At 47.3% G+C, this 72089-nt stretch overlaps 1 protein-coding gene across 2 annotated transcripts; it reads left to right on the forward strand.

Moving 5' to 3' along the window:
* The first annotated feature begins 32839 nt into the window (after window positions 1-32839).
* On the forward strand, window positions 32840-57547 carry LOC141123044 (uncharacterized). Of its 2 annotated transcripts, XM_073612024.1 has the most exons (3): window positions 32840-33000; window positions 48306-48528; window positions 56414-57547. In XM_073612024.1, exons 2-3 carry the CDS (start codon window positions 48498-48500, stop codon window positions 57499-57501), a joined length of 1119 nt encoding a protein of 372 aa, XP_073468125.1. In that variant the 5' UTR covers window positions 32840-33000; window positions 48306-48497; the 3' UTR covers window positions 57502-57547. The 2 variants fall into 2 exon arrangements, with proteins under 2 accessions (XP_073468125.1, XP_073468126.1); XM_073612025.1 differs by lacking the exon at window positions 48306-48528 and having other exon boundaries at window positions 56414-57546.
* The last annotated feature ends 14542 nt before the right edge of the window (window positions 57548-72089 follow it).

Consider the following 72089-nt stretch of genomic DNA (forward strand, 5'->3'; position numbering starts at 1 on the left):
AAAAAAACTGTGAAAACGTATTGACTCGAGTATAAGCCTAGGGTGAGAAATGCGCAGCTACTGTAAGTGAAAAGAGAAAAGAGGGTCAACAATGCCCATTTGCAGCATCACTGTGCCCATTTGCAGCCATAGGTCCCCCGAACTTCAAACTCGGTAGTTAAGGGTTTCTAGATGCCCCCTAGCTGCAGCCAAAATTTGGGGTCTCTGGACCCAAAGGGGTCCCAAAATGACATTGCTGTAGATGGACACAGTTGACCGAGTTTGGGGCCCCGTATCTCGGGGCCACTTGGTGCTTGGAACTCCAAATTTGGTGTGCAAACCCAGTGGAACCAGCACTACAACATATTCAAAGCTGGGTTTATTAGCACCAAGTGGCCCCAAGATACAGGGCCCCAAATTCGGTTCAGAAAATGTCAAGCACTTTTTTGCACAGAGAATGCCATTTTCCGAACCAACTTTGGGGCCCTGTATCTCGGGGCCACTTGGTGCTAAGAAACCCAGCTTTGGATATGTTGTAGTGCTAGTTCCACTGGGTTTGCACACCAAACTTGGGGTTCCTAGCACCAGTGGCCTCGAGATACAGGGCCCCAAAGTCGGTTCGGAAAATGTCATTCTCTGCTGCAGTAAAGTGCTTGACTCGAGTATAAGCCAAGGGGGGACATTTTGAGCACAAAAAAATGTGCTGAAAAACTCGGCTTATACTCGAGTATATACGGAAGATAGATATATATATACACACAGATGTAAACATATACAATTGTCATTGGTAATAAACAATAAAGTGCCAGTCCATAAATGTTACATTAGAAAGTCCATTCATAAGCCACAATCTGCGCACATTGTGTGAAAATATGCTAGTAGATAAAAGTAATGAGATTAATCCCCTTTCCAATGCTTGCGATGAGAATGGTGTTAAATACACCTACTGTAAAGTTTAAAAGTGCTCCAACTCAACTGGCAATGTTCCACCACCATGCAAAATATGGACGCTTACCGGACACAGAGACCTCTGTTAAAGGTCTAACCGTGCACCAGTGGGCTCACTCGCCACTGTGGGCATGAAGATATATATCCCTTCAAGAAATCAGCACGTCCAATGAACCATCAGAAGTATATGCAGCCAGATGGACAACAGGCACCAGACATAAGCGAGGCATATGAGGAGAGAGGAATTTATCACTCATTGCGTAATTTCCAACAATAATGTACTTTAATAAAAATGTAGTCTACTTACAAATGAGTAAAAAAAACTTCAGGCATTTCAAAAAACAAACGCTTTTCTCCTTCCACCTGACGCGCATTTCGTCTCAGAAGACGTCGTCAATGGGGTAATGGAGATCATTAATCCACTGATGACATCTTCTGAGATGAAACATACGGTTGGGTGGAGGGAATAGCAGTGACGTCAGCACGCCCACCAGGGTGCAGGACTATTATAATTGAACGGAGAAGGAAAAATTATAATTGAATGAAGATTTAAAATAAGGAGTTAATTATAGCTGATTAGAGTAAACTAAGGATTAATAAGGGGTTCAACAGAGGAACATTTATTGAAAAAAAGAAAAACTGAAAAAAAAAAAAAAAAAAATTTTTTTTTTACTTGTCCGGTTGCTTTAACTGACTTCATCTGCAGATCGAAGTTCGTACTAGACACACCCTGTGTACACTGATGACATTTTTTTGGGCGTGTCTAGTATTCCCAGAGTCTGCAAATGGTTAAAGATGATATTTTGAAAGTCTGGGAGGGTGATGTTGTTATACACCGCTGAGAACTGAGCCACCTGAGCGGCCTGAAAATACAGCGCGAGATGTGGAAGTCCAATGCCCTCTTTCAATTTATGGGCAAAGAGGACCTGTATATAGGTTAAATGACAGTCTATAGTACTTGCCCCCCCCATATATAATGGATAACTGTGGACTGAAATTTTAACAGATCCTGCGATCGACATGTGTAAGGAGCGGAAATAGCAGAGTAAACGTAGCAATAAGGTCATCTTAATGAAGTCAATTTTGCCCAGCCAGGATAGACTACGGGACACCTGCAAACAGCCTCCTCCAGTTTCTTGTAGAGAGGCGGATAGTTCACCCTGTACAGAGAAGCAAGCGAGACAGATGTCTAGATATGGGACAAAGTCTGTCCTCCATGCAAATGGAAAAGCTACCTGCAAGTGGGATACCAGTGGCAAGGGATGTTTATATTCATTGTCAGTGTTAATCTTAAGGCCCGAAATGTTGGCAAAATTATGCAGAATGCGGTTTATATTAGGCAATGAAAGTACAGGAGAAGTGATAAAATAAAAGTAAGTCATCTGCAAAAAGGGCACACTTGTGGGTTTGGTTCTCACAAGCAGGGCCGGTACAAGGGGTGGGCAGAAGGGATGCCCTGGGCGGAACGCCCTGGGCAGAATATTACGTGAAGGAGGGGGGGGGGGCAGACATCCCAACCTGCAAAAACTCATTTCAAGGAGGTGGTGCTTCACACTGGCGACTACCCTCGCCCTTCCCCCAATAAAATGCAGCCTTACCAGTGCCAATTAAATGCAGCCTGATTAGTGCCAATTAAATGCAGCTATACCAGTGCCCATGAAATACAGCCTTACCAGTGCCCATGAAATACAGCCTTACCAGTGGCCATTGAATACAGCCTTACCAGTGCCCATAAAATGCAGCCTTACCAGTGTCCATGAAATGCAGACTTACCAGTGTCCACGAAATGCAGACTTACCAGTGCCCATGAAGTGCAGACTTACCAGTGCCCATGAAATGCAGACTTACCAGTGCCCATGAAATGCAGACTTACCAGTGCCCATGAAATGAAGACTTACCAGTGCCCATAAAATGCAGACTTACCAGTGCCCATGAAATGCAGACTTACAAGTGATCATGGAATACAGCTTCATCACACAGCTGCGGGGGCGGGGCTGCTGGAGCCTGGGGTATGGCTGCTAGGGCCTGGGGCCTGGCTGCTGGGTCCAAGGGTCTGGCTGCAGGAGCTGGGCTACTGTTCCTGGGGCCTGGCTGCTGGGGCCTGGGGTCTGGTGCTGGGGCCTGGCTGTTGGGCCCGTGCTGGTCCTGGGGTTTGGCTGCTGGGGCCTGGGGTCTGTCTGCTGGGGCCTTGCTGCTGTGGCTGGGGCCTGGCTGCTGGGGTCTGGCTGCTGGGGCCAGGGATCTGGCTGCTCTAGCCAAGGGTCTGGCTGCTGGGGCCAGGGATCTGGCTGCTGGGGCCAGGGATCTGGCTGCTCTAGCCAAGGGTCTGGCTGCTGGGGCCAAGGGTCTGGCTGCTGGGGCCAAGGGTCTGGCTGCTAGGGTCTGGGGCATGACAGTCCCAATCTGCACGGCGGATTGATGTAGAAGAGACCGGGACTGTCATGTACTTGTCGCACAGGTGATTACTGCGCGGCGGCACCTGAAAGTGGAGAAAGAGTCCGCTTGACTGGGGAAGGGTGTTTTTTTTAATTGCTATAGCCTGCAGATCACCAGCCCAGTCTTCTCTCTGCCTCCGCCCATCCGCTTCCTTCCCTGCTGAATTCCGGATGGTACCCGACCTAGAAAGCAGCCCTGTGCAGCAGCCAAAGCAGGCTGGGGAAAGCAGTATGGGCAGTCCCCCCGCCTCAGCTCACAGTGCCTGGGCGCAGTGCACCCCATGCACCCACCCAGGATTGGCCCTGCATCCGCCTGTACTCTATTTTGCCGCTCGGCTGCTCTGTCTTCTGTCTGTGGCTGAGTGACAGGTCCGGCCAGGAGATCGCCCAGCACTCACGGATGACCGGGAGCCTGCAGTCAAATGCACGAGACTCCTGCAACTTGCGGGAGACTTTAGATGTCTAGGAGGGGCGCACTGGAGCTGTTCTGAAGCTGCCTCACTTACAGAAGTGTCATTACTGTCAGGCAGAGCAGGAATCTCAATAGCTGCTGGAGGGAGGAGACTACTCTCTCCTCCCTCCTAAAAGCAACCTGTGGGCAGAAGAGAGGAGGACAGCTAAAGAGAACCAATGGCGTCCCTAGGGGGAGGCAGAGGGGGCCCTGACCCCCCCAACATTATGCTGTGCCCCATATTTTTTTTTTTTTTACAAAAAATCAGTGGGCGGCACAGTGGTGCAGTGGTAGCACTCTCACCTAGCAGTAAGAAGGGTCACTGGTTCGAATCCCAACCAAGACACTACCTGCTTGGAGTTTGCATGTTCTCCCTGTGCCTGCGTGGGTTTCCTCCGGGTACTCCGGTTTCCTCCCACACTCCAAAGACATGCTGGTAGGTTAATTGGATCCTGTCTAAATTGTCCCTAGTATGTATGAATGTGAGTTAGGGACCTTAGATTGTAAGCCCCTTGAGGGTAGGGACTGATGTGAATGTACAATGTATATGTAAAGCGCTGCGTAAATTGACGGCGCTATATAAGTACCTGAAATAAATAAATAATAAATAAATGTCTAAGAGGGAGAGAGTCCCCAGTCAGCTCCTGCGGGTGATTCCTCCCCCCTCCCTCTGCTCGCTGACACTGCATAATGCGAGCGCTCACACAACCACGGCCACCCGATCTGCTCCTTCCCCTGCATCCTCATTGGCAGGGAGAAGAGCGAGTTGCAGGAAGGACTCCACCAGGACTCTCAGTTACTGAAAAAACAGACTGATTTCTCCCATCCTTAGGACAGGAGAACCAGCCTGTAAATTCCAAGAGATGCCAGACCAGCGCTGTCAATAGCAGGGGCAGGACAGCAAGAGGAGGCTGAGGTAAGACAACCTTTGCAACCCTGATAGTTCTCCCACTGCTTTGGACCCTTATATTTTCTTGGTATGCTGGTGACATATATCTCTTGTTTTCTGCCACCCTGGGGGGTCCCCAATACAGTAGGAAGGGAGCTCTCTGCAGAACATATGAAAGGGCCATTGTGGGGTCGTAGTAAAGGGCCCCAGGATATATATATATATATATTTATATATATATATATATATATATATAATTGCATTTTATAGTTGCCCCCCTACTTTTGTCCCTGTCCCCCCATGTGCCCCCCCTAAATATGAAAGCTGGAGACGCCACTGAAGAGAACATCTCCTTCTGTGTATAGAGCGCTGGGGATAGGGTTGCCACCTTTTCTGCAAGCCAATCCCAAACATTCTTGTACCCATAAAATATGCTTAGAATGCTGTGCTACAAGTAAGACTCACAGACATGTATAAACCTCAGCACAATAATTAAAAAAAAATAAAATAAAACTCTTCCAATACATATGATTTGTGGATTGAATGAAAAAAAACAGGTTCCTCTATCCACACAAATTAGGTGAATGGAGGCATTCCTTACATCCTTAGGAGGGGGGGCCCGAGGTTCTGGCCATTTCTGATTAGTGCTCTGTATGGCGAAGCAACAGGACGCCCGACTCTGTGGAGGGGGCAGAGATCCCGCTCACTGGGGGGGTAGTAGTAGCCTGTTCCTCCTGCCCGGGACAGTTAGCCACAGTTCAGTGTGAATAAATGTGTCCGGGTTTCATGCAGTTGGAAACCCATGGTTCAAAACCCGGACACATGGTTCAAAACCCAGACTTTCCGGGTGAATCCTGGACAGGGGGCAGCCCTAGCTGGAGAGTGAGGGTAAAGCATCCTTCAGTTTGTTTCCACAGAGCAGAGAAATGCAGCCTTTTTGCCAACTACAAGAGGAAAAAACAAAACGTATGTGTGTGCAATCGATTTCCCCCGCCCCCGCCCCTGCTCCGCATGTCAGGCTCCTGCTAACCTCTACAGTCAGCCTACGTGTGTCCTATGGAGGGACAACCCGAATGGCAGCATTACTAGATGCCGATAGCAGCATGGAGGAACTGAGCTGAGCCATTGCCCTCAGATGTTACTGAAAGGAGGGAGGAAACAGCTTCAGCGTCCTACTGCCGAATATCATGTGGGTGAGAGGGGGGGTTGGAATGCAAGGAGGGGGGTCTGACAGTTATATGTTACTCAGAGATAAGGAGATAAGGAAATACACTATTCCTGAAGAGCTTCTTCATCTCAACAAATATTGCTTTTATTACTAATTAACCACTTGCCGACCTGCTCACGTATATTTACTGCGGTAGGTCGGCTCTCCTGCGCAAAACAATGTACCTGTACGTCGGTCTGTGCAAGGACGATAGCGGGGGCGCGGGCAAGCCACAGGAGCGTGCCCATGGTTCTCGCAGGCTCGATGTCCGCCAGCGACCCGAGGTCGCTGTGTCTTGAGGTAGATTGGGGAACTGCCTATGCCTTTTCCGTGGAAGGGAGTTTAATAAGACACATGGCCATTTACTAACCACTTCAGCCCCGGAAGGATTTACCCCTTCCTGACCAGAGCACTTTTTGAGATTCAGCACTGCATCACTTTAACTGACAATTGCGCGGTCATGCGATGTGGCTCCCAAACAAAATTGACGTACCTTTTTCCCCACAAATAGAGCTTTCTTTTGGTGGTATTTGATCACCTCTGCGATTTTTATTTTTTGCACTATAAACAAAAAAAGAGCGACAATTTTGAAAAAAAAAGCAGTATTTTTTACTTTTTGCTATAATAAATATCCCCAAAAAATTAAAAAAACAATTTTTTTTCTCTGTTTAGGCCGCTATGTATTCTTCTACATATTTTTGGTAAAAAAAAAAAAAATCGCAATAAGCGTATATTGATTGGTTTTCATAATAATTCTAGCGTCTACAAAATAGGGATAGATTTATAGCATTTTTATTATAATTTTTTTTTTTTTTATTAGTAATGGCGGCAATTTTTATCATGACTGTGATATTGCGGTGGACACATCGGACACTTTTGACATCATTTTGGGACCATTGACATTTATACAGCGATCAGTGCTATAAAAATGCACTGATTACTGTGTAAATTACAGTGGTAGGGAAGGGGGTGAAACACTAGGGGGCGATCAAGGGGTTAAGTGTGTCCTAGGGAGTGATTCCAACTGTGGGGGGATGGGCTTCCACTGACATGACAGCGATCACTGCTCTCGATGACAGGGAGCAGTAGATCCCTGTCATGTCACTAGGCAGAACGGGGAAATGCCTTGTTTACATACGTGACATGATCGCAGGCCCCGGCGGACATCGAGTCTGCGGGACCCGCGGGCACGGTAACGGAACATGCGGCAGGCGCACACGAGCCCACAATGCCGCGATTTAAAGGAGACTTACCTGTACGCCCATTTGCCCAGCCGTGCCATTGTGCTGACGTACATCGTCGTGCACTGGTCGGCTAGTGGTTAAGATTAGAGGAAAAGAGGTTTAACCTTAAACTACGTAGAGGGTTCTTTACTGTAAGAGCGGCAAGGATGTGGAATTTCCTTCCACAGGCGGTGGTCTCAGCGGGGAGCATCAATAATTTTCAAGAAGCTATTAGATAAGCACCTGAACGACTGCAACATACAGGGATATACAATGTAATACTGACATATAATCACACACATAGGTTGGACTTGATGGTCTTTTTTCAACCTCACCTACTATGTAACTATGTAAACAAGGCAGATCCCCATTCTAACAGGTGATACGCCAGAGATTTACTGTTCTCTGTGATCAGGAACAGCCGTCACCCACTGCCTGACCCACCACCGAGATAGGGTAAGTGCCGGGCAGACGGCGAGCTGGCGTGGGGGGGGTCACAGTGGGAGCATTTAAAGGGGCAGAGTGGCAGCATTTGATGGGCACAGTGGCAGCATTTGATGGGCACAGTGGCTGCATTTGATGGGCACAGTGGCTGCAATTGATGGGCACAGTGGCTGCAATTGATGGGCACAGTGGCTGTGTTTGATGGCAGAGAGGCTGCAATTGATGGGCACAGTGGCTGTGTTTGATGGCAGAGAGGCTGCAATTGATGGGCACAGTGGCTGTGTTTGATGGCACAGTGGCTGCAATTGGTGGGCACAGTGGCTGCAATTGGTGGGCACAGTGGCTGCAATTGATGGGCACAGTGGCTGCAATTGATGGGCACAGTGGCTGAAATTGATGGGCATAGTGGCTGCGTTTGATGGGCTCAGTGGCTGCAATTGATGGGCACAGTGGCTGCAATTGATGGGCACAGTGGCTGCAAATAATGGGCACAGTTGCTGCATTGGATGGCACAGTGGCTGCAACTGTCAGACCTGATATGCATTGGAATGCAGGGCCGAGATAAGGGGTGGGCAAGAGGGGAGGCTGCCTGGGCATTGTGGTTTCGTGTGATTTTGGGGGAGGGGATTTGTGCTAAAAGGGGGACTTTGGGGGGCTGCAGGGGGTAAGTATTGTTCTAGGAGGGGATTTTTTTTGGGGGGGATGCTAAGAGTGGTGATTTACAGGATTTTGTTTTGGGAGGGGGATGAGGGGGAAGAATATTGGTGCTAGGTAGGGGGATTTGGGGAAAATTTGTGCTGGGAGGGGGGGATTTGAAGTAGTGGGGAGCAGATGTTTACTACACCCAACAGTCCCGGATTTCCCGAGACAGTCCCACATTTGGGAGGTCTATCCCAGGCACCTTCATTCTGGGACAATACAGTGTCCTGGAATTGCCCCCTGGGCCGATCTGATGCCCCCTAAAAATCCTGCCGCATTGCCACTGTCACTCACTGCCCGGTGTACTCCTGTCCAAGACCCGCTTTACTGTATATTCACCACCGGCCGCTGCTTGGCACACTGCCCAAACTGGTTGCTAGCTGCGGCCCGCCTGGCGTCTAGCAACCAGTGACATCATGACGAGGAGCCCCAGCATTCAGAACGGAGGAGAATTCAACTTCCAGTACACAGTAATGTTAATGAAGCCTTCGGCTAGGTTCCCACTGCCGTGTGGAGCGGCTCACAGCAAGGGGGTCCGGTGCATCCCTGTTCACCGCTTCAGATCTGATTCAATCTGAATGTTTGGCTGGATTTGGACCTGGAACGGACCAGAAGACACACAGGACTCCTGTGCAATTTGCTCTGCAGGTGTCCCGGAGCTGTGTGAACCAGCTCCATTGCACAATTTCATGCCCCTCCCAAAGCAGCTCCCCCAGCATATATTTGACCCCCCCAGCACAAGTTCACTCTGCTCCCAAAGTGCCCCTCTAAGCACATATATGCCCCCTTCTAGTACAAGTCTTCTTCCCTCCCAAAACACCCCCAGTACATATCTGATGCCCCCACCCTCCAGCGCAAGTCCAGTCCCCACCCCAAAGCACCGCCCCAGTACATATATGACCCCCCCTGTGCAAGTCCACTTCCTTCCAAAGTGCCCTCCCAAGCACATACCTGCCCCCACCTTCTAGCAAAGGTCCACTCCCCTCCCAAAGCCCCCCCAGCACATATCTGACCCCCCCCCCACTCTACCCTACATTCTAGAACAAGACTTCTACCTCCTAACGTGACCCCCCCAGCACATACCCGAAGCTTGGATTTTGTTTAACCATGCCCCTTAAACCCCTCCCATTGTAAAGTTTGGCCACAGCCATTTGAAATGTGAAATGTGAAATTTGAAGTTTGAAAGTTGGGAGGTATGGTATTAGTAGGGGACATTTTAGGGGTAGAAAATTTGTGCTAGGTGGGGTGAATTTTTTTTGGGGGGGGGGGAATTTGAGCTGGGGGGATTTGGGGAATGGAGGGGGGTGCAAAGATTTGTGCTAAGATGGGGGGTTTCAGCAAGGGAGTGGATTTTTACTGGAAAGAGGGTGAATTTATGCTTATGTTTTTGTGGGGAGATTTTTGCTTACACATAATGTTAATATCTTGGGCACAGTTTGGCATGTTTGCCTTGGGCTCTAGATGATCTTGTCCCAGCACTGTTAGAATGTATACTTCCCCTTTGTGGAATGCTACTCCTCTCTATATAATCTTCCGGCTAGCCCACCATCACAGACACAACTGAATGACTATCTTTCCTCAGCCCACCTCCCTAGGCTACCATCCCCGCAACGGCACGACTTGGAGGCCCCTATAACCTTGGAGGAGTTACAGTGTGCGGTAGGCTCGGCCAAACTCACAAAGAGTCCCGCCCTGACGGTTACACCATCCAATATTATAAGACCCTGTTGCCCATCTTAGGTCCCCATATGGTAAAGACATTTAATGCGTTGGGACAATCTTCTCCCTTCCCACCTGCGTCCTTACAGGCCCATAGCTCAGTTATACACAAGGAAGGTAAAGCAGCTATAAACCTATATCGCTACTTAATGTAGACCTGAAACTCTTCACTAAAATACTAGCCACACGCCTTCAACTATTTCTGCCCCAAGTGGTTCACTTAGACCAAGTAGGCTTCATCCCCACTCACGAAGCAAGTGACCACAAAAGTCTTGAATTTGATACACGTAGCCAACCATACCAAAATTCCCTGTGTCTTCCTGAGCACTGACGCCGAGAAGGCGTTCGATAGGGTGAATTGGTGTTTCATGTTTGCAACCCTTCAAAAATTTGGCGTGGGGGACAGGATGATTCAGTGGATTTCTGAGGTGTATACTACTCCGACAACCTCAGTCAAGATTAACGGTGTATTCTCAGATCAGATTGCGATATCGAATGGGACCCGGCAGGGCTGTCCTTTATCACCGCTATTATTCGCACTTACCCTGGAACCTTTCCTGTGCAGGGTCAGATTAAACGATGACATCTAGGGCCTGCAGCTTGGCAATTCCCATTATAAGATTTTGGCATATGCAGATGACCTACGACCTACTATTCACGCTTTCTAACCCGATTATATCTCTGCCTAATCTTCTGCGGGAGCTCGAGCGATATGGTGATCTATCGAATCTAAAAATTTATTTTTCAAAGTCTGAGGCCACGGGCGTGGGAATGGCTCCCACACAACTGCACTATTTACAAAGCAATTTTAAATTTAGGTGGACCTCCACGGCGCTAAAATATTTGGGGACGCATATCCACCCATCTTTGTCCAATGTCTTTAAATTGAACGTCCTGCCTCTCCTAGGCCTAGTGTGTAAGCTTTTGGATAAATGGCATCAAGGACTACACTCCTGGTTTGGTCAATGTAACATTATAAAGATGAGTGTTATACCCAAATTCCTGTATGTCTTCCAGGCCCTCCCTATTTATATCCAACTGGCCCACTTCAAACAAGTGAACGCCCTTTTCATTGAATTCATATGGGCTGGTAAAAGACCCCAAGTTAACCTCACATGGGTGATTGATTGGTGCAGACATGGCACTCAAAAACTATGGACCCAACAATTTTGTACCACCCCTCTCTGTAGAGCTCCCTGGTGCTTTCGGGCCTTGCCCTCGATGCTCAAAGCCCACCCTGCCATAGGCCCAACCCTAAGGATTTGCCACGCTTTAAGCAAAAACCCCTGAAGAAGGGCATCAAGCCGGAAACGTTGGGTTCAGCCATAAAGCCTATATGTGTCTGTATATGTATCATAATTCATACAAATGTTTATGCACTTTTATGTCTTTGATGACTTAAAGTTTTTTATTGAATATACCATTTTGTAATAAACTTCTGTTTTTTATGACAAATTATTGTTTTTGGTCACTTATAAAGTCCCACCCACCAAAGGGGGTTTTGTGTTTTCTCTACTAATATTGGGATGTGGTGACCTTAAACATCTGATCCTGCAGGTCTTGGAATCTTTTTTCATTTTCTCAACTCAAACAGCTGGATGTCAATCCCGATCATAATACATTCGGATGGGAGATTTGCCTTAGATTTCTGGAGAGCACTCCAACTTCATCACTTCCTCCACACACTGGGGTCCCCGACAGAATACAGAAAACCACTGACCACATTTGAATCCCATTGCATGGGGGAAGGCACACTACCCCGCACCCTCTCTACAATGTACTCTATATTGATATCCCCAGCTGAAGAATTCCAACATCCCGGCCTTATCAAATGGGAAGCAGATCTGGGACGGTCTTTCACGCCCGATCAGGATGGAAAAAATCATCTGGTTTGCCCTTAAGTCCTCTGTACACACCTTCTGTCTTAAGCTATCTTATTCCTCTGCGACCTTCCTTATTCCTCTGATCGTTGTTGGAGATGCAGGGGAGAGGGGGGGAAGCTCTTGCATGTGTTCTGGGCTTCTCCGGCTCTGGAGACTTTCTGGAAGGAGGTGTGCAGACTTACACAACAGTTCACGGACTATACAGTCCCAGAGGACCCTGCCTCCTTCCTTCTACATTGCTCTGACATTCCAATTTCAACATATAAAAAAATCAGTGCTACGGCATTTACTTGACGCTGACAAGCGTTGCATCACTTTGCGATGGAAAGAACCTGACCCTCCGACTATCCAAATGTGGCTTAGAATGGTTGAGGATACCAATAAAATGCAAGACTTGATTGCACAAAAAAAACATGAGTGTTACAAGAAAATGTGGCTCCACTGGAATATGTTCATATATTCAGAGGAATATTCTTCCTTCTTCCTTCCCTCTTTTTGTTACTCTTCCCTTTCTATCCTTCATACTTCACAAAAAATATTGGTACCCATTTCCGTGACCATCTTAGTAGTCTAACTCTAAATACAATAGTGGTGCTACTATTACATATCCATTCTGGGTTTTGATCCTGTATATTTGATGCACTTATTTAACTTGACTACTTCTCTAATGTTTTGCTTTAATTTATTGTCTTGGCTACCCTTTGAATCTTAAATAAAGAATTTGAAAAAATAAAGAATGTATACCTCCATATAGCTGCTTTTGCAACTTAATGGGTCATTGGGGTATATGGTAAGTTGTAATCATTGCAGCAGCATGCTGTAACCAGTACATACATTCCAGCACTGCATATACTTCTGTAACCCCTTCTCCCCCTTCCCAACTCCTTGGGGAGGGGCGACGGGAGCAGTTTGGCATTTTCGCCCTGGGCACTAGTTGACCTTGTCCCGCCACTGCTCACAAGCTACCCCATGTACATTTGGGTCAGACCATACTGCAAGTGGCAAGGTTTCAATGGCTATGGTGAAGATAAAGGGGGAAAAGGGACACCCCTATCTAGTTCCCCACAAGATCTGGATGGGTTCCAAACAAAAGCCATGGAGCCTAACCTTCGCAATAGGGTTTCGCATATAGCATCTGCAAGATGGTAAGGGAGTTGGATACAAGCCCCCAGCAGCTCAAACAGGTACAGCCATGAAAGAGAGTCAAATGCCTTTTGGGAGTCAATGGAAAGCAGCATTCCCTCGTGAGGTGCGCCTCCATCCCCCCTGGACTGTAACAACGAGATAACATTAATAGCTTGTCTGACCTGGTATGGGTCCTGCCTGCCAGGAATACATCACACCTGATCACTATGCACATATGTATTAAAGTGATATTAAAGGCAGTTTAGAAAAAAATAGCAAACATGTCATACTTACATGCTCTGTGTAATGGTTTTGCACAGAGCAGCCCTGATCCTCTTCTTTCTGGGATCTTCTCCGCATAGCAAGCGGCGTGCTATTGGGGCAACCGAGCAGGCTCACTCCCGAACCATTGCTCTGTGTGTCCATTCACACATGGAACGCTGCTCAGCCCCGTCCTCGCTCTCTCCTCATTGGCTCACTGGCTTGATGGATGGGGGGGGTTTGTGCTGGGAGGGAGGACCTGGGGGGGGAGAAGATCTGAAGGATTTGAAGAGATGTCCTTCAAGCTGCACCTCATCACAAATACAGGTGCAATGTTTAGGAGGTCCCAGCTCAGCTGTGGACACTGGGGTGGGGTGGGGTGGGGGTGGGGGTTGAATTGTGGAGGGGAGAGGGGTGGTAAAAAAGACGATGTGGTGGGGGGCACCAAAGCCAACATTTTTGTCAGTGTAGCACCCTGATGTTTTAGGCAGGGTTGCTATTAAATTTATTTGCAAGCGATAGTTGCCTTGGCCAATTGTTAGGAGGTCAATTGATTTCGCTCTAATTCTGGAATTGCTGCATTTCTCTCTATTGTCACTAGATGGCCAGATACCTGGTGACATTAGATAATAGAAGGGCATGGCAAGGACAGATTATGAATGAATGGGGTGTCTCATCCAATGGGCAGGTATTTTCTTGGGTGCCTTGGCCTGCTGGGAGAAACTATTCATTTAAGTGTAGTCAGGTGATCAGGAAACCTAAGGCCTATTCCAGGGACATCTGGCCGCTAGGCTGTCTCAGGGCTTATCCAGACGCAGGAAAGCAGCGTAGGGTTGGGGCTGCGGGCTAGTAGTCCAACCAGAGGTTCTGGGGAACAAGTTGTGGTTGGAGGTAGAGGGGAAGCTGTCGCCGCTAAGGGACCAGCCACCTTGCTACCGGAGACCACTGTGAGTAAGTCAAGGCCAGTACCAGAGCAGACTTCTCTCCAGCTGGGGACAGTGAAGAAGTGGGAAAACTTCAGCAAGTGCCAAGTCAGGGACCCAGCAGGACAGCAGAGGTGACGCTTGTGGAGTACCAAGTCAGGGACCTAACATGTCAGCAGGGGTGAAGCTTGAAGAGTATCTGGACTGCCAAGCCAGGGACCCAGCAGGGAAGCCTGGGTGACGCTTGAGGAAGATACTGAGTGCTACAGTGGAAGAGCTCAGGGGATCCAGTGGCTAGTGGATCTGAAGTCTAGTGAGAGAGACTGGGAGCTCGTTGAGTGAAGACCCACAGTGAGTGAGTGTGGGGTAAAGAGAACTGTTTGTGTTGCAGATAGTTGAATACCTTTACCGTTAGTAACAGCTACAAGATTGATGCCATAGGAGACAGCGGTCCTACCTATACAGAAGTGGTGTCTAGCTGGAGACCTTCACCTGCATAGCTGTCTACGTATATAAGTCTCGGAGTCTGCTAATTTTCTTTGCATCTACCTGGCCCTAACCCTCTCTCCCACGGTTCTGTTTAAGAGACAATAAACCTCTTTGCATTCAAAAAGTGTCTGGTGCCCCCAATTTCAGCTTGCATTACACCCACCCTGCCTTGTAACCCACTCTACACTGTAGGATGTCAGCTGTCCCTAACTCTGGAGGTCACCATTATACCTCAGGGGCCCCGGGACTTTGCTATATCAGTATTGTAACTTAAAGTCATTATTAATCAAAGAGATGGGTCACGGTCTATAATCCTCAACTTCGCCCGGGTCCTTGCCCAGTATAGGAATAACCAAAATAAAGGCTGTAGTCATGTCAGGATCAAGACTTTGACCCACTCTCAGGGCATTGGAAAACCTCTCTGAATGATGCACCAGGGTAAACTTCTGGTAATATTCTGCCGAGAACCCATCGGACCCAGAAGCAGAGGAGTGGTTTGCTTGCTTTATAACAGTAAGAATCTCCTTCATCGTAATCTGTGAGTCCATCAGCTCCCCTGGGAGCAAAGGCCAGTCTAGGGAGGCTGACAACCAGAAGAAAGGAGTGCCATTGGAGCTGGGGCCCGATAAAGATTACTATAAAACCTTTGGAATTACTTCAGAGCTTTTTGTGGGTCTTGGGTGTAGATGCCAGAGGAGCATCTCATTTATGGCAAAGCTGTTTGCCTCATCTTGGAAATCAGGATGGCATCCAGCCAGTGTTGGGACAAGGTCATCCAGAGCCCAGTGTGAACATGCCAAATTGTGCCCCCCCCCACCTCAAGATGTATGAGCATTATAAATTAACAAAAATCGCCTCCCCTCAAAAACATTGAGTGCAAATCTGCATGCTTAGCTCAAGTCCTCTCATTCCACATATGCCCCCAGCACAATCCCCCCCCCAAAAAAAATGTTTTTCCCTTCCTTACACAAAACCTCTACACCTCAAATTTCTTCCCTGACCACAAATCCTCTCCCCCATTCCAAATCCCCCCTCCAAGCACAAATTTGCATCCAATCCCCCTTCCTAACACAAATCCCCCCCCAAATGTTCCCTCCTAGCACAAATGCCCCCCCAGTCATCCCCACTAGCACAAATCCCGCTCCCGACAGTAAAAATTCCCCTCCTAGCACAACCCCCCCCCCCCCACTGCATTACTTTTTCTAGCACAGACCCCCAAATCCCCTATCCTAGCAAAAATCCTCTTCTCCCATCTCCCCTCTCAACACAAATCCCCTCCAAATCACCACTCCTAGCACCCCCCCTCCCCAAATTTCTCATCCTAGAACAATTCTTACCTCGTGCCACCCTCCCAACACAATCCCCCCCCCAAACCTCACAGTGCTAAGGGCAGCTTCCCCTCCCGCCCACCCCTTGCCCCGGCCCTGCATCAGGCCAATTCTGTCTTTCTGCATATAAAATTTAGAGGAAGACCAACAAAGGCTTTTTCCCGCTGGTGTAGTCAACAATAAGTTAAGTGACAGCCTAGTTGTCTCTATGCGGGTGAGTAACGATTCCTACTTCGTTTGTGTGTTTTTTTTTACTTTTTTGTGTGTGAATGGAGATGGCTACTATTTACCCCGTACTCAATCACATGGGGTGGGGGTGGGGGTGGGGGGGGCGATTGCTGCCGCTAAAGGACGCATATCTGCTTTAGCTGGAGGTTCATGTTCAGGTTCATTTTTTTTTTCCAAATTTTCGGTCTTTTTTATTCGTTTACCAAAAAATAAAAACCGCAGAGGTGATCAAATGCCACCAAAAGAAAGCTCTATTTGTGGGAACAAAATGATAAAAAGGATAACGTTTGGGTACAGTGTTACATGACCGCGCAATTGTCATTTAAAAAGTGACAGCGCTGAAAGCTGAAAATTGTCCTGGGCAGAAAGGTGCGAAAGTGCCCCCCCGGTATTGAAGGGGATAAATAACAGCCAAGATGTGGTACTCACATAAAAGCAGGTAAAAACGGATACAACAAAAACGAGCAGCAAGGTCGCGGCCTGGCGTCACTTAAGTGTCGGAATACACTGGCACCGGATCATCACGATCACGTGACTTCATCAGGGAATAGTTACTAGCACTGGAAGTGTCTTTAAATAGGTTTAATATTGTATCCTAACGAGCGGCCCTTTTCTTGTAGTCCTGTGAGAAAAAAATAGTATAGCAGCCATTTTCTAGTGAGTATTCCTGAAAAGACTACAACCACGGGCATTTTCTTGTAGTCCTATGAGGAAAAAAATAGTATAGCGGCCATTTTCTAGTGGATATTCCTGAAAAGACTACAACCGTGGCCATTTTCTTGTAGTCTACAATAAGTAAACAAAGTGGCAAGCATTTTCTGACTGATCTTACAATAGAGTGAATGTCAGAAGATGTAGAAGAGGCACACAGTTTGAATCGAAAATCATAGATTATAAATTTATAAAACAATGTTAAGATATTGCATGCTGCTGGAATGACGCACATTACAAACAATAAAATAATATATAAAAAGTGTTTAAATACTCGAAATATAGCTAATATTGAACAGACGAGAATAGGGGCCGTAAATGATGTCAGTACCTGAATATATATATCACAAATACAAGTGTAGCGCCCACCTACTTAGGTGTGTGCTAGAATAGGCAGATATAGTGTTGGGTAAAGTTGCCAGTGTTTTACCCTGTTGGTTTAAACCTGGTTGGGTTAAATTGGTTGGGAGAAATTACAGGATAGCAGGAGGGTGTGACCACCTGTATTCTGTCTGATTAATGCCCTGTTCTTCCGGTGAGAGGTGCTGGAGGGAAGGTGTTTGCACACAGGATGCAGTTCATTTGTGTAGGTCACCCTGAACCAATCGTTAATTAGAATGGGCAGGGGCTTTCAGGCCTATATAAACTGTGGGTCACATGCCCCCCAGACGATGTCTAAGAGGACAAAACGCGTCGGATAGGACCCCACTGCCGCCATTTTTTGTACAGCGCTGATTTTACAAGACCTACATGTGAGTGTATTTCTTATTTTAAATAAACCTTGATACTTGTTTTATGGAATTACGCTATGTGGCCTTTTTCCTCCTTGCTTTATATCATCACCATCTACTCCTCAACTTCATCCTGAGGGACACACAAGTCCACGGTTTACTTCTTGATGTTCATCCTCACCATATTTTTGGAATATCTACTATCACCCACCACCCAAGCCTGATTCGACCCCTTTGGGCGTACGCCCTCTAGGGTCCACGAGATCTGGTAAGCCTTCCCATTTTCGGTGGTGGTGTGCCTCTTCTGTCTTCACTTTGGATGTCAGGCATTTGAATTGCTTTTCACACAAAGTCACCACATTTATATGGACTATTATTTTTATGAGTCTTATAAATATTGAGGACCTTTCTTCCTTTTTTTTTAGATGTTTTTCATTATTGGTTGGACTTCAGCGTCCCTATATTGAACTTTTAGCGCTACACATATTTTTGTTTTACTATATAAACTGTGGGTCACATGCTCAAAGGGTGGATGGCAAATCTAAGAGAAGAAGACAGCATGTAGAGGCTGGTGCAGCTCAAGCGCTCTCCAATCTGGGGAGGGGAACGTGACATGCGGGGAGGAGAGATGGAGGAGCCATCAGGAGGAGCCATCAGGAGGAGGTTGCTATTACCGACAGGAGAAAGACTGGCTGATTGATCCGCTATGGCAAGCATGGATGATTGATCAGGAATACAAGTGAGTGGAAACCCAGGGAAACAGTGCTTTCAAAGGACTTAAAGGGGTTGATGTGCGGGTCAATACAGAAGGGAGTTGGGCCTTAGAGCATTAATACCCTGAAGGGATCTAATCAGTCCGCCCAGAGAACTTTATTCAGAGTATCGTTCTTTGGGTACACTTGGAAGTGCTGTATGGTCGGGAAGTAGTAACAAACAGGAGGAAGGAAAGCTGCAAAGTGTAAATGGAAGCAAGTGCATGTTAAGAGCTATTCAGAGTGGCTCTATATCAGTGGTTCTCAACTCCAGTCCTCAGGGCCCCCCAACAGGCCAGGTTTGCAAGATAGCTGAAATACATCACAGGTGATATCACTTGCTGCTCAGTGATTGCAGTATTCTAGTCTGCAACTCCCCAAGGTAATACTTAAAATCTGGCCTGTTGGTGGGTCCCGAGGACTGGAGTTGAGAACCACTGCTCTATATGATCTGGACTATGTATCTCAGAACTGCAATAAGTGTCAGAGAAGAATAAAGTTCAATGTTTAATCATTTTGGTCTGTCTGCTGTGTCAGTCTGTGCAAGGGACGGGGGTAATGGAAACACACTAACGAAAAGGGAATCAACTACCCAACAGCTCCTATGGGAGTACACAAGCAAAACAATAAATATATGTAGTGGTGTAGTTGCCACTAGTAACAGACGATGCACCATTCACCCCGCTGCCAGACTTCATACATCACTTGCAGAGACAATGAACAGTCTATTGCTGGTTTTGTTTTTGTTGTTTTATTGGGGGGTACAACTTGGTTGGGGAAAAAAGGGTATATGGGATGCCCATAGGATTGTTTAATTGCCATATTCTAAAGATCACACACACCAGCACATAGTTAGAGCCAGAAGATTAGATGTGCATTTATACTGAGTATGAATCTCCTTCTGCATCTCCTTGCAGACTGTTGCTCCTCCTCTGCTTAACTCAGACATACTATTCTTTCCAAGAATTCCCCATCCCTCACCGTGTAAAAGATGAGGACATCACTCTTGACCATGTAAAAGTGATGGTCCCAGAACTTCTTCTCCTCCTGCACAAATTTAATTCCTCCTGCACAAAACTTCTTAATATTGAGGTAAAGTAATGTCATATCTTCTTCTATGGACAAGAAGGACCCACTCTGAATGAGTCCTTAAGCAGGCTCTGGTTGCTCATTGCTACTAGGCCAGAGGCCAGCAGTACCTCTCCACGGAGACCTATCAGTTTAACAGCATTCTTATGGATGGTGGACTACTGTTCCCAGCCAGCCCAACTTGCAAATCATGTGCCCTCAGGCCACATCGATTTGACACAGATCCCCACAGTCTCTCCTCTGATCCAGGACTCCTCATCATTCACTGTGTAAATGATGAAGACTTTGCTAATGACCGTGTAGAAGTGAAGTTCCCTCACAGACTTCCTGGCACATCCAGCCCTCCCCTGTGGTAACAATCACCGAGCTTCCACTGCCCCGAGTCCTTGATGGAGAACTTGAGTGGCCCATACGTTCCGACAGCTTCACCTGCCCCTCTGCTCCAGGAGTTCTTTATCGACCACTGTGTGATGATAAAGACATTGCCAATGACCGTGTAGAGGCAAAGTTCCCTCACAGACTTCCTGGCACATCCAGCCCTCCCCTGTAGTACACTCACGAACTTCCACTGCCCCGAGTCCTTGATGGAGAACTTGACTGGCCCATATGTTCCCACAGCTTCACCTGCCCCTCTGCTCCAGGAGTTCTTTATCGACCACTGTGTGATGATAAAGACATTGTCAATGACCGTGTAGAGGCAAAGTTCCTTCACAGCTCTCCCTGGGCCTCCTCCTGCTGTCGGTACCCCCCCTCCCCCCCAGATGTTGGGGCAATCCTGCTGCTGCCTAGTATTCCATTCCTCACTTCACTCAGCCGACATCCTTCCCCAGAGGCACGTTACCTCAGCTTATTTAGGAGGCCCACCCCCTGCCAATACCCATTGGGGATTGGTCAGGGCTCCCACATGAGCTGCCTGCCACTCCAGTTCCAGGCCCAGCCCCTCTTCCAGAACATTCTCCCTGGAAGCAGGGGAGGCGCCTCAGAACTAGAGCACAGGTGGTCACACCCACTGCTACTCTGACCACTCCCAGCCCCCCAGATCAAAACAGACAGGCCTAGATTGCAGCATAGACCTGCCTAAATTTACCTGTACTGACAGTTCCTAGTAAAAAAACCTATTACTAGCTATTACTATTGGTAGAGGGTGCTACATATATATATATGACTTGGTAAAATTAATATGATGTCTAATCAGTATAATTAAAAAAAGCGAATAAGGGGGAAATACAACAAAAGAGCTTGTAGAATTAAAATAGCACTGATGGGATAAAATAAGATAAAATGACAAGAAGAGTAGATGTATTATTTAGGCTATATCTAGCTAGTTAAAAATTCCTGATAAAACAGTTCAGATCAAATTCAATGTTCAATCCCGGAGGTGCAAAAGTGTCTAATATAAAAATCCATTTGGCTGAGGGTCCTTACTTTATGGCTACCCCACCAGTGTTTTTTATATGGTTCTATCCCCCAATATTTCATGTGGGTGGGGTCTTTTTTGTTAAGTGTGGCAAAATGTTTGGAAACCCTATGTTTATCAAATCCTTTCACAATATTTTGTACATGTTCTTTAATGCGTACTTTCAGGGGTCTTTTTGTGCATCCTATGTATTGCAACCCACAGCTACATTCCAAGGAATAGACAGCTCCCTCTGTATTGCAACATGAAGTCATTAACCTCGTAGGTATTGCCTGTGCTAGTGGATGTGAACTGAAATTTCTTTTCAACTGGGCGTTTTGTTTTAGTACATGCAAAGCACCGTTTGCATGGGAAGAAACCTTTACCTGTAAAGAACGTAAACCCCCTTGAGGGTGGATCCGGGATACTTTTAACCACTTCAGCCACGGAAGGATTTGCCCCCTCCCCGACCAGAGCACTTTTTGCGATACGGCACTGCGTCGCTTTAACTGACAATTGCGCAGTCATGCGGCGTTGCACCCAAACAAAATCTACATCCTTTTTTTCCGCACAAATAGAGCTTTCTTTTGGAGGTAAAAGATCTTGGAGATGTTTATCCTTCAGCAATATGTGCCAATGCCGTTTATTGATTTTTTTTCAATCTTTTTGTATTGTGCATTATAGTCCAAGATAATTTGTACTGTGTCTACCCTGGATCCATGTTTTATCCTATCTTTGATGAGTTCATTGAGGTCCATTTCTGCTACATCTGATATTTTCTCTATTATGTATTTGTTATCATAGCCTTTTTTGATAAATCCGTGCCCCATTTTATCTGCTTGAACTAAAAAATATATTTTTTTGGGGTACAGTTTCTTCTTTAGGCGCATCAGTTGACCTTTAGGGATATTGTAAAGCCAATTATGGTGGTGTCAGCTCTCTAATGGGGGATAGCTATTTTTTGTCTACGTTTTTAAAATGTGTTTTTGAACTAAGTGCACACCCTTCTTCTGTCATTTCCAAATCAAGGAAAAAAGATATGATCTTTTTACTGATATCCCAAGTTAGTTTAATGTTTCTGTTGTTGTTATTCAATTTTTCTAGAAAATAAAACCAACTGGTTCTGTTCGCCTTTACATAAAATGAAGATGTCATCGATATATCTTTTGAAGAGGACACGTTCAGTCGGTGTATCTATCAAAACAATTTCATCTTCCCATTGGGCCATGAATAAGGCCTGCTACACTGGGTGCAAATTTTGCTCCAATAGCACCTCCTGTTCTTTGATGGTAGTAATCACGGTTATACCAGAAGTAGCTATTCTTCAAGCACAAATCCAGACATTTAACGAGATATTTCCTCTGGATGCAGGGTAGTATGGTATGTGTCCTTAATCCCCATTTTGTTGCTTCCCATGCCTGATGATGAAGTACTATGGTATAAAGCGAGGACACATCCGCTGTGACCATTATCCATAGGCCTTCTTCTTTAGGTATCCCTTCTAGAATTTGGAACATTTGTTTTGTGTCTCTAAGGTACGCTCTCGTATTCTGTACGGCTGTGTCAGGGCTGGGCTCAGTCCTTTTTTCTCTGAGCTGGCCGCTCAGCTGTCAGCTAATTGCCAGCTCCTATCTCTCTCTAAAGTAATTTAGCTGTTGATGATCCTGCTCGTCAGTCCTGCCTACTTAAGCCGTCCAGCCCAGAGGAGCTCTGCCTTCCCCTTGGTCAACATCACGAGAAACATCTCCTGCGTTTCTGTTTAAAGACTGGCTTTGCTGACATCCCTTCTGGCTCCAGATCCTGCTTGCTGTTCCACTACTTTGATCCTTGACTTCTGGCTTGGCTGACTATCCGTTCCGGTTACTGAACTTTGGCTATGTTTTGACTACGTTTGTTCTTTTTACTTTTTTTATTAAACATGTGTGATTTAACTGTACTTCTGTCTTGGTCCGATTTCATGGTTTCTGACAGGCTGGCTGTAAATAGTTATCTATATATTAGCCAATTCTAGCAGTAAGGGAGTCTATCCCATTCACTATTGGTCTGGGGGCAGGGTTCACCTTATCTTTATGAAACTCTGGTAGTGAATATATAATGGGTGTGCAACAGGATTCGGGTATTAGAAAGAAATTTGGCCTCTTTTTTAGTCATAGTTTTTTTTTCAGGAATACCCACTAGAAAATGGGCGCTATACTATTTGTTCTCACAGGACTACAAGAAAATGTTAGGATACAATACTAAACCTATTTAAAGACACTTCCAGTGCTAGTATCTATTCCCTGGTGAAGCCACGTGACCGTGACGATACGTGTCGGAATACACGGGCACCGGAAGTGACCCCAGGCTGCGAGCTCCCTGCTCGTTTTTTGTTTTATCCGTTTTTACCTGCTTTTATGTGAGTACCACATCTTGGCTGTTATTTAAATAAACATTTAGTGTTACATACTTCACCACTGGGATCCCCCGTTCTTTCTTTCTATATGATTTGATGTGTCCATTTGGGAGGATTTCTATTGCCACTTGACCTATATAAAGGAGATATATCCCAATAAGAAGCACCTACCAGGATACCATATTGCCATCGATAGGATATCCTTAGGGTGACCTATTACAGTACCCTGGACCACCGTTGACTAGTGTACGCTGTAACCTTACAGTGGTAAGGTAAGGAGCCATTTCACCCGGAGGTGCGATTTACACCGAAAAAAAAAACCTTTTATTCACACCATCACACTAACACAGCGGGTTAGTTGGAAATCAGCACTTTTGCTTCCCGCACTTTATTCACCAGCGATTATTCGAAGATTTACGTTCATTTTGGACATAACCCCTTTCCCTCATCGTTTTTTTTGGCAATAGCACTTTATTTAGTTTGGGACAGCACTGGACTAGATACCATCCCTTTGAACTATTGCCACTTTCATTGCACATTGGAAGTCATCACCTATATTCTGAGTATTTTGCACTTTAGATTGTATATTGTTTACGTTGTGCTTTGGTGAAGCAATTTATATTATTAATATTCCTTTGGAGTTTATTACTCTGAATATTTTGCACTTTACAGTAGTCACTTAGCACTTGTATATTTGTTGATTATCACTTAGAGCGCAGCACCATCTATTGATTTTATAATGCATATTTTATTTGGCTAGCGTTTGACCAATCCGGTGTTTGCTGCAACTAAGGACCCGATTTTTTTCTCAGGTTAGGTAGCGCGGGAATATTAATTATATCTATGGATGAAAGGTTTAGCACTGGGAAACACTTTTTGAAAAAGAGAAAAAATGAATTTTATATAGAACTACAGTATAAAGATCAGACCAAAATGAGGGACAAATGAGGAGGAAAGAGGGACAGGGGGATATTGTTCCAAATCAGGGACAGTTGGGAGCTATGTGAATGGACAGGAGACAAGAGGCTCCTCTCCATTCATAAACCGAAGCATCGTAAACACAGATTACAATGCTCAGTTATGAATGGACAGTCAGTGATCACGGACTCTGTGCATTTGGAGAGGGGGAACCGGAGGAGCGCTCCAAGGGGGAGTGGAGGAGGAGGGGGGATTGGAGTGGCACATAGAGAGAAGCCAGAGGAGGACAGGGGAGAGGGACCGGAGGACCCACAGAGGACGACGGGGGGACCAGAGGAGCATACGGAGGGGGACCGGAGGAGGATGGGGGGGGGGGGTACCAGAGAAGTGCACAGAGGGGGAGTGGAGGAGGATGGGGGGGAGGGACCGGAGGACCCAAGGAGGGGAACCGATGGAGGACAGGAGGGGATGAGCACACAGAGGGGGACCGGAGGAGAACAGGGGGGGCAGAGGAGGATGGGGGGATCGGAGCAGCACACAAAGGGAGACCGGAGGAGGATGGGGAGATCGGAGGAGCACGGGGGGGGACCGGAGGAGGATGGGGGATCCTGCAAATACTTGGTATCGGCACCGATACCAATACTAGCATGGGTTTCGGGACAACCCTAGTCAAAAGTGTTAATGTCTGATTTGTCCGCCGTAATATCACAGTCCTGCTATATGTTACTGATCACCGCCATTACTTAGTAAAAATAAATAAATAAAATAAAAATTCCATAAATCTATCCCATAGTTTGTAGACGCTATAACTTTTGCACAAACCAATCAATATATGCTTATTGGGATTTTTTTAGTTTACCAAAAACATGTAGAAGCATACATATTGGCCTAATTTTTTTACTTTCAAAAGGTTTTTATTTTCTTATAATAAAATAAAGAGAGACGTTTATACAGAAAAGAATGAAAAGCACATGCAAGGTACAAATTGGAAAGAAATTTACAAGTCATGAGATTACTAAACATGAACTCGGGGTGGAGAATTATGTGAATAACCAAAAACCCACAAATTGAATTTCTATTCTCCTACGAATTATATCGGACTTGTATATTACCTGCTGCCTCCCACCTAAGCAGTTGCTACAGGTAAGGGGGTCTTAGAGTTAGAGATGTGAACCCCCTCCTGGGATAGGAAAGGAGCGAAGGGGCATCTGCCTCCCCGGCACCCCTGATGGGAGCTTACTGTGCCGGGGTATGGGACACCAGTTTACCTCGTTCCCCTAAAGGGAGGAACACCATTCAAAATTAACGGTCTCTAGGGAAGAACCCCAGTAATATACCATTGGATGAAGTCAGGTTCCCTGAGTGGGAGGGAGGAAAGCCGGTTCCCAGATAAGTTTAAATTTGTGTGCTGAGTCTGTGAGGATGCTAGCCAGTCCTGGGCATAATCCAAGAAACGTTCCTGACGGCTGCCCTTATTGAGACTGGGGGTTGCTTCCATGCCTTAGCCAGTGTTATTTTGGCTTCTAATAGTATAAAGTGTATTCATTTACGGTTACATTTGGAGATCATTGGGATAAGTGCATTCAGTAGAGTGTGCTCAGGAGACCTGGGAATCTCACAGCCCGTGACCTTGAATGCAGTGGCTAGAACTGATTGCCAAGTCTCCAGGCTCCATTGGATTTGGAGGTCTTCCTCCCAGGCTAACATATATGGAGATTTTCCTGAAGGCTGGGAAAGTGATGCATACATGACTGAGATGCCTCCCCTCTGCTCCATGGCTTGACCACACCAAAGGTCATTAATTGAGATTTTGGGAGGTTTGGGTTAATCTATCCAGATGCTGTGGAGAAAGTGTTTGGTTTGGTTGTACCGGAACCGTTCTGATTGTGGTAGGTCAAGTTTGCTGAAGCAGTGGGCTAGGGTGACGGGGGCTCTAGATGTAAAGTAATGTCCTATTCGGTACAGCCCCTTGTTAAGCCACCACTGAAAAGCCTTTATGTCCATCCCTGGAGGAAATTTCAGGTTACGTTACAAATGCGTCAGGGGGCTTCATCTCTGAGATAAGATTTGGATTGGATCTTAATTTGTCCCACAGCACAAAGGAGTGGGAGAGCGTGGGGCCAAGGATTGGAGGTTGATTTCTAGAATGGTCCCAGAGTAGAGAGTCCAGTGTGTAATGAGGCACCGCCTGGCCTTCTATCTGAATCCAGTCTGGTTTTTCCCTATTAGAGTAAATTATAGAGAACTGGGCTATTCTGGATGCTAGGTAATATCTGTGTAGGTGTGGAAGACCCAGCCCCCCATGTTTACGAGAGAGGTAAAGGGTCTGTTGTTTTATCCTATATCCTGAAACCCCCCATATAAACTTTAGTATTTTGCTCTGGAAGGACCTAAGGTGATCCCTCAGTGGGATGGGGAGGGATCGAAAAAGGTAAAGAAACCTAGGGAGCATTGTCATTTTGACGGGATTTATTCTCCCTATCTCTAGAGGATTTGTTTAGACCAAGACTTCAGGTCTTGTTCTAGTTTATGAAACATGGGAGGGTAGTTTTTGGCATAAAGCGTGTCGAATTTAGTGGTGAAGGAAATGCCTAAGTACTTGATGGGTGAATCATTCCAGTTGAATTGGAAGTTTAGTTTCAGCAAGGAAACCATCTCGGGGGTGAGGGAGGTGTTTAGGGCTTGAGATTTTGAATAGTTTTCCTGGAGGCCTGAGATGTTTGCAAAGGAGGTTAGAGTCTTACACAGATTAGGGAGGGAGGTTAGGAGCGAGGTGATGAAGAGAATCAGGTCGTCGGTAAATAGACCACATTTGTTTACCTGGAGACCGCATGAAACCCCTTTGATATCGGAATTTTCTCGTATTGCTATCGCTAGTGTCTCTATGGCTATGGCGAATATCAAGGGTGATAAAGGGCAGCCCTGTCTAGTACTTCTAGCAATGTGGATTGGGGGGGAGTAGTATCCTTGTAGGCATATTAGTGCTGTGGGAGAAGAGTTGAGAGATTTCATGATTCCTAAAAAGTGGTTTCCAAACCCCCAATGGTCTAAGAGCATGAAGATATATGACCAGAACACTGAGTCGAACGCTTTCTGTATATCCAGAGAGAGCAGCATTCCCTTTTGTCTGGTTCCCCTGGGCCAGTTGGATTGTAGGATTGAGACTATATCTATGGCTCGTCTGGTTTGAGGGTGTAGTCCCTTTTCATTGGGTTCGTCTCTTGCCAAACATCTGCCAGGCCTTGTGAATGTACAAGTCTAGCAAATTTGAGGCTGGCCCTAGTTGGACGGGTCAGGATTATTTTGGATGGGTTGGACTTATCTAGCCCTTGGTCGAACGCTACGTTGGAGTCCCCTCCGAGTATGGGGGTCCCCTCTAAGAGGGGATTCAGTGTTGTCATAAATGATTGAAAAAACTTATATTGGCCCTTGTTGGGGGCTTAGTAGGAGATAAAGGAGAATAAATGTCCGTCTATGAACCCTTTAACCAGGATAAATCTGCCTTCCGGGTCTTTATAATCCACCTGCAAGGGAAAATTGCAAGTTTTGGAAAATAGAATTGCTACACCTTTAGACTTGCCCTCTGCCTTTGCCAGGTAGAACAAGGGGTACTGATGGTGCAGGTAATTGGGGCTGTACCGCTTAGGAAAGTGGATTTCTTGAACCATGATAACATCTACTTTGAGGGAGTTGTAGCTATCGCATATCTTTCTCCTTTTGAGGGGAGAGTTAAGGCCCTGGGTGTTATGTGTAGCTATATTAAGTGTGGGTCTGGGAGCATTAGCCATGGAGCAGAAGTGGGAGGATGCTGTCTTGTTCTGCGTCACTTACCGTCAGATGGGACTGGTGTCGATTTCCCATACAGAAGAGCCTTCCAAACTGAAGCACTGTAAGCTTAGGAATCTTGTGATGAACCTGAAGGGTGACTGAGAAAAAAAACAACTGTTAATTTTCCCCTTGGGTGACTGGAGATAGGAGAGAGGGGAATAGAAAAGAGTGAATGAGTGAAGACAATAGCAAGGGAAGACAAGGAGGCTTTAGAGAGCATCTTCAGTGATTTTAGACTGGCTCCCTGGGGGAAAAGCAACCCCCAGGCACTGAGTCAAACAAATCGTCTGCTCGACTAAGGGCAGACAACCTATCCCGCAGAGACGAAGGAGTCTGAGGAATAGGTGGAGGCACATGCCCGGCACCCAGCACTATGGCGCCTATTTGAACATTAATTAACTTTAGAGAAATTAATCACAGAGTACTCATATTCCCTTAAGAGGAATTACGTCATACCCCCAGACATTTCTTTGTGGCGGAACCCCCCCTCCTACCCCATCCGAAGGCAGGGAGGGGGGGTACCAGATATGTTACATAGCCCTTATTGGAGCCAGAGATGTGCTCAATAGTAATTGCCGAGACTTTCATTATCGGGGGGCTGTTCATAGCCAGTAAACAAAATTTTGCGGAGAAGAGAGATCTCAAAAAAGGCTAAATCCGGGGTCGTCCAGGCTGACCCGGAAACAAAAAACTGGGAAAAAAGTGAAGAAAAAAATATTTCTGACAAAAGAGTCTAGAACAGAACTTGTGGAGCTGGAGCTCCTTTCAGCAGGGTAGGAAGTCCCTGGTGTCCACTATCTCGAGGAGGTGAGGATAAAAGTGTAGATTGCAACAGTCATTTCCTAACTTCAGGTCTTTCGTTCTCTTCGTCTTCGGCTTGCTCCACAGGGTGGTCAGATGACTTGTGGGCGATGGACGTTTTGCTGAATTGAATGCAGTGTTGGACGTGTCCATATCTGCTTCCAGTGAAATGAGCTTCAGGGATAGGAGGATTTTCTCCCCTTCTTGAAGATTGGTAAAGGAGTAATGCTTGCTCTTGAAGTACAATTCAACAGCAAATGGGAAGGTCCACCAGTATTGAATGTCCTTTTGGGCTAGGACTGATAGAAGGGGTTTCAGGGCCCGTCTCCTCTGGATCGTGGAGGGGGACAGGTCGGCAAAAATGAGCATTGAGAGACCGCAACATGATATCTGTTTCATCTCTATGGATTGCGTCATTGTCTCCTCCTTGACCAGGTAGAAGTGAGGTTTTGCGATGATCTTCCTGGGGGAACCATCCTTTCTTGGGGGACCCAGAGCTCTATGGACTCTGTCTAATTCCAATCGGTGTTGCGGTATGTTCGGGATCAAGGATTTGATTATCTCCTGGGTTGCCTGGGAGACATCAGCAATGGACTCAGGCAGGCCTCTAATCCTGAAATTGTATCTTCTGGATCTGTGTTCTAGCTCATCAATCCTGGAGAGGGCCGAGTCGAGCCTGTCTTGAAGTGTCTGAATGTGGTCAGAGTTTTGGTTGGTGGTTGCCACTGTCATGTCTAGTTTGTTCTTGATGGCTTCCATCCTAGAACCCAGGTTCTGGAAATCAGCTTTGATGTCCCCAGTTATCTTTGCTGCTGTGGAGGCAAGCCCTCTCTCCAGTAGTTCTGATAGCTTCAGGAAGAGGTCATCTTGTTGGAAGTATGCGTCTTGAGCCAGGGATGCGGGGAAGGAGACCCCCTGGTGTGGTGTTAAAGCAGGCCCGGCTGGTGAAAATGCACTTTCCCCAAAGCCTCGGCCGATTAATGATTCAGTGGATGCTGGGGAGGGTGTCACTTGCTGTTGTAGCACATTCTGGCTTGCAGGGGTGTATGTGAGGGACGCAAGGGCTATCACTTGCCTGAGTTCTGCTTGTTCCTCCGTGCCTGTAGCGTGCTGCTGGGCCACGGCGGCCATCTTGGTACACCCTGTTGGCGCTGCTTGTTCAAATTGCAGCCCGAGGTCTCTGCAGGTCTGGATCCTAGTCATGCGGGGGGTGTCTCTGGTCGATGCGGGGTCCGGATTGCTTATTGTGGCTGGTTTTTAGCTGCTTTGTATGGAGCTGTAGGCGCCGTTGGGTCTGGGTGTGATGGAGCTCTGGATCAAGCGGCCATCTTGGAAACTCTGCACATGCGCACTCCCATATTGGCCTAAATTTATGAAGAAATAGAATAATTCCCCAAATTAATCAATTCAGAAATTGGATGAAAGGTTTAGCACTGAGAAACACTTTTTGAAAGATAAAAAGTCCATTTTATATACAACTATATAGATCAGACCAACATTATGGACAAGTAAACACAAATTACAATGCTCAGTTATGAATGGACGGTCAGTGATTACTGACTCTGTGCATTCGGAAAAGGAAGGAGCCGGTAAATTACATATTTACCGGCTCCTTACTCCGCTCTCCATCCTGAAAGATCTGGGACAGGGGGGGACAGAGGAAAACGGGGGGAGGGGGGGATTGGAGGAGCACACAGGGGGGAAACGGAGGAGGAGGGGGGGACCGGAGGAGCGCACAGAAGGGGAGCGGAGGAGGACGCGGGGGGGTTGGAGAAGCACGTGGAAGGGGACTTGAGGAAGATGGGGGGGTGGACCAGAGGAGGGAATGAAGGGGGATCGCACGGAGGGGGAGCGGAGAAGCACACGGACGAGGAGCGGAGGAGGACGGGAAGGGGATAGGAGGAATGCACTGAGGGGGAGCGGAGGAGGAGGGGGGGAATCAGAGGAACACATGGAGGAGCACAGAGGAGGAGGAGTGGAGGGGGATCAGAGGACCACACAGGAGGGGGAGCGGAGGAGAAGTGGAGGGGGATCAGAGGAGCATACAGAAGGGGGAGGAGAAGAGGATGGGGGGGACTGGAGGAGCGCACCAAGGGGGAGCGGAGGAGGAGGGGGGGATCAGAGGAGCACACAGAAGGGGACCAGAGGAGGACAGGGGGGGCCCGAGGAGCCCATGGAGGAGCACAGAGGAGGACACAGAGGGGAGCCAGAGGACAGGGGGAGAGACCAGAGGACCCATGGAGGAGGACGGGGGGGAGATCGGAGGAGCATACGAAGGGGGACTGGAGGAGGACAAGGGGGGAGCAGAGGAGAAGTAGGGGGGGACCGGAGGAGCCCATGAAGGAGGAGTGGAGGAGGAGTGGAGGGGGATCAGAGGGGCCCACAGGAGGGGGAGCGGAGGAGGAGCAGAGGGGGATCAGAGGAGTGCACAGGAGGGGGAGCAGAGGAGGACGGGGGGCACTGGAGGAGCGCACCAAGGGGGAGCGGAGGAGGAGGGGGGATTGGAGGAGCACACAGAAGGGGGCCGGAGGAGGACGGGGGGCTCAAGTAGCCCATGGAGGAGCACAGAGGGGAGCCGGAGGACTGGGGGACCCACGGAGGGGGACGGGGTATCGGAGAAGCACACGGAGGGGTAGCGGAGGAGGACAGGACGGGGGGACTGGAGGAACGCACCAAGAATGAGCGAAGGAGGAGGGGGGATCAGAGGAGCACACAGAAGTGGACCGGAGGAGGACAGGGGGGACCAGAGGAGCCCACGGACGAGCACAGAGGAGGACACAGAAGGGAGCCAGAGGAGGACAGGGGCGAGGGATCGAAGGACCCACAGAGGAGGAGCAGAGGAGGACGGGGGGAATCAGAGGAGCACACAGAGGGGGACCGGAGGAGGACATGGGGGTGCCGGAGGAGCACAGAGGAGGATACAGAGGGGAGCCAGAGGAGGATACAGGGGACACTCAGGAACAATTGGTGCGGTGGGGGAAGTTATAATCTCCGATCACCAAGTAATAAAGCAGCTGAAAGCCGCGGAGGGGAGACAAAGAGAAGCGGCTGTCAGCTGCTTAATTGAATGCGACAGGGAAATCGGTGATTATAACTTCCCCCCACCGCCGCACCGATTGTTCCTGAGTGTCCAGGTATCGGGTCAAGCATCGGGAGCATTTGTAGGAGTACTCCTGCAAATATTCGGTATCGGTATTGAGACAACCCTAGTCAAAAGTGTCAACCCTAGTGTCCGATTTGTCTGCCGCAATATCACAGTCCTGCTATAAGTCGCGGATCGTCGCCATTACTAGTAAAAATAAATAAATAGAATAAAAATTCCATAAATCTATCCCATAGTTTGTAGACGCGATAACTTTTGCGCAAGCAAATCAATAAACGCTTATTGTGATTTTTTTTTTTTTTTTTACCAAAAACATGTAGCTGAATACATATTGGCCTAAACTGATGAAGAAATTTGCTTTAAAAAAAAAAATTCATTGGATGTTTTATAGCAGAAACTAAAAAAATATATATTTTTTTTTAAATTGTGTTTTTTTTTTGTTTTGTTTATAGCGCAAAAAATAAAAACCGCAGAGGTGATCAAATACCAGCAAAAGAAACGTTGCATGACCAAGCAATTGTCAGTTAACGTAACGCAGTGCCATATCACAAAAAATGGCCTGGTCGTGAAGGGGGGGGGGGGTAAAGCATGGAGCTGAAGTGGTTAAGATACGCCATCTCTGCCAGTAGACATACAACAAAATGTATTCTCCGTCCATCAGGAATAAGTCACATTATAGTGATAACATTGATCCGATAATATTGTATCCATCACCACATTGGTTACATTGGAAAAATCCATCCAACGGTCTCCTTCTACAAAGTCATCCGCATGAAGCGATCGAGTTTAAAGTCCTATAGCAGGGTATTGTTTGCACATTTCTTTTTACTTGTTAATGAAGGTCGTCATTTCCTGTTTTGCAAAAAATGCTCATTCGGAGGGGGGGAGGGGTGGGAGCTCAGAGGGGGGAGGGGGGAGAGCTCACTGTGCTTTTCAGCAGATAGAACAGGAGACATCTAGGAAAATACAGCATTGGGTGTTACCAACCTTAACGGATACAAAGGATTCCTCGTCGTTTCCCTCCCTCTGGATCGGATATATTCCATCAGTAAGTAACATTTTTGTTATATTTTTGCTTTTTTTTATCTGATTAGTTCTCTGTATTGTGTGTGGGGGCGGCTGTAAGAATGTCTTCCGTTAGTGGAAACCATTTCCAGTATAACAAATGCATCATCTTACCAAAAGTATTGGGACAACGGCCTTTACACGCACATGGACTTTGATGGCCTCCCAGTCTTAGGCCGTAGGGTTCCATATTGAGTTGGCCCACCCCTTAGGGTTGCCACCTCATCTCTTGAAAATTGAACACGTATTACACGGGTTTTGTGGCTGATTAAGGTGCTAATTAAACTCACTTGATGCCTTATCTGCATTAAATTAGCCTCAGAACCTGTGGAATCCATTTGTGTTCGGGTTTTAAAGGGATGAGGTGGCAACCCTACCACCCTTCGCAGCTATAACAGCTTCAACTCTTCTGGGAAGGCCGTCCACAAGGTTTAGGAGTGTGTCTATGGGAATGTTTGACCATTTTTCAAGAAGCGCATTTGTGAGGTCAGGCACTGATGTTAGACGTGAAGGCCTGGCTCACATTCCTCCCAAAGGTGTTCTATCGGGTTGAGGTTAGGACTCTTTGCAGGCCCGTCAAGTTCCTCCACCACAAACTCGCTCATCCATGTCTTTATGGACCTTGCTTTGTGCACTGGTCCAAATCATTTGGTGGAGGGGGGGGGGGGGGGAGATTATGGTGTGGGGTTGTTTTTCAGGGGTTGGTCTTGGCCAACCCAGACTTAATGGCTTCCCAGACTTAGTCTGTAGGGTTCAATATTGAGTTGGACCACCCTTTGCAGCTATAACACTATAATCCCTGTGATCCCTCCTGTATTGATTTGTATTATAAGTGTACTGTCTGCAACCATGTTGTAAAGCGCTGCGCAAACTGTTGGCGCTATATAAATCCTGTATAATAATAATAATAATAATAATAACAGCTTCAACTCTTCTGGGAAGGCTGTCCACAAGGTTTAGGAGTGTGTCTATGGGAATGTTTGATCATTCTTTCAGAAGCGCATTTTTGAGGTCAGGCACTGATGTTGGATGAGAAGGCCTGGCTCGCACTTTCTGCTCTAATTCATCCCAAAAGTGTTCTATCGGGTTGAGGTCAGGGCTCATTTGGTGGAGGGGTGATTATGGTATGGGGTTGCTTTTCAGGGGTAGGTCTTTGCCCCTTATCTCCAGTGAAGGGAACTCTTAAGGCGTCAGCATACCAAGACATTTTGGACAATTTCATGCTCCCAACTTTGTGGGATAAGTTTAGGGCCTTCCTGTTCCAACATGACTGCGCACCAGTGCACAAAGCAAGGTCCATAACGACATTGATGAGCAAGTTTGAGGTGGAGGAACTTGACTGGCCTGCATAGAGTCCTGACCTCAACCTGAGAGAACACCTTCGGGATGAATAAGAGCGAAGACTGTGAGCCAGGCCTTCTCGTCCAACATCAGTGCCTGACCTCACAAATGCGTTTCTGGAAGAGTGGTCAAACATTCCCATAGACACACTCCTAAACCTTGTGGACAGCCTTCCCAGAAGAGTTGAAGCTGTTAAGACTGCAAAGGGTGGGCCAACTCAATATTGAACCTTACGAACTAAAGCCTCGTACACACAATCAGATTTTCGGACAACCGTTCGTTCGTTTTTTTTGTTGCATGCTAGTCTCTTGTTGAAAGTGAAGAGGTTACTCACCATATGAAAATTCTCGTATGACAGAATTCAACTTTAGAAGTCATGTAATGTGTTGAATAGTTTTGCATGTATTCTTTTGTTTTCTGAGCATGGATGAAAACCATACTAATTAAATGAAAATCGGACGCTTGTTTACATCCGACAAAAATTTTATAGTCTGCACATCCACCTTTTGTCGTACGAAAAACCGGAACCGGCTGTCGAAAGAAGCATACTAACGATCTGAAACGATCCGAAAATCGGCAGGTTGTTCATCGGATTAAATTTTACTTCCAATTTTCAAATCGTGTCTACGGGCCTTTTGACTGGAATGGCATTAAAGTTTATGTACAAGGCAGGCGTCCCAATACTTTTGGTAATATAGTGTATCAGTTTATAAGTTTATTGTCCAGACGAGGCAAGATTTGAAACCATGACTTTTATCCCTTAATGTTTCCCAATGCATACGTTGTACAGATGTTACAAGTTGAATTGAACTCTTACCCAAATTAGAAACGTCATCCTGTTAACAATCTGTATGTAGCGCAGACCCCAATCCAGCCCTGCTGATTGGCCCCTGGTTCTGTTCCCTTTATGGGGTACAGGCAGCCAGGCACACAACAGATCACAGTCTCACAACTTAATGACCAGGCAGGGAATGTCTTTTTGTGTTTTTAATATTTGTTGATCCTGATTTGGGTGCAGAGTGGGCTTTGGGATACTCAGACTAAAGAGCACCAGATCAGGCTGGACTGGGGTATGAGGCACCAGATTAGGCTGGACTGCGGTATGAGGCACCAGGTCAGGCTTGACTGGGGTATGAGGCACCAGATTAGGCTGGACTGTGGTATGAGGCACCAGGTCAGGCTTGACTGGGGTATGAGGCACCAGGTCAGGCTGGACTGGGGTATCGGGCACCAGGTCTGGCTGGACTAGGGTATCGGGCACCAGGTCAGGCTGGAATGGGGTATCGGGCACCAGGTCAGGCTGGAATGGGGTATCGGGCACCAGATCAGGCTGGACTGGAGTACGGGGTGTCAGATCAGGCTGGACTGGAGTACGGGGTGTCAGATCAGGCTGGACTGGAGTACGGGGTGTCAGATCAGGCTGGACTGGAGTACGGGGTGTCAGATCAGGCTGGACTGGAGTACGAGGCCCCAGATCAGGCTGGACTGAAGTACGAGGCGCCAGGTCAGGCTGGACTGGAGTACGAGGCGCCAGATCATGCTGGACTGGAGTATGAGGCGCCAGATCAGGCTGGACTGGGGTATGAGGCGCCAGATCAGGCTGGACTGGGGTATGAGGCGCCAGATCAGGCTGGACTGGAGTATGAGGCGCCAGATCAGGCTGGACTTTAGTATGAGGCGCCAGATCAGGCTGGACTGGAGTATGAGGCACCAGATCAGGCTGGACTGGAGTATGAGGCACCAGATCAGGCTGGACTAGAGTATGAGGCGCCAGATCAGGCTGGACTGGAGTATGAGGCGCCAGATGAGGCTGGACTGGAGTATGAGGCACCAGATGAGGCTGGACTGGAGTATGAGGCACCAGATGAGGCTGGACTGGAGTATGAGGCACCAGATGAGGCTGGACTGGAGTATGAAGCACCAGATGAGGCTGGACTGGAGTATGAGGCACCAGATGAGGCTGGACTGGAGTATGAGGCACCAGATGAGGCTGGACTGGAGTATGAGGTACCAGATCAGGCTGGACTGGAGTATGAGGTACCAGATCAGGCTGGACTGGAGTATGAGGCACCAGATCAGGCTGGACTGGAGTATGAGGCACCACATCAGGCTGGACTCCAGGCAACAGATCAGGCTGGACTGGAGTGTGAGGCACCAGATCAGGCTGGACTCCAGGCACTAGATCAGGCTGGACTGGAGTGTGAGGCACCAGATCAGGCTAGACTGGAGTATGGGGCACCAGATCAGGCTAGACTGAAGTATGAGGCACCAGATCAGGGTAGACTGGAGTATGAGGCACCAGATCAGGCTGGACTGGAGTATGAGGCACCAGATCAGGCTGGACTGGAGTATGAGGCGCCAGATCAGGCTGGACTGGAGTATGAGGCGCCAGATCAGGCTGGACTGGAGTATGAGGGGCCAGATCAGGCTGGACTGGAGTATGAGGCTCCAGATCAGGCTGGACTGGAGTATGAGGCTCCAGATCAGGCTGGACTGGAGTATGAGGCTCCAGATCAGGCTGGACTGGAGTATGAGGCTCCAGATCAGGCTGGACTGGAGTATGAGGCTCCAGATCAGGCTGGACTGGAGTATGAGGCTCCAGATCAGGCTGGACTGGAGTATGAGGCTCCAGATCAGGCTGGACTGGAGTATGAGGCACCAGATCAGGCTAGACTGGAGTATGAGGCACCAGATCAGGCTGGACTGGAGTGTGAGGCACCAGATCAGGCTAGACTGGAGTGTGAGGCACCAGATCAGGCTGGACTGGAGTGTGAGGCACCAGATCAGGCTGGACTGGAGTATGAGGCACCAGATCAGGCTAGACTTTAGTATGAGGCACCAGATCAGGCTAGACTTTAGTATGAGGCACCAGATCAGGCTGGACTGGAGTATGAGGCACCAGATCAGGCTGGACTGGAGTATGAGGCACCAGATCAGGCTGGACTGGAGTATGAGGCACCAGATCAGGCTGGACTGGAGTATGAGGCACCAGATCAGCTACCCTCTACAATCTCAACTACCCAGGTACAGTCTGTCGCCTCAACCTCCCCTCCCTCCTTATCACTAAGGCCGTCAATACACGGTTTAAACCATTAACAAGCAGGCTGAATGTACCAAGTCGATCGATTCTCTTACGATTAACACAAGAGGCTGCTATAGCCACTAGCAGGGGCAGACTGACAATTCGGGAACTGCCCAAGGGACCAGGGCCAGTAGGGGGCCCCATGAGCTGGGGTAGTCACACTTTCTAGGAAGGTGTCCTGCTACAGCTCAATCCTGGGGTTTGTCAGCAGCATTGTCACTGCTTCTAAATACATATACCCTGTGGCTCCCAGACACCTGCGAGGCACTTGTGATGTCCCGGCTGCAGGGGCGATTCTGGATGGTCCCCTGGTTCACAGCCGGGGATGATTGGTGCAGCGGGAGGGACAGCTGTGAACACCGATCTCCCTGTATAGCTTTTTAGCCAACAGACACTTTTCCTTCTCTCCCTCCCGCTAAAAATCTATACAGGGAGATCGGTGTTCACAGCTGTCCCTCCAGCCGCACCGATCATCCCCAGCTGTTTCCTGTGTGCTCCTCTCCCCCTGTTCTCCTTCTCGGGCCCCCCTCCGTGTCCTCCTCCTCTGCCCCCCCTCAACCACCGCAGCCGGCTTCCCTCCTCTCCTCTCCCACCGGGGCTGCGGGGGGGGGGGGGGGGGACTGTCAGGATGGAGAGCGGAGGAAGGGGTTGGTAAATATGTCCTTTATCGGCCCCTTCCTTTTCTAAATGGGACATAGAGAGCAATTGCTACTGATCCCTCCTGTGTCCTGGGAAAACTGAGCAGAGTAACTGCTTCAGTTTATGAATGGAGAGGAGCCTCTAATTAATCTTCAAAGGGACTGGGGAATCTGTGTCCTCAGTCCCTTATCCTGTCTCAAAGGGGAGATGTCAGGGGTCTGTTTAGACCCCTGCTATCTCAACCAAGCCCACCAATAGGGCTGATAAAAAATACAATAGATATAAAAAAAATGTAATTGTAAAAGAATTCTAAAAAATGTAATTGTAAAAAAAATTAAAAACTACTGTTACCACTCCCTCCTGCCATACCAACACTGACCGCTGGCCCTCCCCCAAAAAGTATTGTGAAAAAAAGTAAAAACAAATTAAATTGTAAAAGAATCAATATGTAAACAAAAAATTACAGACACCATCCTCTGCCATACTGAAACCGTCCTCTGCCCCACTGACACCATCCACTGCCCTACTGACACCGTCCTCTGCCCCACTGACACCATCCACTGCCCTACTGCCACCTTCCTCTGCCCTACTGACAACGTCCACTGCCCTACTGACACCGTCCACTGCTCTACCGACACCGTCCTCTGCCCTACTGACACCGTCCTCTGCCCTACTGACACCGTCCTCTGCCCTACTGACACCGTCCTCTGCCCTACTGACACCGTCCTCTGCCCTACTGACACCGTTCTCTGCCCTACTGACACCATCCACAGCTCTACTGACACCGTCCTCTGCCCTACTGACACCGTCCTCTGCCCTACTGACACCGTCCTCTGCCCTACTGACACCGTCTTCTGCTCTACTGACACCTTCCTCTGCTCTACTGACACCATCCACTGCTCTACTGACACCGTCCTCTGCCCTACTGACACCGTCCTCTGCCCTACTGACACCGTCTTCTGCTCTACTGACACCTTCCTCTGCTCTACTGACACCGTCCACTGCTCTACTGACACCATCCACTGCTCTACTGACACCGTCCTCTGCCCTACTGACACCGTCCTCTGCTCTACTGACACCGTCCTCTGCCCTACTGACACCGTCCTCTGCCCTACTGACACCGTTCTCTGCCCTACTGACACCATCCACAGCTCTACTGACACCATCCACAGCTCTACTGACACCGTCCTCTGCCCTACTGACACCATCCACAGCTCTACTGACACCATCCACTGCCCTACTGACACCGTCCTCTGCGCTACTGACACCGTCCTCTGCGCTACTGACACCGTCCTCTGCGCTACTGACACCGTCCACTGCTCTACTGACACCATCCTCTGCTCTACTGACACCGTCCACTGCTCTACTGACACCGTTCTCTGCGCTACTGACACCGTCCTCTGCTCTACTGACACCGTCCTCTGCGCTACTGACACCGTCCACTGCTCTACTGACACCATCCTCTGCTCTACTGACACCGTCCACTGCTCTACTGACACCGTTCTCTGCGCTACTGACACCGTCCTCTGCTCTACTGACACCGTCCTCTGCTCTACTGACACCGTCCACTGCTCTACTGACACCGTCCACTGCTCTACTGACACCGTCCACTGCTCTACTGACACCGTCCACTGCTCTACTGACACCGTTCTCTGCGCTACTGACACCGTCCTCTGCTCTACTGACACCGTCCACTGCCCCACTGACACCGTCCTCTGCTCTGCTGACACCGTCCACTGCCCTACTGACACCATCCACTTCTCTACTGACACCGTCCACTGCTCTACTGACACAGTCTACTGCTCTACTGACACAGTCTACTGCTCTACTGACACCGTCCACTGCCCCACTGACACCGTCCACTGCCCCACTGACACCGTCCACTGCCCTACTGACACCGTCCACTGCTCTACTGACACCGTCCACTGCCCTACTGACACCGTTCCTGCTCTACAGACAACGTCCTCTACACCCCCTTAAAGCCACGCCCAATATGTAGCGCAATTTTAAGCCACGCTTACATTTTGCGGGGAGGGGGGGGGATGCAGAGCAGAGGAGAGGCATAATAGCTAGTGTAGCCTCACACTAAATGCCGGGAGGGAGGTGACCTGTAACAGAACGGAGGTGATTTTGTAACACAAAGTGACGTTATGTCGCGGCCATCTTGCTACACCCCACACTCGTCCACAGTACAGTGAGAAGGCGGCAAGCGCCCATCTTGTTACACCCACCGGAGTCTTGCATTTACCACTGGTTTTTATACTGAGCTGTTATAGTGAAATTCAGTATTTTTAAATCCCTCAGACTGTTTTGATGTTGATTTTTCAAAGCAGCGGTGTTCTGTCATATTAGCAAACCTGTGAGATCGGGCAGGTTTGCCGCTGCTTTTAAAATTCAACATCCAAACAGTCAAGACGGATTTTTAAATCCTGTATTTCACTATATAAGCTCCGTTTACTGGTAAGAATAAGTGTGAAATGCAAGACTCCGGTGGGTGTAATCCAGTGGTCATCAACCCCGTCCTCAGGACCCACTAACAGGCCAGGTTTTATGTATTACCTTGGGGGAGATGCAGACTAGAATACGGCAATCACTGAGCACCAAATGATATCACCTGGGATGGATTTCAGTTATCCTGCAAACCTGGCCTGTTAGTGGGCCCTGAGGACAGGAGTTGATGACCACTGCTGTAACAAGATGTCCGCTTGCCGCCTTCTCACTGTATCCTTACTGTGGAGGAGTGCGGGGTGTACCAATATGGCGGCTATGTCACGTCACTTCCCTTATAAAATCTGACGGGTGACCGTGTGATGAGAGAACCCGGAGGAGAGGCATAGCTACTGCAGCCTCACACTACATGCCGGGAGGGAGGGGAGCTGAGGAAGGAAAGTCTGTATGGGGAGTAAGGATGGCGCTCGGGTGGAGTTGTGTCCTCATCGCTTTAAACCCGAACAGATATTATTTACACAGGTTCTGTGGCTGATTAAGGTGGTATATAAAGTCACTTGTTGCCTTATCTGCATTCAATTAGCCTCAGAACCCGTGTGTAATTCATATGTGTTCAGGTTTAAAGGGATGAAGTGGCAACCCTACGCTCAGGCATGTTCGCCACCACACGTGCAGAGCCCGCCAGGAATCCGGCACTGCACAGATGGGGAAATGTCTCACTGTCTGTGATTAGCACTGCGCAGTGTCAGCTTCCTGGCGGGCACGTGCGGTTGGGGACGCGCCCGAGCCCATCCTTAATGGGGAGGTAAGCTGCACAAAATACCTGATAAAGTTTCAGGAGGGAAGTTTTTATGGTGTTCGGTGAAGGGTTAAGGTGACAAGAAGGGTGACAATAGCAGCTCTGTTGGAGTCAGTGATGTTTTCAGTCCCCCAACCCCCCCCCAGATAAAAGACCCCTCCTAAGCAGGCACACATCACATCACTATCCCCCCAAGCACTTTGCTTGTCCAGATAAAGTAAAGTTAATTTATGACCTTTCCATTTAACCCTGTGCTAGTCAAACTCTGTACAATGAAAAGCGTAAACCCACCGAATAAACTATACACACCATATACAAAATAAAACCAATCCCCAATAAACATATCAGAGCACAATATATACAGAGCTATATGCATGGTAGATCGATCGTATGAACGCTGATCATTTAGAGGATTATTTATGTTTATTGAGGGTTTTTTTTTTTTGTACTTATAGTTAGGCGACCAAGCGTGTTTTTCACACACACGAGCAACATGGATAAGTCCAGTTTGATGAACACGTTTGCAGATGCATGGAGGTGCCCATAACAATTAAAGAAGGAGCAGGGGTAGCCCATCCATTAAGGGCACACGGGCGCCGCCCCCTCTCTCCAGCATTGCATGAATCTATCAATGGCCGCTGCCACCCCCTATTCAGGCGTCCGGCCCCTTTTAGAGGGCCTGAATTATAGCGGCGGGTTTGAAGCACCTGATTAGAGCCATAGGCTCGAATAGGTTTAGAAAAGTTGGACTTTTCTCGGAGCCCACCGAGTTGTGTTAGAATAGCAAATGAATATTCACTTTTCTAACACTGAGCCGCCTCTCCGCCAATCAGGTAGCGCAGGTCTGATACTCGTCACCTGACTGGCTGAAAGGACAGGCTCTGCTATTGGGCACCTAGCAGGAAGCAAGAAGGGACACATGGAGGACACAGCTTGCCGCTCCCTGACCCGCCACCAAGTGCCAGTCAGACAGCAGGCAGGCAGGGGGTCACAGGGGCTGAATTTGAGGGGCACAGTGGTGGCATTTAATGGGCCACAGTGGCTGAAATTGATGGGGCACAGTGGCTGCGTTTGATGAGGCACAGTGGCTGCGTTTGATGGGGCACAATGGCTGCGTTTGATGGGGCACAATGGCTGCGTTTGAGGGGCACAGTTTCTGCGTTTGATGGGGCACAGTGGCTGCGTTTGAGGGGCACAGTTTCTGCGTTTGATGAGGCACAGTGGCTGCGTTTGAGGGGCACAGTTTCTGCGTTTGATGGGGCACAATGGCTGCGTTTGATGGGGCACAGTGGCTGCGTTTGAGGGGCACAGTTTCTGCGTTTGATGGGGCACAGTGGCTGCGTTTGAGGGGCACAGTTTCTGCGTTTGATGGGGCACAGTGGCTGCGTTTGAGGGGCACAGTTTCTGCGTTTGATGGGGCCCAGTGGCTGCGTTTGATGGGGCACAATGGCTGCGTTTGATGGGGCACAAAGGCTGCGTTTGATGGGGCACAAAGGCTGCGTTTGATGGGGCACATAGGCTGCGTTTGAGGGGCACAATGGCTGCGTTTGAGGGGCACAATGGCTGTGTTTGATGGGGCACAGTGGCTGCGTTTTATGGGGCACAATGGCTGCGTTTGATGGGGCACAATAACTGCGTTTGATGGGCACAGTGTCTGCATTTGATGGGCACAGTGTCTGCATTTGATGGGGCACAATGGCTGCGTTTGATGGGGCACAAAGGCTGCGTTTGATGGGGCACAAAGGCTGCGTTTGATGGAGCACAAAGGCTGCGTTTGATGGGGCACAAAGGCTGCGTTTGAGGGGCACAATGGCTGCGTTTGATGGGGCACAATGGCTGCGTTTGAGGGGCACAATGGCTGCGTTTGATGGGGCACAATGGCTGCGTTTGAGGGGCACAATGGCTGCGTTTGATGGGGCACAGTGGCTGCGTTTTATGGGGCACAGTGGCTGCGTTTTATGGGGCACAGTGGCTGCGTTTTATGGGGCACAGTGGCTGCGTTTTATGGGGCACAATGGCTGCGTTTGATGGGGCACAATGACTGCGTTTGGGCACAGTGTCTGCATTTGATGGGGCACAGTGTCTGCATTTGATGGGGCACAGTGTCTGCGTTTGATGGGGCACAAAGGCTGCGTTTGAGGGGCACAATGGCTGCGTTTGATGGGGCACAGTGGCTGCGTTTTATGGGGCACAATGACTGCGTTTGGGCACAGTGTCTGCATTTGATGGGGCACAGTGTCTGCATTTGATGGGGCACAATGGCTGCGTTTGATGGGGCACAGTGGCTGCATTTGATGGGGCACAGTGGCTGCGTTTGATGGGCACAATGGCTGCATTTGATGGGGCACAGTGGCTCCAATTGATGGGCACAGTGAGGCTGTAATTGATGATTTCTTTTCAGAATTTTTCAGTATGTTTGCCCCCCCCAAAAAAAATTTTGAGCACCAGCCGTCATTGAGGAGGAGTAAAGCCAAAGCTCATTTGGCTGGCCTTCTCCAATGGATCACAGGAGTGCAATTCGTTTTGCACTCCTGTGACCCGTTTTCAGCAGAGAGCGGTCTGAAGTCCACTCTCCGCTGACGTCAGGGCTGGACTGGGACAAACATTTGGCCCTGGACTTCACCCAGACCGGCCCACACTTTACTTCAAACACCGTTTCAATTATCATGGCACCATGGTAGTTATGGTGATTGAAGCGCATTATTACTATTATTACATTGTAATATATAATGAAATAGATCAACTCACCATAATGCAGAATCAGTGGGAGCTCTGAGCGTGTCACTTGCCACTGTCACCTGCCACCAGATGTGGAATGTCACTTGCCACTGTCTCCTGCCACCAAATGCCGCATGTCACTTGCCACTGTCTCCTGCCACCAAATGCCGCATGTCACTTGCCACTGTCGCCTGCTACCAAATGCCGCCCAAACACAGCACTTCTACAGGACTTGATGTGCACCTCCAACCCTGCTCTGTACTCCCCCCCCCCCCCAACACACAGAACATGAAAGGGAGGAGAGAGAGATACCCGGCGCCAACTAAATGTAGCATTAAAACAACTTTTATTCCACTAAAAGAACGTTACTGACAAAGTAGGGTGAAAGGCATTGAGACACTGTGCAGGAGTCCAGGCTTGTTATCATCCTGAATTGGGAGCCGCCAGCGGGAACCGATCTGGCCAGTAGATGTAGAGCACCGGTGTGTACTACTTCCTGGTGGCGGTGGAACGCATGATGGGGTGGACATGATGTCATCAGCCGGAAATGATGCAAGATGTGGGAGGCGACACGTCCTTCTTCAGGCCATCATTTCCGGCTGATGACCTCATGTCTGCCCCATCGTGCGTTCCACCGCCACCAGGAAGTGGTACACACCGGTGCTCTGCATCTACTGGCCAGATCGGTTCCCACTGGCGGCTCCTAATTCAGATTGATGACAAGCCTGGACTCCTGCACAGTGTCTCAATGCCTTTCACTCTACTTTGTCAGTAACGTTCTTTTAATGGAAAAAAAAGTTGTTTTAAAGAGGAAGTAAACCCTGGTGGGTTTTTTATTTCCTCTTTATTTCCCTGCAAAGGTAAAGCATAATGGCCTACTATGCATTGCATAGTAGGCCATTATGTGTCACTTACCTGAAACCGAAGGCCGCGATGTCTCCGTTGTCCCCACTAGCAGGGAGCGTCCATCTTCGCCCCTCTTCCTTCCGGGGCCGCGAACTCCGGGTCTGTGACTGGCCGGAGCCGCATGACGTCACATGCGCGCGGGAGCCACCAGTCACAGGATGACCCCTATTAGAAACGTCACGCTGTGCCCTTTCTAGAGTGCACATGCGCCGTAGTCATCAGCGCTCAGCTTTTTAGTAAATATCTCCTAAACCGTGGAGTTTTAGGAGATATTTTGAGCACCTACAGGTAAGCCTTAATATAGGCTTACCTGTAGGTAAAAGTGGTTGTACAGGGTGTACAACCACTTTAATGCTACACTTACTTGGCGCTGGGTATCTCTCTCTCACCTCCCATCACTGAAACCGCCCCACTGAGCCATGGGACTAGCAGGAGTTTCCCGGTGGGCCGATGGTATCTCTCTCTCCTCCCGTCACTGAAACCGCCCCACTGAGCCATCCGCCCACCGGGAAACTCCTGCTAGTCCCGATTGGCCAGAGTATGATTGGCTGACATCACGAATGTCTGTCCAGGGCCTGCGTCATTGCAACAATGGAAGTCGGGTCCCTCTTCTGTGCTCATGGCCCCTCCCTCCTGTTCAGTGTCCCCACAGCAAGCAACTTGCTATGGGGGCACCCGAGCTGAGTTACAGCTCCCTGTGTCCATTCGGACATGGAGCCCCGACCCCTCTCTCCCCTGATTGGCTAGCTGACTTTGATTGACAGCAGAAGGGGCCAATGGCACCGCTCAGCCAATCAGGAGGGAGAATCTCAGACGGCCGAGGGACTCGTGGACATCGCTGGACAGAGAGGGACCTCGGGTAAGTAATAGGGAGGCTGCTGCACACAGAAGACTTTTTATCTTAATGCATACCCTGTTTCCCCAAAAATAAGACCTAGTGTGATTGTCAGTGGTGGCTGCAATATAAGCCCTACCCCCCCAAATAAGCTCTACCATGTTTCCCCGAAAATAAGCCCTACCCTGAAAATAAGACCTACAAGGACTTTAACTAGGGCTTATTTGGGGGGTAGGGCTTATATTGCAGCCATCACCGACAATCGCGCTAGGTCTTATTTTTGGGAAACAGGGTAGAATGCACCTTCTGCCTTTGCAACCCCTTTAACAGAGTGGTCATAAAGTAACTTTACATTATGTGGACATACACAGAGTGCTTGGGGGTTGCATATCTCTTATAACAATAGGTTCCGTTTGAGCCATGCCATTGTATTTTATATTGTTTTATCTATTAGTAGATGATCACAGTAGCTTTTTGATTATATCCAAATACTTCTCAGCCCCCCTCCAGCTAAGAGACATATATTTCCATTCTCTACTTTCCCAACATCTCCAAAGACGCTGCCATTGAAAGAAATCCCTCCCCAACTGATTCACCCCCATCAACGGCCATCCCCCCACAAATGCCCCCCCCCCCCCCCCCATCCAACTGGTGCATGGGGGGAACTGCAGTTATCCCCCCCGCCCCCATCAGGGGGATGGTATGTGGATAGAGCAGGTGATCAGTGCAGCAGGTGGGGGGAAAACAACTGGCACCAATCAATTTTGTGGCTCCCACTGCAGCAGCTGAAAGCCAACCTCTCCAACACTCCAAGTCCGTTAGCTTTGTTTTGTGTTTTTGTTGGGGGATTAACTTGGATGGGGTCAATGAATTCATGGGATGCCCAGAAAGATTTGCATTACTTGGAACACTTATCTACACTTCTTCTGCACAACGCTTAATGCAGACTATTCCTCCTTCACTCCAGCACAACTCTTCAGGCACAGCTAGCACATGGTTTGGCCTGACTCTGGCTTCAGCCGGGCCTTAGCAAAAATACCTTACACTGTGGTTGAAAATGAATGTCGATTTGACCCCACTAACAATTAGAAAATCGAACGAACGTCTGATTTTTGCCAGATTCACCCTTTAATAGTATATACAGTATATCTCTCCTCTAATAGTTTATACAGTATATCTCCTCTAATAGTATATACAGTATATCTCCTCTAATAGTATATACAATATATCCCCTCTAATAGTATATACAGTATATCTCTCCTCTAATAGTATATACAGTATATCTCTCCTTTAATAGTATATACAGTATATCTCCTCTAATAGTATATACAGTATATCTCCTCTAATAGTATATACAGTATATCTCCTCTAATAGTATATACAGTATATCCCCTCTAATAGTATATACAGTATATCTCCTCTAATAGTATATACAATATATCCCCTCTTAATAGGATATACAGTATATCTCCTCTAATAGTATATACAGTATATCCCCTCTAATAGTATATACAGTATATCTCCTCTAATAGTATATACAGTATATCTCTCCTCTAATAGTATATACAGTATATCTCTCCTCTAATAGTATATACAGTATATCCCCTCTTAATAGTATATACAGTATATCTCTCCTCTAATAGTATATACAGTATATCTCTTCTCTAATAGTATATACAGTATATCTTCCCTCTAATAGTATATACAGTATATCTCTTCTCTAATAGTATATACAGTATATCTTCTCTCTAATAGTATATACAGTATATCTTCCCTCTAATAGTATATACAGTATATCTTCCCTCTAATAGTATATACAGTATATCTCCTCTAATAGTATATACAGTATATCCCCTCTAATAGTATATTCAGTATATCTCCTCTAATAGTATATACAATATATCCCCTCTTAATAGGATATACAGTATATCTCCTCTAATAGTATATACAGTATATCCCCTCTAATAGTATATACAGTATATCTCCTCTAATAGTATATACAGTATATCTCTCCTCTAATAGTATATACAGTATATCCCCTCTTAATAGTATATACAGTATATCTCTCCTCTAATAGTATATACAGTATATCTCTTCTCTAATAGTATATACAGTATATCTTCCCTCTAATAGTATATACAGTATATCTCTTCTCTAATAGTATATACAGTATATCTTCCCTCTAATAGTATATACAGTATATCTTCCCTCTAATAGTATATACAGTATATCTCTCTAATAGTATATACAGTATATCTCATCTAATAGTATATACAGTATATCTCTCCTAATAGTATATAAAGTAAATCTCTCCCAATAGTATATACAGTATATCTCTTCTAATAGTATATACAATATATCTCTTCTGTCTGTTATTGTCAGAGTGGATCAGATATTTTGCTCCCTAACCATATAGTTGGTTATTTATATTTACCACTGCATAGAGATATTTAAGAATAAATTGCCTTTTTTTTAAACTTTACATATTAACTAAATTATACACCACACTTTTTTTTTAAGGTTATGAACCGATTAATCGAAACAATAATCGGCCAACTAATCGATTATGAAAATAATTGTTAGTTGCAACTTGCAGCCCTAGGCTGAAGTTAAGGAGAGTGACCTTGGTTCTACAGAGAGTTGGCTGAAGGGGCCTGTCTATTGAAGATCTGGTTTGGTATCACAGGTGAAGAGTGTCACTTGGAAGTTGGAATGGAGGCAACCAGCTGTCCCGGGACATTTTGTGAGTACAGACAACCTAAAGGATCCATAGACTTGGTCTCTTAACCCCTTCTGCTGTGCTATATAGTCAGCTAAGGGTCCAAAAAAGGGAACACTGGCTAATGTTCTGAAGAGCTTTGTCCGGCTGCTGCTCCTGCATAGGACTTTGCTCAGTCTCTGCTCATTTTGGACTGCCAAATACAGGAGCGGTCTGCCATAACTAGCTTGTGTTGTGAGGCGCTTTGCCCCGCTACTACTGTTACTAAGGCTCAATCATGAAACCACTTTGTTGCTACTGCTAATCAGACCTCTGCTATCAGCAAGGACTTTACCAATGCTTAACCGAGAGATCATTTATTGTAGATGTCCTCAATTGTGAATAGTTCTATTTCTCGGAGTACTCCACTGTAGCGAGGTCCCAGGCCTCCTTCGGTCTAATGAGAACCTCCAGGGCCAGAGATAGCTGACATCCTTCTGTATGTGGTGGGTTGTGAGGCATGGTGGGTGCAGAGTAGTTAAAGTTATTGGGCGCCAGGCACTTCTTGAATGCAAAAGAAAGTTTATTTCTCTTAACAATCTTTTTGGGGGAAAGAGGTTTAGGGCCAGGACACCCTTGGGTAGTTGCAAGATTAATTGGAAGACTCTGAGACTTCAAAAGGAGGACAGCCATGCAGGGAAAGGCATCCAGCAAGATGCCACATCTGCATGTGCAGGAATGCTGTCTCCTATGGCAACAGTCTTTAACATTTCCTAACACAAACATAACAGTTCCTTTCTCTTTCACTACAATCACTCCTTGTAGTTCTTCAGTACACTGAGTGCCTGGTCTTTCTCTAGACCCACTGATTCACTGCCACTAAATCCCTTGAGCTCCTCCAATCTTCACAGTGGTATCTTCCTCAAGTGTCACCCCTACTTCTCTTCTGGGTCCCTAGCTTAGCACTCTAGATACCTCTCAAGCTTCACCCCCGCTGGCTGGGTCCCTGGCTTGATTCCCACTGAAGTTTCCCGATTCTTCACCATCCCTGGTTGGTGAGAATGCTGCTCCGGTACTTGCTTCAGTTACTCACTGTGGTCCCTGGTAATAAGGCGGACAGATCCTTACAGCTTCCCTTCTACCTCAGGACCCATCACTTCTGGTTGGACTGCAAGCCGCAGTCCCAACACTGCACTGCTCTCTTGCTTCTGGATAGGCCCTCAGACAGCCTAGCAGTCAGATGTGTCCGGGATAGGCCCAATCTCTGGCTTAGCAGCCCGGGCAATACAACACATGTCCACCCAGACAGCCTTCCAGGTGGCACAGAACATAGATCACCTGACTCCACCCGAATATATAGGCTCTTCTAGCAGGCCAAAGGATTCAAGAAAACCCCTGCCCATTGGCTGAGGTACCCCATATACCCATAACCTGACCTTGCATTGCCCTTCTCATATCTAGTACCACCAATTACCCGGCCACCTAGTGGTAAAAGAGAAAAGTGCAGCAAGGCCAAACTTAGGGAGAAATCAATAGATCTTTATCAATCAACCAGGATAATTACTCCTGGCAAGTAAATTTGTGAGGAGCTCCCTGACTAAACTCCAGGGTGCTACACCACTAAATGCCCCTTCCCTATCCAATTTCTCCAAAAATAAAGCAACAAAAACAAAACCTCTAGACTGGTCATTGAAGACAATGAGCAGAAGTGTGTGTGCACCTGTCTGTGTAAATCTACCTTGTGTTTGGCTGCGGGGCATTGGGGGAAGACCTGGGCAACACACCAGCGGCTCCTACCGGCTTCATCAAGGAAGCATGACTGTTGGTTGACAACGCAGGTCAGTTTTTCACCTTGGCCTTGGAACTAGCATGAAATAATGAGGCCCTTACCGCAACCTTTTGGCAGGGTTTTGCAGATCGTATTAAGAACAAACATGCTGGCAGAACCATACCCTCCACTCTGGCTGACTTGATCACCCTTAGCATACAATTGATGTTCACTTCCAGGAGTGAAATCTGGAAAGGGCTTGTCCACATCACCCCCAGTGGATTATTTAGCTCCTTTTTTCCAGGAAGCTCCTGAACAACCCACCTCTGCAACTATGCTGACATCTGAAGAACCTATGCAACTAGGGCAGACATGCCTCACGCCACAAGAGTGATTGCATCACCTAAAACTCAGTCTATATCTTCACTGCAGGGCTGATGGTCACATACTAAAGCCACCTTCCCTAGATTTGTCATACCCATCTCCATTCATTGGGTATGAATGCTTTCTTCTCTAAGAAGTTTTCAGATGCCAAAAGAAGTTACACCATCGGGGATCGGGAACTTGTGGCTATTAAGCTGGTGCTGCAAGAATGGTGGCATCCACTGGAGGGATCTCCACACCGTATACTAATTTATATCGATCACAAGAACCTCCAGTACTTGCATTCTGCCCGACGTTTGAATCCCAGACGAGCGATGGGCTCTCTTTTTTGCCAGGTTTAACATTGGCATTACCTTTCGGCCTAGTTCCAAAAATGGCTATGCTCATGCCTTGTCCAGATCGTTTGACATTGCTGACTCTGAGTTACATGTTGAACCAGAACCCATTATTCCTGACAACCATATCCTGGCCACAACTCAGCTTCAGTCTTCACATATCCCGCCTGGAAAGACCTTTTGTAGTTCCCTTTTGCTCCAGGCTTCTAAAATGGGCATGACTCCAAACTCTCTGGACATTCTAGTGTACAACATACCTGTGCTTTCCTGCGGCATTACTACCTATGGCCCTTTCTGAAGGATGTTGAAGATTATGTTTAGGTTTGCTCCATTTGTGTGCAGTCTAAGTCTTCCACATCTGCTCCAGGAGGTATTCTTTTACTCCTACCTATTCCAGATGAACCTTGGCATTGCATCTTCATAACTTTATCTCTGAACTACCCCCCTCTGCAGGCTCCACCATTATCTGGGTGGTTGTGGACAGGTTTTCCAAAACATGTCACTTAACTCCACTTCCAGGACTACCCTCAGCTGTCATCCTGGCTTCCATCTTCATCAGGGAAATCTTGTCTTCATGGTATGCCCTCACACATCATCTTCGATAGGAAAGTTCAATTTACAGCTCGCTTCAGAAAGGCTTTGGCCTCATCCTTTGGAATCAAGTCCGAATTCTCTGGGGTCTTTCACCTGCAGTCAAATGGGCAAACTGAAAGGGTCAACCAGAATGTTGAACGGTATCTTTGTGCCTTCATTTCTGCCCATCAGGATGATTGGGTAGACCGTCTACCCTGGGCCGAGTTTGCCCTCAATAACCACGGTAATGCCAGCACTGTTGAATCTCCCTTTTTCACTGTGTATAGTCATCATCTTTCACAATCCTTCAATTCTATCTGGCCAGATGTTCCTAAGAATTTACATCTAGCAGCTTCCAGGTACAAAGTAGCTGCAGATCAACATCGCCGCGTGAGTCCCAAATTCCAACCTGGCGACAAGATTTAGCTCTCTTATCAGTCTCCGAGAACCCTCTATGAAATTTGCTCCTCATTTCATTAATCCCTTTACAATCCTCTGCCAGGTTAATCCTGTTGCTTTCAAGCTCCATCTCCCTTCACATTTGAGGAACCCTAATGTCTTACATGTTTTGCTCTCGAGGCCGTACATTTACAATAGGTTTTCCCATTCTCTTTGTCATCCTTCTCCAGCAGTCAATACCACAAATCCGTATGAAATCAAGAAAATCTTGGATTCCAAATTCTCCAGGGGGAGGCCTTTTATATCTAGTTAACTGAAAGGCAGTGATGGCCCGTGCACTGTGGGCGCACGGGCGCCGCTCCCCCATCCATGTGCCCGGCCCCTTTCAGGATGCCGGACGCGCAGATTCCTATAGCAGATGTGGGAGGGGGTGGTACTTTTTGAAGCACCTGATTAGAGCCAGAGGCTCTAATAGGCTTCAAAATAGGGTGGGCTCGGGGCGCAGATAGTGCGGCCTTATCCCACCCAATTGTGTGACGATAGCGAATTAATTTTTGCTATTTATCCCCGCCAATCAGGAGGCAGGGCGTCAGACCTGTTTTATGATAGGCCAAAGCGCCGGGCCACCCTATTGGATGCCTGGCACTTAGGAAAAGAAGCAGAGGACTCGGAGACACACGCTGGAGTGGAGGTCGCCGCCGCTCTGGTGCACTGAGGAGCTGCTGCCTAGCAGTAAGTGTCACAATGTCATGGCCGTGCGCGGGGGGGTGGTTAGAGGTGCTGCCGGAGCCGCGAGTTGGGGGGGGTCGGTGGAGAAAGTGGCTGCATTTGATGGGCACAAGTGGCTGCGTTTGGGCACAATGGCTGCATATGATGGGCACAAGTGGCTGCATTTGACGGGCACAAGTGGCTGCATTTGACGGGCACAAGTGGCTGCGTTTGATGGTCACAAGTGGCTGCGTTTGATGGTCACAAGTGGCTGCATATGATGGGCGCAAGTGGCTGCATATGATGGGCGCAAGTGGCTGCATATGATGGGCGCAAGTGGCTGCATATGATGGGCACAATGGCTGCAATTGATGGGCACAGTGGTTACTTTTGATGGGCACAGTGAGGTTGCAATTGATGGGGGGGGGGGGTTTCAGTATTTTTTAGTTTGTTTGTGCCCCCCCAAAAATTTTGAGCACCAGCCGCCACTGCTGAAAAGGATATGATCCTGAGGAAAGTTGTTGGATTCCTTCTACTGATGTTTCTGCCCCCATTTGGTGAAACCTTTTCACAGAGGTTTCCTCTCAAACCTGGCCCTAAACGGGTGGGGAGGCCTCGTAGGGGTGGGGGGAAGGTACTGTCACATTTTATCCTGCAGTTTTCCTGCCTGTGTAATTTTTCCTTCCTTGCTGCAATGCTTCTCCTAGACCTGTATCTCCTTCACATGTGTTGTTTGGCTTCTGTGCTCACCTGTGGGTGTCGCCAGCTATTCTGTGGGTTTATATTTCCTTCCCTTCCATTACTTCCTGTCCCACCTCCCAGTTTGCTTGCCTATATAAGACATGCTCGGTGTAGCCTGTTTTGCCTAAGCAACTTCACAGTTCTCTGAGCTCCCGTTTGCTTACTATTACATTGTGTCCTGTCTCTGACTACCTGTGTTCTGACCCCAGATTCGTCTACAGTCTGTGCTTGCCTGTACTCATCCAGACCTCTGCTTGTTCCTGGTTTTCCTTCAGTCTCCTGTTGTTTGTACTCTGCACATGCGAGTGGTCTCTGCATCCTCAGCTTAGTGTACCTGGGGGCCACGACCTGGTTCCAGCTTGCTGCAAGTCCATCCCCATCATAAGGGACTCATGGTGAAGAAGCAAGACGGGGCTTAGACTCCACGCCCTGGGGAACCCTAAGTTTTCTACAAGGGCTCACTATCGTAGACTCCTGACAAGTGCATTATGAATAGTTGAATGCTTTAATGGTGAATGGCCACATTAATTTGCAGTTTCTGCAAACAGGTTGGGTTTGCTTCAAATCCATGCTCAATCCTAACCTCATTCCTACCCAGGACCCTGTAATCTTCTGTTGTGTTAGTACATGCAATGTGTAAATGACCCCCTCACTGCCATAACACACAATGGAGTTTTAGGAGGGGGGTGAATGGGTACCGATCCCCATACTACAATATATCCCCTCAGAACAGGAAAATAAGTTTTCTTGCTTCTGACAACACACAAATCCATGTCAACAAATAATCTTTAGATCTCTAGAGAGTCGCGGAGCAGAGGAGCGAAGGGGATCGGCGCAGGGGCAGCATGACATCTGCGGACTGCACAGTCACGCTGTTAGTTAGTTTTCCCATTTAAGAAAGGTTGAGTGGCTGCAGCAGGGGAGGCACTCAAGGAAAGGGAATTGGAGGAACAGGGGAAGTGACGTCATTGGTGAGCGGCGGGGAGAAAAGATTCCCACCCACCCTCCCTTGGTTAGGTTTAATTAGAAAGGGGGACTACAGAGATAGCCTGGGCAGTGGTTTGGGTCTGTGAGGAGGAGGAGGAGATGTATGTTATATGGAGCTATAACATGGTTGGTACCCATATGTAATATGGGGTTTATCTAGTACCTTCCGGTTACGAGGGGTTAACCGGAAGGGGTAAAGTTAGGTCACTGCGAAGGTTGGGTACCGTCTCACAGTCCGGGGGTTGCGACTGGAGGCCTGAAGTTTATACAAAGTTTGTCGCAGTGACCAGTGGTGTGCGTTCCCCTCCAAGACCCCAAAAAAGTACTGAAAGGGTTATTGAAAGTTATCAAGGCCATTTACTCCAATACCTTGTCAAGTCATTTGTGGGGAAGGATTTGGAGGGATTAGAGATTATGTTTAAGGGGTAGCTCGTAGAAGACTGGGGGTTAAGTCCTTCACATGTCATGTATTCCTTCAGATAAATCCATTTCCGCTGGGTAACTTTGTTTATTAAATGCTCAAATAATAATACAAAGGAGGAAGAAATCTTCCTGACACAATGTTTCCACAGATTATTAAATGTCCTTTATTTTCCCCAGATAGGGAGATTATGGTCAGGAAACCTCCCATGTATTATCTGTGTTCCTCTGTAAATTGATTCCCATGACTACTTGTTTTGAGCTATCTATAGATGGATCAAAATTCAGCCAGTTCAGTGGGGACTGGCCAAATTTTAATCCATGTATGGGCACCAGGGACGGACTGACTCATCGGGCACTTGGGCACTGCCCGGGGGCGTTAGCGAGCCCTATGAGAGGCTCTGCATCACATGCAGTCTAACAGGGAAGCGGCTGTAATAACACAGCTCACAGCACTCTGCTCCCCGCCGGCCCCTCCTTCCCTCCCGTCCACCCCAGGTGCTAGTACAGTACATGACATCACCTGGGATGGATGAGAAAAGAGGATTGGCCTGCGGGGAGCAGCGTGCTGTAAACGGTGTTTTCAATACAGGCATAAGGTGAGGCACTCGCTGTGCACTACTTTTTTTTTTTTACTGCAGTCTAGAGGCACCATGGCTGCCATCGTGGGGGCAGGAGCAGGCGGCGCAGCAGCAAGTACAGATTTAGGGGGCCCGGGGCCCCAACAGGACTGCAGGAGGGCCCATGCCATGATACTCTCCCGGTGCCCCTCGACAGTGTCCCCCTGTGTCCTCCACCCCCCCCCCACAGTGTCCTCCACCCCCCACGGTGTCCTCCACACCCGCATTGTTCTCCTCCCCCCCCACGGTGTCCCCCCTGTGTCCTTCACCCCCCACAGTGGCCTCCACCACCCACGGTGTCCTCCACACCCGCATTGTTCTCCCCCCCCACGGTGTCCCCCCTGTGTCCTTCACCCCCCCATGGTGTCCCCCCTGTGTCCTTCAGCCCCCCACGATGTCCCCCCTGTGTCCTGTGATGTGCTCAGTGCCCTGCTGTGTACCTCCTGATGTGCCCTGCGTCCCATGAAGTGCCCTGTGATGTGCCCTACTGTGTGACCCATGCCCTGTGTTGTGCCCTATTGTGTGCCATGTGATGTGCCTTACTGTACGCCTCATGATTTGCCCTGTGCCCTACTATGTGCCCAGTGATAAGCTCATAATGTGCCCTGCTTTGTTGCCCCCCTGTAATGTGCAATGTTGTGCCCCATAATGTGCCCTGCTGCTCCACATGAGTTCTCAGTCCGCCCCTGGTGGGCACTGTGGTTGTGCAGAAGTCCGACTACTGATCAACTTCTGTACAACAGCCCTGCTGGAAAATGTTTCTCTCGATCAGCTCTGCAGGAAGTCTGCCCGCTGTCTGAATACAATGACTCAATGTGTGGATGGGGAAATTGGGTTACCTTTTTTGTTCAATGCACTGGTTGAACAAAAAATAAGTGACTCGTGTATGGCCAGCTTCAGTTTCAGCCTCGCCCTGTGTAGGAATGTACAGAACTGGTCACATTGGTTAAGCAGTATAAGATACTTTCACTTTCATTTCTCTCTTCTGCTCTCAGGGATGGCATCTGCGGATCTGAAGAAGGAGCTGGAATGTTCACTAGAGACATGTGGAAGAAGCAATAGTGGTGCGGAGGAGGTGCAGAGACCTATGGAAGAAACAATGGCAGCACAGAGACAAATGGAAAAATCAATGGCGGCGCAGAGACATATGGAAAAATCAATGGCGGCGCAGAGACATATGGAAGAAACAATGGCGGCGCAGAGGCATATGGAAGAATCAATGGCGTTGCAAAGGCATATGGAAAAATCAATGGCGGCGCAGAGACATATGGAGGAATCGATGGCGGCGCAGCGACATATGGGAGAATCGATGGCGGCGCAGCGACATATGGAAGAATCAATGGCAGCGCAGAGACATATGGAAGAATCAATGGCGGTGCAGAGACAAATGAAAGAAATAATGGCGATGCAGAGACCTATGGAACAATCAATGGCAGAGCAGAGATATATGGAACAAACCATGGCGGAGCAGAGATATATGGAACAAGCAATGGCGGTGCAAAGACATATGGAAAAAACAATGGCGGTGCAGAGACATATGGAAGAAACAATGGCGGCGCAGAGACCTATGGAAGAAACGATGGCGGCGCAGAGACAGATGGAAAAAACAATGGCGGTGCAGAGACATATGGAAGAAACAATGGCGAGGCAGAGACATATGGAAGAAACAATGGCATTGCAGAGATATATGGAACAAACAAGGGCGGTGCAGAGACAAATGGAAGAAAATATGGCGGTGCAGAGACATATGGAAGAAACAATGGCGGTGCAGAGACATATGGAACAAACAAGGGCGGCGCAGAGACAAATGGAAGGAAGAAACAAAGGCGGCGCAGAAACCTATGGAAGAAACACTGCCGAAGCCGAGACATATGGAAGAAACCCTGGCGTTGCCGAGACATATGGAAGAAACCCAGGAGTTGCCGAGACATATGGAAGAAACCCTGGCATTGCCGAGACATATGGAAGAAACCCTAGCGGTGCCGAGACATATGGAAGAAACCCTGGCAATGCAGAGACATATGGAAGGAACCCTGGAAGTGCAGAGACATATGGAAGAAACAATGGTGGCGCAGAGACATAAGGAAGAAACAATGGTGGTGCAGAATGTGGGGGGGGAAATAGGGGGACTTTATATGAAGCACACAGCTGGGAATAAACAAACCAATAATTATATAGTAATAAATGTTTAATGTTGCATGGGAACATACATACACATAGGATAGTAAAAAATTGTATATAATATTATCATGTTTATGTGCTACTATGCTGTCTTACTCTGGGTCTACATACCTTAGGTCTATTTTATATATGTAAGGTATGTAGACCCAGAGTAAGACAGCATAGTAGCACATAAACATGATATAATTATGTACAATTTTTTACTGTCCAATGTGTATGTATGTTCCCATGCAACATTAAACATTTATTACTATATAATTATTGGTTCGTTCATTTCCAGCTGTGTGCTTCATATAAAGTCCCCCTATCTCCCCCCCCCTCCCATTTTCCATTATATCAGCGATGGAGGTATATGAACTCACCAGTCATTGCCTCATATAAAGTCCCAACCTTTTTCTCCTTTTTCAATAGTGGTGCAGAGACATATGGAAGAAACAATGGCAGGGCAGAGACATATGGAAGAAACAATGGCAGGGCAGAGACATATGGAAGAAACAATGGCATGGCAGAGACATATGGAAGAAACAATGGCATAGCAGAGACATATGGAAGAAACAATGGCATAGCAGAGACATATGGAAGAAACAATGGCATGGCAGAGACATATGGAAGAAACAATGGCATAGCAGAGACATATGGAAGAAACAATGGCATAGCAGAGACATATGGAAGAAACAATGGCAGGGCAGAGACATATGGAAGAAACAATGGCATAGCAGAGACATATGGAAGAAACAATGGCAGGGCAGAGACAGAAATAGAAAGAAAACAGAAATGGAAAGATCACAGAGAATGTTCTCCGAGCATGCAGAGCACACGTTACTTTCAAAGATTCCCTAAAACAAAAAGAACTGTCACCACTTCATACTTCATTGCCTTCTCTGAGCCGTTACTAAAACAAGAAGATGAAATACTAGATATAAAGTCACTGAGCATGTGATAAGGACATCACCACACTTACTTTTTATATTTGTGAACGTACATTATGTAAAAAAAGATATCCATCTACTCTATCTATCTGTCATTGGTTGATCTCATTGGACTTTTTTCAACTTCTGTTGTCTATCATTGTCACTAGGAAGCCCATTTAGCATTTTAACTATAATGGAAGCTGGTTGACCACTGTCGCCATCAAGAAGCCAGTCCACCATTGACACTATAAGGAAGCCAGCCCACCACTGTCACTATCAAGAAGCTATTCACCATTGCCACCATCAGGAAGCCAGTCCACCATTTCCACCATCAGGAAGCCAGTCCAACATTGCCACCATCAGGAAGCCAGTCCAACATTGCCACCATCAGGAAGCCAGTCCAACATTGCCACCATCAGGAAGCCAGTCCAACATTGCCACCATCAGGAAGCCAGTCCAACATTGCCACCATCAGGAAGCCAGTCCAATATTGCCGCCATTAGGAAGCCAGTCCAACATTGCCACCATCAGGAAGCCAGTCCACCATTTCTACCATCAGGAAGCCAGTCCAACATTGCCACCATCAGGAAGCAAGTCCAACATTGCCACCATCAGGAAGCCAGCCCACCTATTGTCACCATCAGGAAGCCAGCCCACTATTGTCACTATTTGGAAGCCAGTCCACCATTGCCACCATCAGGAAGCTGTCCCCTATTGTTACCATCAGGAAGCCAGTCCACCATTATCACCATCAGGAAGCCAGTCCACCATTATCACCATCAGGAAGCCAGTCCACCATTATCACCATCAGGAAGCTGTCCACCATTGTTACCATCAGGAAGCCAGTCCACCATTATCACCATCAGGAAGCTGTCCACCATTGTCACCTTCAGCAAGCCAGTCCACTATTGTCCCTATAAGGAAGCCAGACCACCATTCTAAAAATCCCTTCTTTTTTCTTAAGCTAAGAGAGGGACCCTCATCTAGGGATGTGGTCTGGAGAGCTCACTGAAGAGTGCCAGGTGGAAGTTAGCAGGAATCTGGCTGTCCTGTGGCATTGTGAGCATTAACCTCTCCCTCACTGAAGAGTGTCCAGTGGATACTGAAAGGAGGAATCCGGTGATATTGTGACATTGTGAGTAGTGACCTGAGCTCAGGGTCCTAGTGACTGTGTGCTGTTTCCTTTGGGTAGAAGAGCCAGTGGTAGTCCGGGCTGAAATAAGTTTTTAAACAAAAGGAACTCCTTTCTGTCATCTGTACTTTCTCCTCCATAGAGATTGTTCAGGGAGGCTTAGTAAAGTACAGTGTCCTCCTGCAAATATTCAGTGAATCTGGAGTATTCCATATCACCCTGCACCCTATCAAAGTTCCCCAGCAATAAAAAATCCTAAAAAGACATCCCCTGGAGTCATTACTGAGCCAAGAATGAATGAGCTATTGTGTGCCTGGATGCCTCTGCACTAGTTTTGGGAAAGTACTGGTTGAATTACAGCGGCTCCTTCAAGGGTAGCGCTAGATTAGATTTGGAGAACAACCAAGATATTGACATATCTCCATCAGACAAAGGGGGGAGGAGATGTTTTGCTTAACAGATCTGATTATAAAGAGGAAATGGATGGGATACGGGGGGATGGAAATACCTATGAGAAGTTGGGTGGTAACCCAATAGTGAAGTTCATGAAGGGGTTGAAGGATCTGGTAAAGCAAGCCAGTGATGGAGTATTTAGTCCCTCTGGGAAGCAAAATGCCTACAATTCATTGTATACCCACTATAGATAAGAATCTGGATAGAGCCCCGGGAAGACCCATAGTGAGTGGGCTCAACTCGAAACATGCTAGGATTGGAGAATACGTTGACTACTATCTCCGACCGATCGTAATGAAAAATGCAGGCTTTCTTAAAAGATGGCAAGGATGTGATAAGGATTTTGGAAGGGATGGAAGTGGGAAAATAGATTATATTTGCCACTATTGATATAACCTCCATGTACACCAATAACATAGGAAACCTGATGGATTGGAAGCGGTAAAATGGGCATCCAACAAGGCTTAGCACAATTAATTACTTGGCCTCCGGAAGATTTTACCCCTCCTTCCTGACCAAGGCATTTTTTTGGCTACTCAGCACAGCGCTATTTTAACTGGCAATGGCGCGGTCATGCAACACTGTATCCAAATGACATTTTCATTATTTTTTTCACATAAACAGAGCTTTCTTTTTGGTGGCATTTCATCACCTCTGGGTGTTTATATTTTTTGCGCTACAAATGAAAAAAATCTGGAAAATGTAAAACAATATAAAACAAGTATTTTTTTATTTCCTGCTATAAAACACATCCAATAAAAAATGTAAAATATAAAAAAGAAAACCCAATAAGTGTATATTATTTGGTTTGCATGACCGTTCTATTGTCTGGCATAGATACTTGAATTTTTTAACTTTTTTTTTTTTAATGTTTTTTATATACTAGTAATGGCAGTGATCAGTGACTTATCATGGGACTGTGATAATGTAGCAGGCAATCTAACACTCACTGACACTGGCTGGGGGGCATAGGTGTGCGCAGCCTATTGCATTAAGGTGTGTGCACCCCAAAGGTAAAACAAATATGCATGTTTGTGCATGTGTATATATACTGACATTGTCAGTGGACAGTGTCAGTAGGGCAGAGATTGATGTCAGTAGTTTTTTTTTTTTTACAATATTTTTAAGAGCCCATTGGGGAGCTTTGGTGAAATTATCAGGGGTCCAAACGGGGAATCTGCAACACACGGGGTTATTAGGGTATGCCCAGGCACATCTGGCACACCCTATTCTGGGAGGTACATTAACTTATTGACACTGACATAGTGACACCAATACAGTGATCAGTGCTAACAATATACACTGTCACTGTACTGTTGATACTGGCTGGGAAGGGTTAACATCTAGGGCGCTCAAGGGGTTAAATGTGTGCCTAACGTTGACTGTGTGTATTATGTGGCGCGTTTACTAAGCGACCTTGCTGTTTTTTTTTTGGTTTTTTTTTTTACCAGCTTCGCAGGAAATAAAGAAGCAGCAAGATTGCCTGTCAGTGTTCGGAGCTCTGTGTTGTTTACAGATCATAAGCTTTCTTATTAAGCTTATAATCTACCAGAACACCCAGATCCTTCTCCACCATTGATTCCCCCAACTGTACTCCTAGTATGTATGATGCATGCAAGTTTTTACCCCATGCAGAATTTACATTTATCAACATTAAACCTCATCTGCCACACAGTTGCCCAATTAGACGGTGCATTGAGGTCGGCTTGTAAATTGGAGGACGTTATTCCACTGCATAGCTTGGTGTCATCTGCAAAGACTGAAATTGTACTTTTTATCCCAAACTCTATATAATTTAAAAGTATGATGAAAGGTGAGGGTTCGAACACTGAACCTTGGTACACCACTAATAACACTGAACCTTGGAGTACACCACTAATAACACTGAACCTTGGAGTACACCACTAATAACACTGAACCTTGGAGTACACTTCTAATAACACTGAACCTTGGGGTACACCACTAATAACACTGAACCTTGGAGTACACTTCTAATAACACTGAACCTTGGGGTACACCACTAATAACACTGAACCTTGGGGTACACCACTAATAACACTGAACCTTGGAGTACACCACTAATAACACTGAACCTTGGAGTACACTTCTAATAACACTGAACCTTGGGGTACACCACTAATAACACTGAACCTTGGAGTACACTTCTAATAACACTGAACCTTGGGGTACACCACTAATAACACTGAACCTTGGGGTACACCACTAATAACACTGAACCTTGGGGTACACCACTAATAACACTGAACCTTGGGGTACACCACTAATAACACTGAACCTTGGAGTACACCACTAATAACACTGAACCTTGGAGTACACCTCTAATAACACTGAACCTTGGAGTACACCACTAATAACACTGAACCTTGGAGTACACTTCTAATAACACTGAACCTTGGGGTACACCACTAATAACACTGAACCTTGGAGTACACCACTAATAACACTGAACCTTGGAGTACACCACTAATAACACTGAACCTTGGAGTACACCACTAATAACACTGAACCTTGGGGTACACCACTAATAACACTGAACCTTGGAGTACACTTCTAATAACACTGAACCTTGGGGTACACCACTAATAACACTGAACCTTGGGGTACACCACTAATAACACTGAACCTTGGGGTACACCACTAATAACACTGAACCTTGGAGTACACCACTAATAACACTGAACCTTGGGGTACACCACTAATAACACTGAACCTTGGAGTACACTTCTAATAACACTGAACCTTGGGGTACACCACCAATAACACTGAACCTTGGGGTAAACGTCTAATAACACTGAACCTTGGGGTACACCACTAATAACACTGAACCTTGGGGTACACCACTAATAACACTGAACCTAGGGGTACACCACTAATAACACTGAACCTTGGGGTACACCACTAATAACACTGAACCTTGGGGTAAACTTCTAATAACACTGAACCTTGGAGTACACCACTAATAACACTGAACCTTGGGGTACACCACTAATAACACTGAACCTTGGAGTACACTTCTAATAACACTGAACCTTGGGGTACACCACCAATAACACTGAACCTTGGGGTAAACGTCTAATAACACTGAACCTTGGGGTACACCACTAATAACACTGAACCTTGGGGTACACCACTAATAACACTGAACCTAGGGGTACACCACTAATAACACTGAACCTTGGGGTACACCACCAATAACACTGAACCTTGGGGTAAACGTCTAATAACACTGAACCTTGGGGTACACCACTAATAACACTGAACCTTGGGGTACACCACTAATAACACTGAACCTAGGGGTACACCACTAATAACACTGAACCTTGGGGTACACCACCAATAACACTGAACCTTGGGGTAAACGTCTAATAACACTGAACCTTGGGGTACACCACTAATAACACTGAACCTTGGGGTAAACTTCTAAAAACACTGAACCTTGGAGTACACCACTAATAACACTGAACCTTGGAGTACACCACTAATAACACTGAACCTTGGGGTACACCACTAATAACACTGAACCTTGGGGTACACCACTAATAACACTGAACCTTGGGGGACACCACTAATAACACTGAACCTTGGGGTACACCACTAATAACACTGAACCTTGGGGTACACCACTAATAACACTGAACCTTGGGGTACACCACCAATAACACTGAACCTTGGGGTAAACGTCTAATAACACTGAACCTTGGGGTACACCACTAATAACACTGAACCTTGGGGTAAACGTCTAATAACACTGAACCTTGGGGTAAACGTCTAATAACACTGAACCTTGGGGTAAACGTCTAATAACATTGAACCTTGGGGTACACCACTGATAACACTGAACCTTGGAGTACACCACTAATGACACTGAACCTTGGGGTACACCACTAATGACACTGAACCTTGGAGTACACCACTAATGACACTGAACCTTGGGGTACACCACTGATAACACTGAACCTTGGGGTACACCACTAATAACACTGAACCTTGGGGTACACCACTAATAACACTGAACCTTGGGGTACACCACTGATAACACTGAACCTTGGAATAAACGTCTAATAACACTGAACCCTGGGGTACACCACTAATAACACTGAACCTTGGAGTACACCACTAATGACACTGAACCTTGGGGTACACCACTAATGACACTGAACCTTGGAGTACACCACTAATGACACTGAACCTTGGGGTACACCACTGATAACACTGAACCTTGGGGTACACCACTAATAACACTGAACCTTGGGGTACACCACTAATAACACTGAACCTTGGGGTACACCACCAATAACACTGAACCTTGGGGTAAACGTCTAATAACACTGAACCTTGGGGTAAACGTCTAATAACACTGAACCTTGGAGTACACCACTAATGACACTGAACCTTGGGGTACACCACTGATAACACTGAACCTTGGGGTACACCACTAATAACACTGAACCTTGGGGTACACCACTAATAACACTGAACCTTGGGGTACACCACCAATAACACTGAACCTTGGGGTAAACGTCTAATAACACTGAACCTTGGAGTACACCACTAATGACACTGAACCTTGGGGTACACCACTGATAACACTGAACCTTGGGGTACACCACTAATAACACTGAACCTTGGGGTACACCACTAATAACACTGAACCTTGGGGTACACCACCAATAACACTGAACCTTGGGGTAAACGTCTAATAACACTGAACCTTGGGGTACACCACTAATAACACTGAACCTTGGGGTAAACGTCTAATAACACTGAACCTTGGGGTAAACGTCTAATAACACTGAACCTTGGGGTAAACGTCTAATAACATTGAACCTTGGGGTACACCACTGATAACACTGAACCTTGGAGTACACCACTAATAACACTGAACCTTGGGGTACACCACTAATAACACTGAACCTTGGAGTACACCACTAATGACACTGAACCTTGGGGTACACCACTAATAACACTGAACCTTGGGGTACACCACTGATAACACTGAACCTTGGAATAAACGTCTAATAACACTGAACCCTGGGGTACAGCTCTAATAACACTGACCCTTGGAGTACACCACTAATAACCTTAGACCATTCAGAGTAAGAATCATTAATCACTACTCCCTGAATTCGGTCTTTTAGCCAGTTTTCTATCCATTTACAAACTGATCTTGCCAAGACTATAGACTTGTAGACCTTAAGCTGGCCATACATTATACAATTTTCTTGTTCAATTTCCTTTAGAGTCACCTTCAACTATGCAGTGCATGGCCATGCCTGATTGCATACAAATTGAAAGTGTTTAGGTCTGACCTCATATTACATGGTTTTGGTAAATCTAAAGGAAAATTGTATAAGAAAATTGTGTAATGTATGGCCAGCCTTACACATAAGTTTGGGGAACTGTGTCAAATGCTTTGGAAAAAATCTAAGTATAATATATACACAGCAAAAAAAAACAAAAAAACACAAGGGGGCGCCGGCATCAATGGGTTTATTATGATTAAAAAGCCAAATGCAAACTCACAGAAGTATCAAGTCAAAGAGCTTATCTGCAGCCATGCCACATTAGATGGAAGCCGTCCACCGAAAGAGCCGCTTGTAACAGAAAATTGCGTGTTGTCCATGTGGAAACCAAGTCCAATGATCCAGGAAGTGAGGAGAGCCACTGTGGGACACAAGGCAGGAAGTGACATCACACTTGGGGCGGGCTGGTTGCCCGTGGATGGTGCGTTAGCATTTGCGCCACAATTTCATTTGTTGTTTGTTCTATATCCACAGCCACTCCTTTTGTCTAAGATTTTACTTCCTCATAAAAAGAAATCGGATTCGTGAGACGACTTCTTTCTTTCATGAATCCATGCCGGTTTTCTGCCGAAAACTCCAACTCACCATTTTTAAAATGTATTTGTGTTCAATACAATTTTTTTAAACCATCCCCACCTAACATTGTGTGTCCCCTCCTCCACCCCCCACAGCATTGTCTCTTTCATCCCATGTCTATCTCATCCATCCCAGGTCTGTTTCATCCACCCCGTAATAGCGTGTCACCCATCCCCCATCCCATCATTGTGTGTCACCCATCCACTACCATTGGTGGGAACCCCTCATAATGGGCACAGCAGGGGTAAAGACCCGGGAACTCAGCACAGGGATGGTGGAAACCAGTGGCAGGTGGTGCTCAATTTTTTGGGGGGGAGGGGGGTGCAAACAAACTGAAAAATACTGACAAAAAAAATACCATCAATTTCAGCCTCACTTGTGCCCATCAAATGCAGCCACTGTGCCGTCAATTGCAGCCATTGTGCCCATCATATGCAGCCACTGTGCCCATCATATGCAGCCACTGTGCCCCATCAAATGCTGCCACTTGCAACCATCAAATGCAGCCACTGTGCCCATCATTTGTAGCCACGTGTGCCCCGTCATATACAGCCACTTGTTCCCGTCATATGCAGCCACTGTGCCCCATCAAATGCCGCCACTTGTGCCCGTCATATGCAGCCACTGTACCCATCATATGCAGTCACTTGTGCCCATCAAATGCAGCCACTGTGCCCCATCATATGCAGCCACTGTGCCCATCATATGCAGCCATTTGTGCCCCTCATATGCAGCCGTTGTGCCCATATGATGCAGCCACTTGTGCCCATCAAATGCAGCCACTGTGCCCCATCATATGCAACCACTGTGCCCCATCATATGCAGCCACTGTGCCCCATCAAATGCTGCCACTTGTGCCCTTCATATGCTGCCACTTGTGCCCGTCATATGCAGCCACTGTACCCATCATATGCAGTCACTTGTGCCCATCAAATGCAGCCACTGTGCCCATCATAAGCAGCCACTGTGCCCCATCATATGCAGCCACTGTGCCCCATCAAATGCCGCCACTTGTGCCCGTCATATGCAGCCACTTGTACCCGTCATATGCAGCCACTTGTGCCCGTCATATGGTTCTGTGGTTCTGTGCGTCTCTGCATGTTTGGCGCATTATATTGCAGTATATTATAGTGTATCCTTGGAGTGTGTCTGTGTAGTGCGAGTACTCAAATTAAAGTGCACCAAACACCTCCAAACATCCTCAACCTCAGATGTTGGATCTGAGTTTGAGGATGACAGGAAAATGAGCCTAGAGAGAGGGAGGAACACTGGTAGACAAATTGGCATTCATATTCCCCAAGCCGCAGCGTATTGCCAAGTTGTCTCCAGTGGTAATGATGAAGATGGAGGAGATGATGATGATGTCACTGATGCGACTTGGGTGCCAGATAGAGCAGAGGAGGAAACTGAAGGTGAGGCGGCACAACCCCAAGGAGGCCGACATCAAGAAAGAGTAAAGAGCAGCCACCCTATTCCGTCACATTCTGCAGCTGTTATCTCCCAGCCCACTCCCCAAAGCTCAGCTGTCTTGGCCTTTTGCAGCACATCTGCAGCAGATTGCACTGTTGCTATCTGCAAACTGTGTCTCAGGCACATCAAACGTGGCAAAAACACCAACCATTTGGGTACTACCTAACAAGGCATTTGAAGTCCATCCACTCACCCCTTTGGCAAAAGCACCTAAAAGTCACACAAAAGGGGCACAAATCTGTCCCTCATCCTCCTCCTTACCCACTTCAGTCTGCCCCTGCAATACCGAGTCATTATCTTTCAGCAGCCTCCACTGACAGGGATGATGTTATAGCACAGGGTGTCCCAGGTCCTAGCAGCACATCTGCCAGCAGCACACCACCAGCTGTAAACTGTAGCTGGCAAATTTCTCTGCCCCATCTGCTGCAGCGGAAAAAAAATACAGTCCCTGCCGCCCACAAACCCAGCGTCTGAATGCAAGCTTGTCAAATCTGTTGGTTTTCCAACTTCTGCCTTTCAGCCTGGTGGATTCTGCCCCCTTCCGTGAATTTGCACAATGTGCTGTACCACAATGGCAGGTTCCCAGTCACTACTACTTTTCATGTAAGGCCGTTCCATCTCTCTACCATCACATGGAAGGGAATGTTCTGGCATCATTGGGCAAGGCAGTCAGCCATAAAATCCACCTTACTGCTGACACGTGGTCCAGCAAGCATGGAAAGGGACGATATATTTAGTTCACAGCACACTGGGTAACACTGCTTGCAACTTGAAAGGATGCAGGACAGGGCTCAGGGCTGCAGCTTGTTGTGCCCCCATGTCTCCATACAGCTGGTAGTGATGATGCCAGACCTGTGAGCTCTACCCCCTCCTCCTCCTCTGCCACCTCCATTCCCTTCTCTGCAGAATTGTTCTATGAACATCAGGTACCCCTAAGCGTTCAAAGGGCTATTCCCAGAGTCAGGCTAAAAGGTGCCATGCAGTGCTTCAGCTGGTGTGTTTAGGGGACAGGAACCACACCGGAGCAGAGATTCTTGCAGCTCTGCAAGGACAGGCCCAGAGGTGGTTCACACCACGCCAGCTGGAGCCAGGAATGGTGGTGTCCGATAGTGGCTCAAACCTCCTGTCCGCCCTTAGACAAGGAAAGTTGACACATGTGCCATGCCTGGCACATGTCCTCAATTTGGTGGTGCAGCATTTCCTAAGTACGTACCCAGGGTTGCAAGATGTACTAAAGCAGGCCAGAAGAGTCTGTAGCCATTTCAGGCGGTCATACGCAGCCAGTGCTCAGTTGGCTGAAATTCAGCGGGAATTCCACCTGCTTGTAAACCGCCTAATTTGTGACATGCCCACCAGGTGGAACTCAACTTTGGGAATGCTGCAGCGGCTATACATGCAGCAGAGGGCCGTCAACGAATACCTGTGCCAGAACGGCACAACGACAGGCTCAGGCCATCTCGGCTTTTTTCCCCATGCCAATCATGCACTGTATTGTCACCATTTGAGGAGGCCACAAGGATGGTGAGCAGTGACAGTGCATGCATCAGTGACACAATCCCTGCTGGAACAGACTCTGTGTGGCATTATGGACAGGGCACTGGAGGCAGAGCAGCAGGAGGAAGAGGAGGACTTCCTTTCCTCTCAAGGCCCACTTTATCCAGACACCATCATTCCTATGTCACAGAACACACAGGAGGAGAGAGGGGAGGAGGAGGATTCTGGCACTTTCATAGGCTTTGAAGAAGAGGAAGACATGCGTCAATCTGTAAGCGATGGTTTTCCCCAGTACCCTTGGAAATAGTATGTAGCTGGGAGAAAGAAGTTCCAGATGCTGTCATCCTGAGTGACCCAGAGGAATCTGCTTCTCAAGCCTCTGCAAATTGAGGCGCATGGGCAACTTCATGCTTCAAAGCCTGCGAAAGGACCCAAGAATACGTGGCATAAAGGAGAAGGATGATTACTGGCTGGCAACCCTCCTTGACCACTGTTATAATGGGAAGGTCTCAGAAATAATCCCGTCCCCACAGAGAGTGCAGAAGATAAAATCTCTTGAGGACATGTTAAAGAGGATTGTATTGTTTTTAGTGACTCCAGTAGGTTACAGTGTGGTGGAAAACGTAGTTTTGAGTCTTCTGTTGTTCAAGAGAGGAGCGTTGGAGAAGGCGTCTGCCTAAGTGAGGCATTTCGGAATTTTTTTAGTCCTCGCCGCCCAGGGCTGTCAGCTTCCACATCTTATCGGCAGCATTTGCATCACATGGTGGACGATTACCTCGGAGCCAAAACAGAGATGGAGAGCTTTCCAGCTGATGATCCACTGACTTACTGGGTCATGAGAATAGACCACTGGCCAGAACTTGCCCAATATGCTAGTGAGTTGTTGGGCTGCCCTGCATCCAGCGTACTTTCAGAACGGGCATTCAGTGTTGCAGGAGGTTTCATTACTGATCATAGAACGCATCTGTCCACAGACTCTGTGGACCAAAATGAATCAGTCCTGGATTACCAGCTATGAAGCCCCTTATGCCAATGTCACTGATTAAGTCTTATTGGGATGTGGAATCTCTGCAGGACTTCGAGGCTGCTTAGCTTTGAGCGTGTTCAATCATTTCATGTGGAAGAATGTTTTTGGTGTAGGTTTCATGGACACAGTTAACACCCAAAGACCAATTTTCTGCACCTGTTTGACAGGTGCATATCATTACAATTTTTTACAGCAAGGCCAATTCTTGCTTTCATCAAGATTACCTCTATAGGGTTACGGTGGGAAGGTGCCACCGACACTCAAAGACCAATTTTTCTGCACCTGTTTGACAGGTGCATATCATTGCAATTTTTTACAGCAAGGCCAATTCTTGCTTTCATCAAGAGTACTTCTATAGGGTTACGGTGGGAAGGCGCCACCGACAACCAAAGACCAATTCTTTACGCACCTGTTACTTCTATCCAAAGTCAAAGTGACACCAGAATGTATCCAAAAAATCTCGTATCTTGTTCCAAGTGCACTACATTGTGGCCTCATCATACACTGGCAGTAACGAACACAGAACTATATGGCGTTAAACTCTCAGTAACGCACGCAAAACTATATGACGTTAAACTGGCAGTAATGCACACGAAATGATATGCCGTTAAACTGACAGTAACGCAAACAGAAGTATATGGCATTAAACCGGTAGTAACGCACACAGAACTATATGGCGTTAAACTGGCAGTAACTCATGCAAAACTATATGGCGTTAAACTGGAAGTAATGCACACAAAACAATATGGCGTTAAACTGGCAGTAAAGCACGCAAAACTATATGGCGTTAAATAGGCAGTAACGCACACAAAACGATATGGTGTTAAACTGGCAGTAACGCACACAGAACTATATGGCGTTAAACTGGCAGTAACTCATTCAAAACTATATAGCACTAAACTGGCAGTAACGCGCACATAAGTAATTGGCGTTAAACTGACAGTAACACACACATAAGCAAATGGTGTTACACTGGCAGTAACGCAATCAAATAGATGGTGTTCAACCGTCACTACACTGATGCTATCTGAACTGTTCCTACATTAGCTATACACTAATGTCAAGATTACTGACACGGTCTCACTACACTACAGTGAAACTATATGAGCTGTCCCTACTCTACACTAATGTATGTATGAATGACACGGTCTCACTACACTACAGTGAAACTATTTGAGCTGTCCCTACTCTAGCTGCATACTATGCAAAGCTGAACGATGGTCCTCCTCACAACACTCACACTATCCCTAGACTGACTATCCCTAGACTGACACTAAACTAATATTCTACACTGACAATTGAAGCAAAATAGCACAGTATAGAACACTAACTAATAGCACTGAATAGAGCCCCATTCTCTCTCTCTTCATGCCAAAATCACACTGAAAATGGCTGCCATTGAAAGAATACTTTTATACTGTGGGGCGGGAATGAGCCATGATTGGATAAAGTCATGGTGACAGTGTCCAATCATGATTCTGACAGTTCTTTGTGCCCTGATTGGCTGAAGCTTTCACTGCTTTAGCCAATCAGAGCTAGCAATGCACTGTTCAGCGCCGAAATGCATTGTGATTGGTTCGGGGGGGGGGGGGAGAAACGGTCGAACGACCCGTTTGTTTGGCTCTTTGCCAAACGTCCGAACAGCAAAATTTCGGCCCGAATTTATGCTCGGGCCAAACCATTCCCCCATCCCTAGTTCTGAGGCCTGCTGTAGGATTGTCCATGAAAACTGATCTTAATGGCTTAACATGTGCAGCAGATAGAGGACCAAGCCATCTGATCAGCAGATCCAATTCTTCAGCAGCTGTAATGCCAAGATCACTGATTGCAGTTCTGAAGGCACATTTCCAACTTCTGTAGTTCTCAGGTTGGTCATCAAAACTTGTGAGACCAGTCTTTGTGAGCTCTCTGCAAAGTATGTACCGCACAAACTCTGATGTCTCAGTTATCTCTGCCTTTATGCAAGACGTTGTTGGCTGAATGGTGCTGATTGCGCTATCTTTGACATTGTTGTTAAAGGACACAAGGAAATATGGTGCAGCAGATGCATTTAGGTAAGTTGCTTACTTGAAGTCAGTTGTTCCAATGGTACGTTGATTTAAG

This window comes from Aquarana catesbeiana, linkage group LG01 (genome assembly GCF_042186555.1).
Source record: "Aquarana catesbeiana isolate 2022-GZ linkage group LG01, ASM4218655v1, whole genome shotgun sequence".
In the NCBI taxonomy this organism is placed as follows: Eukaryota; Metazoa; Chordata; class Amphibia; order Anura; family Ranidae; genus Aquarana; species Aquarana catesbeiana.

What these genes read in the sequence shown, in the direction of transcription:
- LOC141123044 (XM_073612024.1), top strand. Translation starts at nt 48,498, where the DNA reads ATGGAGGCAACCAGCTGTCCCGGGACATTTT. An exon ending in CAGCTGTCCCGGGACATTTT is followed by an intron (nt 48,529 to 56,413) that starts GTGAGTACAGAC and finishes TTCTGCTCTCAG; the next exon opens with GGATGGCATCTGCGGATCTG.